General features: G+C 47.0%; 1 protein-coding gene across 1 annotated transcript; it reads right to left on the reverse strand.

The window, feature by feature from the left end:
- Positions 1–10,549: 10,549 nt before the first annotated feature.
- On the reverse strand, positions 10,550–58,349 carry ODR4 (odr-4 GPCR localization factor homolog). The gene is made up of 14 exons (XM_073593996.1): positions 58,205–58,349; positions 54,637–54,771; positions 50,498–50,632; positions 47,895–47,990; positions 45,887–45,993; positions 42,612–42,648; positions 33,226–33,363; positions 29,808–29,903; positions 26,278–26,340; positions 23,521–23,643; positions 20,864–20,948; positions 20,568–20,765; positions 11,403–11,486; positions 10,550–10,771 (listed from the first exon to the last, which is right to left on the reverse strand). The coding sequence occupies exons 2-14, from the start codon at positions 54,733–54,735 to the stop codon at positions 10,713–10,715; spliced, it is 1,320 nt and encodes a 439-aa protein (XP_073450097.1). The 5' UTR covers positions 54,736–54,771; positions 58,205–58,349; the 3' UTR covers positions 10,550–10,712.
- Positions 58,350–69,922: the final 11,573 nt, after the last annotated feature.

Here is a 69,922-nt window from a genome sequence, read left to right on the forward strand (position 1 = left end):
AATCTATAGAAGGTGAACCCAGCAACTGATAGAAGACGCTTAGGCTGCGATCACACCTAGGCCTTCCGGATCGCTGGCGTGATCTGGTGATATGGAAAGTAAAGGGATCGCAAGCGCGTCCCATGTTTTGCGGCAATTCGGGAATCCAGAACACCTATGTGTGAACAGAGCCTCGCCGTGTCCATCGTATGACAAGAACTTCCTGCACAGACATCCCCCCAGCAGGAATATTACACTCATACCCCCCCAGCAGGAATATTACACCCATAATCCCCCCAGCAGGAATATTACACCCATACCCCCCCAGCAGGAATAATACACTTATACTCCCCCCAGCAAGAATAATACACCCATACTCCCTCAGCAGGAATATTACACCCATGCCTCCCCCCAGCAGGAATATTACACCCATACCTCCCCCCAGCAGGAATATTACACCCATACCTCCCCCCAGCAGGAATATTACACCCATACCCCCCAGCAGGAATATTACACCCATACTCCTCCCAGCAGGAATATTACACCCATACCCCCCCCCAGCAGGAATAATACACCCATACCCCCCAGCAGGAATATTACACCCACACTCCTCCCAGCAGGAATATTACACCCATACTCCCCCCAGCAAGAATAATACACCCATACTCTCCCCAGCAGGAATATTACACCCATACTCCCCCCAGCAGGAATATTACACCCATACTCCCCCCAGCAGGAATATTACACCCATACCCCCCAGCAGGAATATTACACCCATACTCCCCCAGCAGTAATATTACACCCATACTCCCCCAGCAGGAATATTACACTCATACCTCCCCCAGCAGGAATATTACACCCATACTAGCCATATCCCTTCTTATGTATTTATACATGGTGATCATATCCCCCTTATGTATTTATACATGGTGATCATATCCCCCCTTAATCTCTTCTCAAGAGGGAATAGATTAATTTCCTCTAATCTTTCCTCATAGCTGAGCTCCTCCATGCCGCTTATCAGTTTGGTTGCTCTTCTCTGCACTTTCTCCAGTTCCCCGATATCCTTTTTAAGAATTGGAGCCCAAAACTGAACTGCATATTCCAGATGAGGTCTCTCCCTCTGGAGCCCATACCTCTCTTATACAAGAAAAGACTTTGTTCGCTTTGGAAATCACAGCTTGGAATTGCATGTTATTATTGAGTTTATGATTTACCAAAACCCCCAGATCCTTCTCCACCATTCACTCCCACAGATCCTTCTCCACCATAGACTCCCCCAGATCCTTCTCCACCATGGACTCCCCCAGATCCTTCTCCACCATTCACTCCCCCAGATCCTTCTCCACCATTCACTCCCCCAGATCCTTCTCCACCATTCACTCCCCCAGATCCTTCTCCACCATTGATACCCCCAGTTGTACTCCCCCTAGTATGTATGATGAATATTCTTAGCCCCCAAGTGCAGAACTTTACATTTATCAACAGTAAACCTCATCTGCCACATAGTCGCCCAATTAGACAGAGCATTGAGGTCGGCTTGTAAATTGGAGACATCCTGTAAGGACGTTATTCCACTCCATAGCTTGGTGTCATCTGCAAAGACGGCTTTTCTGGACACGCCCCTGGACATCACCTGTAACCCCACCCCACTTCAAGAGACCGGAGATTTTTGCTTGTGTTCTAAGGTGATGGACCGCTCCTCTCTTACGGTGAAATCACACTTGGCTTCTCTATTATTTAAATATACAGGAGGTCCCCGGGTTCCAAACATCCAACTAACAAACGGAGGGAGACAACAGGAAGTGAGAGGAAATCTCCCCCTAGGAAGGGAAATTCTCTCCTGGAAGAGTTATCATGGGAAAAATATGTCTCCATTGAAGCTTTATCACTAATCCTTGTTTCCACAACAACCCAAAATTTCCAAAATCCAATTGTCATAGGGACAGAAAGTGAGGTGAAATCTTCTGAACAGGGGCTCGGACAGAAAAACAAATGTTACAGGGGTGATAACCCTTCCCTATGCTATCCAAAAAAAGGTAAAAAATTATTTTTTGGCTGGAGATACATTTAAAAAAAATGTCTCTGTTCCGACTTGCAAACAGATTCAACTGAAGAACAAACCTACAGACCCGATCTTGTTTGTAAGCCGGGGGCCGCCTGTATAGTACTATGAATTCATAATCCCTTCGCGCCTGAAGGTAAAACAAATCTAAATGCCTGAGCACAATTTTGCAACTTCGACATGCGTTAGTAAAACTGTATATATCATCACAACCAATGGCGGCTGGTGTTTTTTTGGGGTGAGGGGCATGGCAAATACTCCCCCACCCCTCTGGTCTGGCATTTACCCCATCTAGGCAGCTAGCATCGGCTCCTGTGTCCCTTTCCTCCATCACGGCGGCTGTGCGTCTCCTCCCAGGCGTCCAATAGGATCTCCTATCCCAGTGATGGCGAACCTTGGCACCCCAGATGTTTTGGAACTACATTTCCCATGATGCTCCACTACACTGTAGAGTGCCAGAGCATCATGGGAAATGTGGTTCCAAAACATCTGGGGTGCCAAGGTTTGCCATCACTGGCCTATCCTTTCAGCCAATCAAGTGACGGGTCCCAGACACGCTTCCCGATTGGCCGGGATTAGGATCGGCGTTAGAATAGCGAATGTTCATTCGCTATTCTAAAGCCTCGTACACACGCTTAGATTTTCGGACGACCGAACGTCTGTTTTTTTTGTGGCATGCGAGTCTCATGTGGAAAGTGAAGAGGTTTACTCACAATACGAATAATTCTCATACGACAGAATTCAACAATCAGAAGTGATGGAATGTGTTCAATAGTTTTGTACGTGTTCTTTCCTTTCTGAGCATGCGCGTGTTTTTTGTTTTTTTTTTTTTTTCGTATGAAAACCGCACTGAATAAAACAAAAATCGTACGTTGAGTTCACATCCCACAAAAATGTTATAGTCTGCACATCCAGCTTTTGTCCGACGAAAAAGCAAAACCAGCTGTCGAAAAGCACCATACTAACGATCCAAAAATCGGCAGATCGTTCGTCGTACGAATTTTCCCATCTGATTTTCGTATCGTGTGTACGGCCTTTATACACCTGGGAGGGCTGTGAGCGCATTCTCTGCGTCCCGAGTCCACCCTATTTTGCTTTAAAAAAAAAAAACCACCCCGCCATTGTAATTCATGCACCCGGCGTTCCTGCAAGGGACCGGACACATTGATAGGGCGGGGGGGGCGGCGCCCTTAATGGATGGGCCGCCCCTGATCACAACTACTTTGTGCATCCAGGTGGATTATACATTTTTTCTTTCTTTCAGGATAAATTGGGCTTTCATTTGGTAGTAATGGTAATGGACACCTTTCCATATAATACAGAATTTTTGATTGTTGCCACTTATAGGTATTTTTATATATATATTTCTTTTGCCATAAGGTCCACCTATTTACAAATTCTCGTTGACTACATTCTGAACCTGAAATATATCCACGTTGAATATATAAGTGCGATGCGTAAGTGACAAAATTTGCTTAGTAACTACATCTAAGACTCTCTGTATGATATGATATGTTGCCTATGCATGTTTTCATTTTGGAGTAGGCCATTTCTTTGCTATTAATGCGAAGGAGGTCCTGAGGAAGCTAAATGCGAAACGCGTTGGCTCCTTGAATCACGCAGCAAAGATAATTGTTGGCAGCTTATTAATATGGCTATACACAGAACACTTTTCTATGTTTTTTTTTATAATGATTTTGTAAAAAATACATTTTAACACTTGTGTGACCGTCTCTCTGGTACCAGTAAAGTCCAGAATTAAAAGTTTTTTTTTTGGTAAACTGATATCTCTTGTTTTTTTTTTATTATCAAAAGGAAACTGGCCCAAAATAGTAAAAAAAAATGTTTTTGGGGAATTTACCTGTATATGTCTGGTACTACCATAACAACACCACAAATTAAATGATGCTCCTGAAAATCGCAGTGACACCACATATGTTGTATGTACCTGTAGTACAGCCCAGAAACAATAGTGTGCTTTTTTGCTATATATATATATATATATATATATATATATTTTTTTTTTTCTTTAATCCTAACAAAAACACACTGACATTAATTTAAAAAAAAAAATCTATCCAATAAAATACTAACCTTGACCTTTGACCCAAACTCTAACTCTGGCACTGACCTAGCTCCAACCTTCATCTGGGTATTTTTTTTTTAAATTATTACATTTTTATTCTCCACAGAGAGTCTTTCTCCTCCATCCACAGACAAAGAAAAGGGAGATATGCGGCCCCACAGAAAAAAAAATAAAAAGATCCCAGTCCAGTGGGGCCGCATATTTGCATTGCGTCAGCGTGAAGGGGTTAGATCAACACCCCAATTAACGCTAAACTCTCTGCTATTACACAACAGAAGCGGTGCCTCCGGATTGGTGGAACTGCTGTAAATCTTGGGAGCCAAACCCAAACTTGAGGCCACGGGGACAGCCTGTAATGTTGCTTCAGGCACTGGATCCTACATGGCGCCCAGCGTTTGGTGCAATGCATGTAGTTGGCCACTGGGTGCTGTACTGGGCCAGGGTCCATCCCTATAGAACCCATATCCTGAACACCCCTCCAGGGGGGAATTGCCCACCGTGACAGAGGAAGCCTGGACCCTGTATAGGGACCAGCTACATGGACAGGGTCACCCTACTTGTGGGACCATTACTGTAGTCTCACAGCAAGTATGAATTATAATGCCACCGTTACTTTACACTATTTATGTATCCCAAGTAGTATGCATTCATGTTTAACCACTTCCCTCCCGCCCATTGTCCTATGACGTCCTCGGCTTCCTGGCGGTATAGGGGGCGCGCCCGCCGCGTCATGTCCACCGGGCACCCGCGATCGCTCGTTACAGAGAAAGACAGGGGAGAGATCGTGTGTTCATACTAAGTGTGAACACCAGTCGGTCTCCTCCCCTAGTCAGTCCCCTCCCCCCGTTAGAATCACTCCCTAGGTAACACATTTCACCCCTTGATCGCACCCTTGTGTTAACTCCTTCCCTGCCAGTGACATTTATACAGTAATCGGTGCATTTTTATAGCACTGATCGCTGTATAAATGCCAATGGTCCCAAAATAGTGTAAAAAGTATCCGATCTGTCCGCCGCAATCACGATTAAAAATTAAAAAAAAAAAAAAATCGCAGATCGCCCCAATTACTAGTGAAAAAAAATAAAAAATAAAAATGCCATAAATCTATCCCCTATTTTGTAGACACGATAACTTTTACGCAAACCAATCAATATACGCTTATTGCGATTTTTAGTACCAAAAATATGTAGAAGAATATATAATCGACCTAGACTGAGGAAAAAATTATTTTTTTGTTTTAAAAATTGGGGATATTTATTAGAGCAAAAAGTAAAAAATATTGTGCTTTTTTCAAACTTGTCGCTCTTTTTTTGTTTATAGCGCGAAAAATAAAAACCACAGAGGTGATCAAATACCACCAAAAGAAATCTCTTCAAAAATGATAAAAATTGAAGTGATAAACTATCAGAAAACTGGGAATGTGTTTGAAAATTTGTAACCTTGGCACTTAGCCTAGGTTCACACATATGCGATCTCAGACATGGCATGCGATTCACACCCGCACCGCAGGCGCCGATCGTGTGTTACGCCATACAGTTCGACTGGCTGAACTCGCATTAGATTCGCAAAAAAATAAAAAAATAGTGCAGGGAACCCCCCCCCCCGCACTGAAATCGGATTGCATGGGTATTCTCACCTACGCAATCCAATTCCTGTGTGAGTTCACTGCGAGCGCACTGCGGTTCTAGAGGGCAGTGTGAACTGCCTTGCGGGAGAGATGTACGATGCGCTGGAATCGCTCATCGCACACGTGTGAACACGGGCTTAGGTGGATGGCCAGGTGTTACATCACATGACAGGTCACACATTTTACCACCTCTTCCACCTACAGCCCATTTATGTGGTTCCCCCCCCCCACCCTTTGTGCACCAGGACTTTGCAGGATTGGCATTACTTTGGTTGCTGTGCTCCTTCCTCAGACTCAGTTACCCCATTTCCACACCCTTTTCCTTGATTTCCCCACAAGGGAATACCCTTCACTTATGGCAAAAACTCAAGTGAATATTTGCTCTGCTGAAGGCCCCCAAAACAGTGAACTCTCAGTTGCGATGCCTCCCTTGCCCCAGAGCAGGGCCCTATTGTAACACTGTAATACTCCATATTACCATCGCACACGTTCCTGGAGAAAGCTCCAGAGTTTTGGGTGTTGTAGCCACCACCAGCTGGAGACCACATCAGAGAGCCACAATGAAGAGATTTGCCGGCACACCACGGATCATCAAGTTGAGTCCAAACGGTTTTTATTGAAGCACGATCACGTCACAATCAAGAGAACGCAACGTTTCGGAGTCACGCAGGACCCCTTCGTCAGGCCTGTGATGATCAACGTTTGGACTCAACTTGATGATCCGTGGTGTGCTGGAAAAACTCTTCATTGTGACTATTTTAAAAGGGGAGTTCCACCCAAAAAGTGGAACTTCCGCTTTAAGCACTCCTTGCCCCCTTACATGCCACAATTGGCATGTCATTTTTTTTTGGGGGGGGGGGGGGGTACCTAGTTTTGAGTGGGACTTGCTGTCCCACTTCCAACTATGGGCCGCCTAGACTCCTCCTCCTCTCCCCCCTAGGAGGCCCCTCCCCCTCGGCATTCTTCTGGGACACGTCACAGGTCCCAGAAGATCGCACGTCCACTCCGGCTGTGAAGCATCAAGCTGTCACGGCCGGGTGCCCACAGTTTCAATGGAGGCACCGCAGAGAGGAGGGGGGAGAGGAGCGAGGCTCCGTGTGGCCGCATCGCTGGACCGTGGGACAGGCGAGTCGGTTTATTAAAAGTCAGAAGATACACTTTTTGTAGCTCCTGGAACTGCACTTTACACCGATCTTTGAATTGAAATCTCGCTCCATCTCAGGCTTGTCCTGAGGGACCTCCCACACTTATGTCCGGTCCACACAACGAGATCATCCGATGAATGACTGTCTGTTTTTTTTTTTTGCATGCTAGTCTCATATCGAAAATGACCCCATCCTGGGGGAACTTCCATTCTCTACCCCCTCTTCCTACCCCTTTCTTCTATTCCTGGGCCTCCTGCCCCGTCGCTTTGTCCCCCCTTCTTGTTTTTTTTGTTCATTACTTTGTCCCTCCTTGTTGTTGTTGTTTTTTTGTTCATTACTTTGTCCCCCCCTTGTTGTTGTTGTTTTTTTGTTCATTACTTTGTCCTGTGCTTAGTTTGGTTTTGTTCACACTGTTTTTGTGGACAGGTCCACCCCGGCCCCCCGAGTCTGCAGGCATCTCATGTTGGGGCCCCCCTGGCCTGGGCCTGAGGGTCCCGGTTGGTTTATAGTGTAAATCCTGCAACATATTTTCATTTATATAAGAAATGTTTGCGCTGCGCTTGATAATCTAAAAAAATGGTGTCAAAGATCACTAATATATAAATATCGAATAAATAAATGAATACAACTTAAGAACTTCCTATATATAGTGTGCACATTAACTTCTACATTTGTGCTTACATATCAAACAATTAAAGTGCAATGTGCATGTACAATAACGCCAAAGCAAACTTAATCAAGTGGTGTATCAGACAACATGCAATATCTCGCATCTAGTGCAGCATGCAAAAAATCAGATAACGTAAAACTGAAATAGCATAAAAGTGCTCAGTGCTTCCTAAACGCAGTCAATATAATCTGCGCTTAGTGATCTCCATATTTTAGTGTCCATAAAATGTCCAAATCAAAAGTGCATCTGTGTCCAGCGAAATCCAAAACATCCAATGCAATGAATTCGAGTGCTGCAAACAATCGTGATGTATTCTGGTAACCCCCCCAAAGTGATTGCGCTCACCTCAGGGCGTGTGACACAGTGGCTAGCTATGTCAAATCACGCTTGGTAGCCACTCATTGGGCTCTGCAAGGTATAATAGATGCGATCTCCACTCACTCTGGGTTGAAAGGCTCCATAGACATCCAATCATAAAATGAAGAGAGACTACATAGTGTAATACTAATAGATTATATTGACTGCGTTTAGGAAGCACTGAGCACTTTTATGCTATTTCAGTTTTATGTTATCTGATTTTTTGCATGCTGCACTAGATGCGAGATATTGCATGTTGTCTGATACATCACTTGATTAAGTTTGCTTTGGTGTTATTGTACATGCACATTGCACTTTAATTGTTTGATATGTAAGCACAAATGTAGAAGTTAATGTGCACACTATATATAGGAAGTTCTTAAGTTGTATTCATTTGTTTATTCGATATTTATATATTAGTGATCTTTGACACCATTTTTTTAGATTATCAAGCGCAGCGCAAACATTTCTTATCTAAACTTTTGCACGATTATGAATGCGTGAACTGCGTTTGCGGCTAGATAATTACATATATTTATATATATTTTTTTATGTTTCATTTTCTGAGTTTCACGTTTCACATTTATGCACATTGAGCATTGGATTATTGTGGCTCGCAAGATTTTCCTCATTATATTTTCATTTATGTTCTTGTATGAAAATCTGCGTTGTGATTCTCTTCACATCCCCTGCGTGGGAATTTGACATCTGCTTTTCTTTTGCATAAAAACATTGGACCAGAAAATGAAGAAGTTACGAAAATTCTCGTACGACAAAATCCAGAAGTGATGTAAATCTATTGTAATGTATTTGTATTTTCGGAACAAAAAACTGTACTGCTTAAGGGAAAATCGTACAATCTGGTATCGTATGAGAAGTTTTTTGTTTGGATAATTTTATATGAATGGTCGGGATCGGCTCTCGAAAGCTGTGTACCAAAGATCAGATTATCGTACGATCGATTCAAAAGCGATACTTTTCGTATGATTTTCTGATAGTGTGCCTTTTAGGCAAGTTTTCTAACCGCTTTAAACCACATAAGGATCGCCCACCCGCTATGTATTGCGGACAGACCGACCATGCAGGCAAACCAACATACTGGCACGTCGCTGCCTGCTTCCGGCCCCGCCAACACCGACTGTGTTTGCACACACCGGGAGCCTGTCAGCGGGTCCCGGCCAATGATTCGCGGCTGGGACCTGCTGATCGGCTGTGTCCAATCACAGCCCAGAACTCTGTTGAATTTCTTTAGATCGCTGCATAATGTGTGTCTTTTTGAGATCTGTTAGCGCGCTTCACTTCGGCAGACAGCTTCTATTTATGCGATTTCTTGATTCAACAGGTCTGGCAGTAATCAGGCCTGGGTGTGGCAAGTGCAATTTAACTCAGCTTTCCAAAAATGGTTAATCCCAGTTCATTTATGATTTAGCAAGCGGGGTAATTACTTTTTCACACAGGGCCAGGCAGATTCACACAGCTATTTCCCCCCCCCCCTTAACTGGAATCATCATTTAAAAACTGCATTTTGCATTTCCTCGGGTCATCTTTGTGTATCTGAATCATTTAAGTGTGAGAAATATACAAAAAAAAACAAAAAAAAACGAGGAAGGGGGCAAATATTTTTTCACAGCACTGAGGACTCATTTCGCCAGGTCTGAGGACTCGTTTCCCCAGGTCTGAGGACTCGTTTCCCCGGGTCTGAGGACTCGTTTCGCCGGGTCTGAGGACTCGTTTCGCCGGGTCTGAGGACTCGTTTCGCCGGGTCTGAGGACTCGTTTCGCCGGGTCTGAGGACTCGTTTCGCCAGGTCTGAGGACTCGTTTCGCCAGGTCTGAGGACTCGTTTCGCCAGGTCTGAGGACTCGTTTCGCCAGGTCTGCTGAAACCAACAGACGGCGATGTTTAGAATTTGACGTGAACAGCATGAATCCGTTATACCCAACCTGGCTGGTGGTGTAATGCCATGGAGAGTTTTCTTGGCACACTTTGAGCCCCGTACCCACAATCAGTACTCCAATGCCCCAGCCTGTCTCTGTATTGATGCTGACCATGTGCACCCCTTTAAAGGTCACAATTTAGTGAATTGTAGGAACCGTAATAAAGAGCTCGTTGTGCGAATATCCATTGGTTTAGGCTTGCTTTTATATTTAACATCACATACAGAGAAAAAAAAACAATAAATATGCCTAGCATTGAGAGGATAGAGTTTTGGATGGGGGTTGGTCATGTAAAACATAAAAAAAAAAAAAAAAAAGTAAATAAAAAAAAAAAGAAAGATGAAATTATATAAATACATTTTACAGGATTATAAGGGATGAGGTGAATTCCAGGCAAACAATGAAACACACAACTGGAATAAATGTTATAAATAAATAATAATATAATAAAAATATACACATCCTGCCAGATCCCCCCCCCCCCCCCGCAGAGTACACTACAATCTTCTCCCCTGCGTCTGCCACTGAGAGGACAATGAAGGAGAAGCAGAAGACCATTTAAGTCATTCCGCTACTCCTCCCTCCTGTAGACATGTTCACAGACTGCTCTCTACATACCGACTACTTCCCCGTCTGTCACATCCAAGGCGGATAATCTGAAGACAAAATTCAAGTACTTCTGTAATTTCTCCGTATTAAATGCATTTAATGGTTTTGTAATGAATACATAGCGGAATAAATGATTTATTATCTGTCTGGAGTTCAGCTTTGGTTGTAGATGAATCTGAGATGTTCTCTGTATAATCTCCCCCATTCCATGTGTGTCGTAGTTATTCCTTTCCCAATCTTTATTTCAGGAAATATACGAGAATCGCCAGGAGAACAACGACCGCTGCCATTATAATCCCTGTAAAATAAAAATAAAGATCGATTTATATTAAAAAAAAAATAAAAATGAAAATTTCACATTTTAAGTATTTAATATAAAGTAATATAAAGTAATATAGCGGGCATGTTCATAAGTACATATCTTTTTTAATTCTACAATTAATGCAACTTTGTTTCATCCATTATCAATGTGTAACATAATGTCTAATACAATGAAAGCTGAACGTATTTCTCTCCACAAATCTATATTACTAAGTACAGAAATTTCATTTCTCATCTCTTGAGGGGCACAGAAAGTCATTCACTTTCGGGTTATACTGCCCCCTACAGAAAGACTGGACACTAGCAAAAAACATAAGTCTCCATAACCTCTTGCTGACCGCAATACATTATATATACATATATACACATACATACATACATATATATACACATACACACACACGTTGTGGTTTGTAAGCAGTTTACTGGGGTTATGGCAGAAGTGATCATCATAGCCGCTTCCCCCCCTCCCCCCGCCAGTATTTCTAAGGACTACAGAACACCTCCCCTCCCCACAACACAGGCGGTGTACAGAGATCACCCGGAGGGAAGTGTGTTCCCCTTAGCGGAGTTACCCTTTAAATGAAATGAACACCCTGAACACTCACCTATACGGGGCGATAATGACGGGACGTCCTTCCTAACCGGACATTTCTCATCACCTGACGGCTTACAGACAGCTTCTTCTTCATCTACAAAACCAAAAGAAAAGATTGGAAGCAATAAAAAGTTGCAAAATGTAATTCCAAGAAGTGCTGCCATAGCACAGAGCTGGATTATTGTTGGGGGGCCGTTTATATTCCGGAGTTGCAGCGATGTGCACATCACCTCCATCACTGTGCCCTTCATTCTGCTCTGACGCACGCGAGGACGTGACGCAACGCACATTAGAGCATCACAAACATGTAAATGGGTGAATTCCAGGCAACCAGCTAAGTGGCAGCTTCGCAGTTTCACTTTCACTTACAGGCCCCTAACAGAAGCTGTTGGTTGTCTCTAGACCACAATTACAGCAAAACTAATGATTGCCCCGGCCTCAGCTCCGATAATCTCCTTTCTGAGATCATGTGACTAAATGCCTAGGCAGTGAAGGTCATATGATTCACGGGCAGACCCCCAATGTCCGGACCCCCCAATGTCCGGACCCCCCAATGTCCGGACCCCCCCAATGTCCGGACCCCCCCAATGTCCGGACCCCTGGTTCTGCATTGTACATGAGACTGGAAGGGCTGCTGGATGAAAGAAACGGCTCTGTCAGCCAAAATGTAAAAACCAGAACCGGCACAGAAGATATCCATTCCTCTCCATTGGAATGGAACCCTGACTATGGCCCCCCGCTCTCTCCTTCCCCTGCGGCCCCCCCCAACTCTCTCCTTCCCCTGGGCCCCCCCCCACTCTCTCCTTCCCCTGGGCCCCCCCCCACTCTCTCCTTCCCCTGGGCCCCCCCACTCTCTCCTTCCCCTGAGCCCCCCCCACACTCTCTCCTTCCCCTGCGGCCCCACCCACTCTCCTTCCCCTGCGGCCCCCCCACTCTCCTTCCCCTGCGGCCCCCCCACTCTCCTTCCCCTGCGGCCCCCCCACTCTCCTTCCCCTGCGGCCCCCCCCACTCTCCTTCCCCTGCGGCCCCCCCCACTCTCCCTTCCCTGGGGCCCCCTGCTCTCTCCCTTCCCTTCGGCCCCCCCGCACTCTCCTTCCCCTGGGGCCCCAACTCTCTCCTTTAGCCGGGACCCTCCCTCTCACCTTCCCTGAGACCCTCCCTCATACCTTTCCTGGAGCCCTCGCCCCCTCCCCTGGGGCCCTCGCCTTCCCTGGGGCCCTCGTCCCCTCCCCTTCCCCGGAGCCCCTGCTCTCACCTTCCCTGGGGCCCTCGGTGGTTTAACCAGTTGATCTCCGGAAGATTTACCCCCCTTCATGACAAGGCCACTTTTTGCAATATAGCACTGCGCTACTTTAACAGACAATTGTGTGGTTGTGCGATACTGTACACAAGCATAACACAAAAAAACCCCTAAAATTCTGAAAAAAATATATGATAATTTTTTTATTTCTTCATAAATTTAGGCCAATACGTATTCTGGTACATATTTTTGGTAAAAAAATAATAAAAAAAAAAAATCACAATAAGTGTATAATGATTGGTTTGCGCAAAAGTTATCGCGTCTACAAAAGAGGGGATATACAGAAGGGAAAATACTGATGGTCTCCCCGGCAGATTATGTAAGTTTTGCCCCCTTACATTGAAATGAAGGGTCTATAATTTTTATCATAGGTGTATTTTATATGATAGAGACAGAAGATCAACCAAAAATCCAGAAAAATCACATAATACAAATGTTATAAATGGAGTAAAATAAGTATTTGATCCCCAACCAACCAACAATAATTCTCCCCCCCACAGACTGGATACAGGAGGTGCTCATGTGGTGTATATATATGGAGTATATAGAGAGTGTATATAGTATATATGGAGTATATAGAGAGTGTATATAGTATATATGGAGTATATAGAGAGTGTATATAGTATATATGGGGGGTATATATGGAGTATATAGAGAGTGTATATAGTATATATGGGGGGTATATATGGAGTATATAGAGAGTGTATATAGTATATATGGAGTATATAGAGAGTGTATATAGTATATATGGGGGGTATATATGGAGTATATAGAGAGTGTATATAGTATATATGGAGTATATAGAGAGTGTATATAGTATATATGGGGGGTATATATGGAGTATATAGAGAGTGTATATAGTATATATGGAGTATATAGAGAGTGTATATAGTATATATGGAGTATATAGAGAGTGTATATAGTATATATGGGGGGTATATATGGAGTATATAGAGAGTGTATATAGTATATATGGAGTATATAGAGAGTGTATATAGTATATATGGAGTATATAGAGAGTGTATATAGTATATATGGGGGGTATATATGGAGTATATAGAGAGTGTATATAGTATATATGGAGTATATAGAGAGTGTATATAGTATATATGGAGTATATAGAGAGTGTATATAGTATATATGGGGGTATATATGGAGTATATAGAGAGTGTATATAGTATATATGGAGTATATAGAGAGTGTATATAGTATATATGGAGTATATAGAGAGTGTATATAGTATATATGGGGTATATATGGAGTATATAGAGAGTGTATATAGTATATATGGGGGTATATATGGAGTATATAGAGAGTGTATATAGTATATATGGGGGTATATATGGAGTATATAGAGAGTGTATATAGTATATATGGGGGGTATATATGGAGTATATAGAGAGTGTATATAGTATATATGGGGGGGTATATATGGAGTATGTAGAGAGTGTATATAGTATATATGGGGGGGTATATATGGAGTATGTAGAGAGTGTATATAGTATATATGGAGTATATAGAGAGTGTATATAGTATATATGGGGGTATATATGGAGTATATAGAGAGTGTATATAGTATATATGGGGGGTATATATGGAGTATACACAGACACTACAGTAGGTGCTCATGTGGTACACAGATTAGTCCTGTCAATGTAAGAAGGTTCTCCTAACGACAACTCGTTATGTGTATAAAAGACACCTGTCCACAGAATCTCTTTCTTCCATCCAATCCTCACCATCATGGGGAGGACCAAAGATCTGTCAGAGGACGTCAGGGAGAAGATTGTAGACCTGCACAAGGCTGGAATGGGCTACGAGACCATCAGCAAGAAGCTTGGTGAAAAGGAGACAACTGTTGGAGCGATTATTCACAAATGGAAGAAATACAAAATAACCATCAATCGTCCTCGGTCTGGAGCTCCATGGAAGATTTCTCCTCATGGGGTGAGGATGGTCATGAGAAAAGTGAGGGATCTGCCCAGAACTACACGGGAGGAGCTTGTGAAGGATCTCAAGGCAGTTGGGACCACAGTCACCAAACAAACCATTGGTAACACAATACACCACCATGGATTGAAATCCTGCAGCCCCCGCAAGACCCCCTTCTCAGGAAGACACATGTACAGGAACGTCTGAAGTCTACCAATCAACATCTAAATGATTCAGAGAAGGAGAAAGTTCTGTGGTCAGATGAGACCAAAATTCAGATCTTTGGCATTAACTCGACTCGCGGTGCTTGGAGGAAGAAAAATGGTGACTATGACCCTAAGAACACCATCCCTACAGTCACACCCCATCCCTACAGTCACACGTCATCCCTACAGTCATATCATCCCTACAGTCACACACCATCCCTACAGTCATATCATCCCTACAGTCACACACCATCCCTACAGTCACACACCATCCCTACAGTCACATCATCCCTACAGTCACACACCATCCCTACAGTCACACATCATCCCTACAGTCACACACCATCCCTACAGTCACACACCATCCCTACAGTCACACACCATCCCTACAGTCACACATCATCCCTACAGTCACACATCATCCCTACAGTCACACATCATCCCTACAGTCACACATCATCCCTACAGTCACACACCATCCCTACAGTCACACGGAGGTGGAAACATGATGATTTGGGGCTGTTTCTCTGATAAAGGTTCAGGACGACTTTGCCGCATTGAGGGTCCAATGGACGGGGCCATGTATTGTAAGATCTTGGAGGAGAACCTTCTTCCCTCATCCAGAACACTGAAGATGGGTCATGGATGGGTCTTCCAGCATGACAATGACCCAAAACATATCACCAAGGCAACAAAGGAGTGGCTCCAGAAGAAGCACATTAAGGTCATAAAGTGGCCTATCCAGTCTCCAGACCTTAATCCTACAGAAAATGTATGGAGGAGATGAAACTTCAAGTTGCCAAGAGGCAGCCAAGAAACCTTAAGGATTTAAAGAAGATTTGTAAAGAAGACAAAATCCCTCCTGAGATGTGTGCAAACCTGATCACCACCTACAAGAAACGTCTGACCCAGGGCCGATCCTAGGGACGCCTGGGTGCAGGAATATTTCTGGCGCCCCCACGTGGGCGTGGTCATCTTTACACACTCCTCCCCTTTACAAATGTTACTATGGCAACGACTCAAACACAGATGTTCCCCTAAGAACTCTTCGTTACCCTAGGATCTTCCCATGATCTTTTAACAATAAAGAAAATACAGGAAGAGAGAACACTAATGAGACCTGGAGGGGAGTCTCTCTGATGCACACAGAGAGGGCTTCTGTTAGAGGGTCTGTTAGAAAGAACCCCCAGACATAATACAGGAGATGATCAGAGACTGCAGACATAGTACAGGAGATGATCAGAGACTGCAGACATAGTACAGGAGATGATCAGAGACTGCAGACATAGTACAGGAGATGATCAGAGACTGCAGACATAGTACAGGAGATGGTCAGAGACTGCAGACATAGTACAGGAGATGATCAGAGACTGCAGACATAGTACAGGAGATGATCAGAGACTGCAGACATAGTACAGGAGATGATCAGAGACTGCAGACATGATACAGGAGATGATCAGAGACTGCAGACATAGTACAGGAGATGATCAGAGACTGCAGACATAGTACAGGGGATGGTCAGAGACTGCAGACATAGTACAGGAGATGATCAGAGACTGCAGACATAGTACAGGAGATGATCAGAGACTGCAGACATAATACAGGAGATGATCAGAGACTGCAGACATAGTACAGGAGATGATCAGAGACTGCAGACATAGTACAGGAGATGATCAGAGACTGCAGACATAGTACAGGAGATGATCAGAGACTGCAGACATAATACAGGAGATGATCACAGACTGCAGACATAATGCAGGAGATGATCAGAGACTGCAGACATAATACAGGAGATGATCAGAGACTGCAGACATAGTACAGGAGATGATCAGAGACTGCAGACATAATACAGGAGATGGTCAGAGACTGCAGACATAATACAGGAGATGATCAGAGACTGCAGACATAATACAGGAGATGATCAGAGACTGCAGACATAATACAGGAGATGATCAGAGACTGCAGACATAATACAGGAGATGATCAGAGACTGCAGACATAGTACAGGAGATGATCAGAGACTGCAGACATAATACAGGAGATGATCAGAGACTGCAGTCATAATACAGGAGATGATCAGAGACTGCAGACATAGTACAGGAGATGATCAGAGAATGCAGACATAGTACAGGAGATGATCAGAGACTGCAGACATAATACAGGAGATGATCAGAGACTGCAGACATAATACAGGAGATGATCAGAGACTGCAGACATGGTACAGGAGATGATCAGAGACTGCAGACATAATACAGGAGATGATCAGAGACTGCAGACATGGTACAGGAGATGATCAGAGACTGCAGACATAATACAGGAGATGATCAGAGACTGCAGACATGATACAGGAGATGATCAGAGACTGCAGTTCCTATAGACGTTAGTAGATAATGGCCGATCGGCCCTCTCACCTGACCCAGCGATACAGCAACAACGGTTCCTCTGATCAGGAGTCAGCTCACGCTGAATTGCCCGTGGCGACTCCGCTGGGTAGCGCCCAGATCCGTATTCTGGCAATGACTCCATTCCTTTCTCCGCCTGGGATGGCGCCAGGCTGTGTGGCTTTCCCTCTGGTGGCTCAGGGCAGTGGGGTTCTCTCTCTGATGGTGTTCCCTCAGCACTGTCCTCTCCCTCTGGAGTCCTGGGTGTACTTCCCTGAAAGCTTTCCTGGACTCCTGGCTCTCTCTCTCTCTCCCATTCAGCTGAGCATGCTGTGTGGGCTGCAGTTTCTGTGTTACAGTGGGGCTGACAGTCCTCGGGACTACATGGCCCACAATCCTCTTCTTTGCTCCATTTTTTTTCTTCCCTAGCCGATATGAAGGCGGGGGAAGAAACATAGTGCGCCGCTCACTAGTACAGCAGCGCACGTGAAGAGGAGAGGGAGAGGGGTGTCACCCAGTGCGGTAAAACATGGTATCATCCCCCTCCACCAACTATAGTCGCCCCTCAGTACAGACCCCCCTCCACTAAGTATAGACCCCCCACTAAGTATAAACTCCTCCCTCAGTACAGACCCCCCAGGACAAAACAACCACCCCTCCATTAGTACAGACCCCCCCTCAGGACAAACCACCCCCCCTCCATTAGTACAGACCCCCGCAGAACAAACCACCCCCCTACATTAAAACAGAACCACCCCTCCTACATTAGTACAGACCCCCCCTGAACAAACCACCCCCTCCATTAATACAGACCCCCCTCAGGACAAACCACCCCCCCTCCATTAGTACAGACCCCCTCAGGACAAACCACCCCCCCTCCATTAGTACAGACCCCCTCAGGACAAACCACCCCCCCTCCATTAGTACAGAACCACCCCCCAAAAACAAACCACCCCCCTCCATTAGTAAAGACCCCCCAGAACAAAACCACCCCCCATTAGTACAGACCCCCGGGACAAACCACCCCCCCTCCATTAGTACAGACCCCCCAGGACTAACCACCCCCCCCCCTCCATTAGTACAGACCCCCCCTGGACAAACCACCCCCCCTCCATTAGTACAGACCCCCCAGAACAAACCACCCCCCATTAGTACAGACCCCCAGAACAAACCCCCCCCCATTAGTACAGACCCCCCTGGACAAACCACCCCCCTCTCCATTAGTATAGACCTCCCCAGAACAAACCACCCCCCTCCATTAGTACAGACCCCCCCATTAGTATAGAACCCCCCCAGGACAAACCCCCCCCTCCATTAGTATAGACCCCCCCAGGACAAACCATCCCCTCTCCATTAGTATAGACCCCCCCCAGGACAAACCACCCCCCTCCATTAGTACAGACCCCCCCAGGACAAACCACCCCCCTCCATTAGTATAGACCCCCCCAGGACAAACCACCCCCCTCCATTAGTATAGACCTCCCCAGAACAAACCACCCCCCCTCCATTAGTACAGACCCCCCCACGACAACCCCCCCATTAGTATAGACCCTCCCCAGGACAACCCCCCCTCCATTAGTATAGACCCCCCCAGGACAAACCACCCCCCCCCCCCCATTAGTATAGACCCCCCCAGAACAAACCACCCCCCCTCCATTAGTACAGACCCCCTCCCAGGACAAACCACCCCCCCCTCCATTAGTATAGACCCCCCAGAACAAACCACCCCCCCTCCATTAGTACAGACCCCCCCAGGACAAACCACCCCCCCTCCATTAGTATAGACCTCCCCAGAACAACCCCCCCACCCATTAGTATAGACCCCCCCTCAGGACAACCCCCCCTCCATTAGTATAGACCCCCCCAGGACAAAACCCCCCCCTACATTAGTATAGACCCTCCCCAAGGACACCCCCCCCCTATTAGTATAGACCCCCGACAAACCACCCCCTCCATCACGTCACCACGTGACATCACTGCACGACTGGTCTCTCTGCACACAGAGACACAGACGCTCCGATCTCCAGCTATCTCCGCTCTCCTCCTCTGACAGGAGGAGGTAGGGGGGATGGGCTTCACTTCGGCAACAAAAAACAAAGCGGCGGCGGCTGCGGTGACTAGCGGAGAGAGCCGCCTATGGGCAAGAGGAGGAGGAGGAGGAGGAGGGAGGGGAGCACTCTGGAGCTGTAGCGCCCCCACCTCTGTGGCGCCCGGGTGCACTGCACCCTGTGCACCCCGTCCAGGATCGGCCCTGGTCTGACCTCTGTGATCACCAACAAGGGTTTCTCCACCAACCACTAAGTCATGTTTTGCTTGGGGATCAAATACTTATTTTACTCACTGAACTGCAACTCCATTTATAACATTTGTATTGTGTGTTTTTTCTGGATTTTTGGTTGATATTCTGTCTCTATCATATAAAATACACCTATGATAAAAATTATAGACCCTTCATTTCTTTGTAAGTGGGCAAAACTTACACAATCTGCAGGGGAGACGATCAGTATTTTCCTCACTGTATACTGTAATTTTTATTATTTTTTTTGTTATACTAATAATGGCGGCGATCGATGACTTATATCGGGTGCAATATTGCGGCGGACATTTGGACACTGACACTTTGTGGGAACCAGTGACACCAATACAGTGATAAGTGCTAAAAATATGCACTGTCACTGTACTCATGAAACTGGCTGGGAAGGGGTTAAACATCCAAGGGATTTCCTTAATTGGCAGAGATTTCCTGCCACTTCCTGTTTGGCTATGGGACAGGAAGTGAATGGGAAAATTCTGCAATGGGGGACACAGATGGTGAAAAAAAAAAAACCCTGACAGGGGGTATAACCCTCCCTTACTCTATCCAAAATGGAAATTTTTTTTTGCCTATAGTTCTACTTGAAGGGTAAATTAAAAAAAAGGGGGGGGGGCACCTGCTTTACTATTAAGATATAAATTCTATTTAAATTTGCAGCTAAATACTTCAGGAAACATTTTATGTCCCTTTTCAATGGGATTAACTCTTCTCTCTGTCACTCTGCTCTCTCCCCCCATGAGCATGCTCCTCCTCACCCTGCAGCACCATTTATAGGACTTATCCCTAACCCGTGACTGGACAGTGAAAGGAAAAGCTGGAGACTGATAAGCAAATCCCTCCGTCGCTCTGCCTTCTCCTCCTATCAGCATGCAGCACACCCTCTCCCAGTTTGAGCTCTGTTGTACAGAGACTACAAGGTTGATCCCAGGTCACATTCAGGTACTTACAATAAAAAAAATGCTTTGAATGCCAATAATAATAATTCCAGAGTTGCATTTTTTGGATGTAAAATAAAAGGGATTCCTTTGTATTGATCACCTACCTGGAGCCCTTCTCTTCTCCTCCACAAAATCTAAATCTTCATAATTCACTTCCTGATCCAACATCTCCAGGAACCGGCTCTGCGCCTCCTCTCTGGTCTCCTCTCCGATGATGTAATCGCACAGCGCCGCCCCGGAGGCGGGGATGGGAACAAACACCCGATGGGGGAGGGGAAGCAGACACGGCGACTTCTCGAAGTCTGGGGGGGGGGGGAGGGGAGGGGGAGTCAGAAAGCCATATAGTCATCCATGAGGGCCGAAAATTCGATAGATCTACTAAAAATGTCAGAAGACGTACCGTGCGCCGATCTGTTGAGGAGGAGATCTTCAAACCTTATGTCACATCGGTCAGATATCGTATTCAGGAGATCTCGTCTTATGATCTACAAGAGACACACAGAATGAGATTTGGGGTTTTCCCCCCATTACGGAGCTTATAATAGACCCAGTGATGTCATCACCGCTCTCTGTGCTTCTCTATGCAATGCAGGCAGATCATGGCTGGTGGGAGGGGCCAGCAGGGGCGGTACATATCTTCCTGAAAACATCACAGTGCCCGGCCTCAGTCCTGAAGCAAGTATGGGGAGGCAGAGGCGTCACCAGGGGGTGGCTATTGGGGCTACAGCCCTGAGCCTGGGGCTAATAGCCCCGAGTCTCTTGTCCCGGTCCTAGAATGCAGGGGCGGACTGAGCCGTGGTAGCGCTGGCTCCAGCTCCGCCCCCCGACTCTACCCTTGGTCACTGGTTGCTATAGCCGCCTAGCAACCAGTGACGTCACTGCCCACTGTGCCCACACTGCCCGGTATTCAAAGCGGAGGAGGATTGCACTTCCTCCTCCTCCGCGCTAGTGCTCATGCCATTTCTGGACTGGAACGCCCAGTCCTATCCCAGCGCGCTGTGACAGGAAGAGGAAGAAGGCAGCAATTACAATTTGGCCGCCGTGCGACATCGATCGTTGTTCGGGCGGGCGGCTCTCCTCCTCTCCTCTGGCTGCCTCACACACCAGCACCACGGCTGAGCTGCTGCTGCAGGACCTGGACACAGGTAGGTCAGTCAGTGTGTGTATGGCAGGTACCAGGTCAGAGTGTGTGGGTCAGGTAGGTCAGTGTATGTAGGTCAGTATAGGTCCGTGTATGTGGGTCAGTGTGTGTGGGTCAGGTAGGTCAGTGTGTGTGGGTCAGGTAGGTCAGTGTGTGTGGGTCAGGTAGGTCAGTGTGTGTGGGTCAGGTAGGTCAGTGTGTGTGGGTCAGGTAGGTCAGTGTGTGTGGGTCAGGTAGGTCAGTGTGTGTGGGTCAGTGTGGGTCAGGTAGGTCAGTGTGGGTGGATCAGTGTATGTAGGTCAGTGTGGGTGAGGTAGGTCAGTGCATGTAGGTCAGTGTGGGTCAGTGTGTGATGGTCAGGTAGGTCAGTGTATGTCAGGTAGGTCAGTATGGGTCAGGTAGGTCAGTGTATGTAGGTCAGTGTGGGTCAGGTAGGTCAGTATGGGTCAGGTAGGTCAGTGTATGTAGGTCAGGTAGGTCAGTGTATGTAGGTCAGTGTGGGTCAGGTAGGTCAGTATGGGTCATGTAGGTCAGTATGGGTCAGGTAGGTCAGTGTATGTAGGTCAGTATGGGTCAGGTAGGTCAGTGTATGTAGGTCAGTATGGGTCAGGTAGGTCAGTGTGGGTCAGTGTGTGATGGTCAGGTAGGTCAGTGTGTGATGGTCAGGTAGGTCAGTGTATGTCAGGTAGGTCAGTGTATGTCAGGTAGGTCAGGTAGGTCAGTGTATGTAGGTCAGTGTACGTCAGGTATTTCAGTGTGTGTGGGTCAGGTAGGTCAGTGTGTGTGGGTCAGGTAGGTCAGTGTATGTCAGGTAGGTCAGTGTGGGTCAGGTAGGTCAGTGTGGGTCAGGTAGGTTAGTGTATGTCAGGTAGGTCAGTGTATGTCAGGTAGGTCAGTGTATGTCAGGTAGGTCAGTGTGGGTCAGGTAGGTCAGTGTGGGTCAGGTAGGTCAGTGTACGTAGGTCAGTGTGGGTGGGTCAGTGTATGTAGGTCAGTGTGGGTCAGGTAGGTCAGTGTGGGTGGGTCAGTGTATGTAGGTCAGTGTGGGTCAGGTAGGTCAGTGTGGGTCAGGTAGGTCAGTGTACGTAGGTCAGTGTACGTCAGGTATTTCAGTGTGTGTGGGTCAGGTAGGTCAGTGTGTGTCAGGTAGGTCAGTGTATGTAGGTCAGTGTGGGTGGGTCAGTGTATGTAGGTCAGTGTGGGTCAGGTAGGTCAGTGTATGTAGGTCAGTGTGGGTCAGGTAGGTCAGTGTGGGTCAGGTAGGTCAGTGTGGGTCAGGTAGGTCAGTGTACGTAGGTCAGTGTACGTCAGGTATTTCAGTGTGTGTGGGTCAGGTAGGTCAGTGTGTGTGGGTCAGGTAGGTCAGTGTATTTAGGTCAGTGTGGGTCAGGTAGGTCAGTGTGGGTGGGTCAGTGTATGTAGGTCAGTGTGGGTCAGGTAGGTCAGTGTGGGTGGGTCAGTGTATGTAGGTCAGTGTATGTCAGGTAGGTAGGTCAGTTTAGTGGTCAGCATTGATGGGCACTGGTAAGCCAGGCAGCAACCAGCAAGTCAGCCTACCCCCGCCACACAACCCCTCCGCCCAACCAAAAAAGCCCAGCACCACTAGAGGGCCCCCCCCCCCCCCCGTGTCGGCCTTGGACTTCGGGCTGAAGCCCCTGGTCTTTTTGCCACCTAGCAACGCCCCTGGTGGGAGGAGTTATGTTTGCTGCGCCCCCCCCAAACAAAAAAACACCAGCCGCCACTGCTGCATATGCACCATCATGTGATCCTGAGCCTCCATGATTGACATCCAATGAATGAAAGGGGTGGAGACAGTCAGGCTGGAGAGGGGAGGGCTAGATGATGCTGGACGTCCTCCAGCCAGGAAATGAGGAATTATTTTAATGTCTAAACATCCAAAAACAACAACAAGGTACCTGAATAGCGTCTTTCACCTTCGGCTTGCTGTTGCAGACGTATCCTCTGCACTTCACCACTCCTTGAATTTTTAAAGAAGAATTGCAAACCTGAACCCGCGCCGTGGAACGTCCCGAAATGTTCTGAAAGTCATCAAAATAAAAAGTGATTCTTCTACAGAATAAGTGCGCTGAATGCGGGGGCGGGGCTCAGAGAATAGCTGCGCTTTGTAACCAATTCATTAAAACAACCAAAAACATGTGCAGGGAAAAGAAAGAAATCCGAGAAAAAACAAAGTATCCAAATCCCACCGAAATGTATCCAATCCAATGTGTCTGAATGTGAGCCCGCCCCCGAGGTACATCCAGCAGCTGGCCAGAATTATAGGAGGAGTGGCATGTGATCAACGGATCATCCAATCAGGGGGGTGTCAGCGGGAATCCACATCAGACCGAGACCACGGAATACTCGTCCTTGTTGTGGGACTCGATCGATGAGACCTCGGATTGTGTAATATCATTTCACTCGTATTGCTTTGTCTAAACAGACGTTGTCAAGGGGATTAGCGTTCATATGAATATATATATTATATATACACACAGGTGTGACCTCACAGATAGAGACGCTTCTAGGAGGCGGCACATTGGTGTTCAGTCAGCCAGGAGGGGTTAAGGTTTGTTTTACCACAGGACATTAAGGCCCCTTTCACACTGGGGTGGGAGGGGCGTCGGCGGTAAAGCGCCGATATTTTTAGCGGCACTTCACCGTTGTTTTAGCGGCGGTATTCGCCCGCTAGCGGGGGTGGTTTTACCACGCTAGCGGCCGAGAAAGGGTTAAAAACCACCGCAAAGCAGCGGCACTTTCAGGGCGTTTTGCAGTCGCTATTTTTAGCGCTGTAGTGTCTGCAAAACACCCCGGAGTGAAAGGGGTCTGAGATGAAAAAAAAAACAAGAAAAATATTTTTAAAAAATGACTTTTTTATTCATTTGTCAGCCTACAAAATAGCCGTTCTTATAACAAACAACAGCACTGATACGTGGCACTGATGGGCTCTGACGGGCGGCTCTGGCTGCACTGATGGGCTGCACTGAAATGCTGCATTGATGGGCGGCACACTGATATGCTACACTGATGGGCGGCTCACTGATAGGCTACACTGATGGGCGGCACACTGATAGGCTACACTGATGGGCGGCACACTGATATGCTACACTGATGGGCGGCACACTGATAGGCTACACTGATGGGTGGCACACTGATATGCTACACTGATGGGCGGCACACTGATAGGCTACACTGATGGGCGGCACACTGATAGGCTACACTGATGGGCGGCACACTGATAGGCTACACTGATGGGTGACACACTGATAGGCTACACTGATGGGTGACACACTGATAGGCTACACTGATGGGCGGCACACTGATATGCTACACTGATGGGCGGCTCACTGATAGGCTACACTGATGGGCGGCACACTGATAGGCTACACTGATGGGTGGCACACTGATAGGCTACACTGATGGGCGGCACACTGATATGCTACACTGATGGGCGGCACACTGATATGCTACACTGATGGGCGGCACACTGATAGGCTACACTGATGGGCGGCACACTGATAGGCTACACTGATGGGTGACACACTGATAGGCTACACTGATGGGTGACACACTGATATGCTACACTGATGGGTGACACACTGATAGGCTACACTGATGGGTGACACACTGATAGGCTACACTGATGGGTGGCACACTGATAGGCTACACTGATGGGCGGCACACTGATATGCTACACTGATGGGTGGCACACTGATATGCTACACTGATGGGTGACACACTGATAGGCTACACTGATGGGTGACACACTGATAGGCTACACTGATGGGTGGCACACTGATAGGCTACACTGATGGGTGGCACACTGATAGGCTACACTGATGGGTGACACACTGATAGGCTACACTGATGGGTGACACACTGATAGGCTACACTGATGGGTGGCACACTGATAGGCTACACTGATGGGTGACACACTGATAGGCTACACTGATGGGTGACACACTGATAGGCTACACTGATGGGTGGCACACTGATAGGCTACACTGATGGGTGACACACTGATAGGCTACACTGATGGGTGACACACTGATAGGCTACACTGATGGGTGACACACTGATAGGCTACACTGATGGGTGACACACTGATAGGCTACACTGATGGGTGGCACACTGATAGGCTACACTGATGGGCGGCACACTGATAGGCTACACTGATGGGTGGCACACTGATAGGCTACACTGATGGGTGGCACACTGATATGCTACACTGATGGGTGGCACACTGATATGCTACACTGATGGGTGGCACACTGATAGGCTACACTGATGGGTGGCTCACTGATATGCTACACTGATGGGTGGCTCACTGATATGCTACACTGATATGCTACACTGATGGGCTGCATTGATGGGCTGCACCGATATGTGGCACTGACAGGCGGCACTGATATGCTGCATTGACGGGCTGCATTGACGGGCTGCACTGCTGATCAGTATAAATGTGTGATGTCACAGGATAGTCGATTATCCAGAACTGGACAACTGGCAAGTTGGAGGTCGATGCGGACGGCTGACAAAAGCCCAGGCGCCAGGACACAATGTCTGGTTGCCATGGAGACCCGGCGCCGGGGATATGAGGAGCCCTGCTGTATACATTGTACAGATCTCCTCCTATATGATGTTATATTATATGGTTTGAACATTTTACTTACTGAGGGGGTAAGAATAGTCGCAGAAACAATTTGCCGGCCGGATGATGCAGAGCGACCTTTTTTCTGGTAAAAAAATAAAATTGATACAAATCACATTTCATTTTATAAAAATGGTCATTTATTTGTATTAATGTGAATAAACGGAATGAATGATATATACAGAACAAGAAGAAGCATTGGGGGACACATTCACTACAATATCTACAATCCTGGCTTTATACCCCAAAACAAACACTTCTTATATTGCAGCTTAACAATTCTTCACTGGGACGGCTGCATTAGCTTTCTTTTTTAGGCTTTCATTTATCTTCACCTGGTGATCCAGCCAGCAAGTCTGTTTTTCAACACTATAAGCTGCCCTGCAGATGTAGCAGTTAGGGTCTTGAGACGAACCATTTGCCACTGACGGGTGCTTACAATGATCAGTTTTTATTCATGATGACCTGGGAGTAGATCATGAGGACAGGCAAATCAATGATTGCCGGTGACGATCCCCAGCACTTCCGCCCCTCCTTCTCCTCCCGGCCAATCCGATCTGCCGCCTGTCCTGATTGGCTGGGAGAAGAAATATTGTTACAAGTGTGCCTCCGGCTCTAATCACATGGCTTGCAAAAAAAACTCACAAACGTACGAGTCCGGTGCCCTCCAGAGGGGTGGTGCCCTGCAGAGGGGTGGTGCCCTGCAGAGCGGTGGTGCCCTCCAGAGGGGTGGTGCCCTCCAGAGGGGTGGTGCTCTGCAGGGGGGTGGTGCCCTGCAGAGGGGTGGTGCTCTGCAGGGGGGTGGTGCCCTCCAGAGGGGTGGTGCTCTGCAGGGGGGTGGTGCCCTCCAGAGGGGTGGTGCTCTGCAGGGGGGTGGTGCCCTCCAGAGGGGTGGTGCTCTGCAGGGGGGTGGTGCCCTGTAGAGGGGTGGTGCTCTGCAGGGGGGTGGTGCCCTCCAGAGGGGTGGTGCCCTCCAGAGGGGTGGTGCTCTGCAGAGGGGTGGCGCCCCTGCTCCCCGAATGGACCGTCCACTCTCGCTGTAAAACCTTTATCCCAAAAAGAACACAACTGTTGGCTGTAACTGATTATAAAGTGTTGGGTGGAGTTTGGCTTCAGCTTGTTAGTGTATCTAAATCTGCTAACATATCTAACACTCCCCTCCCCCCAGACTGACAATGCTGCTGTCAGCTGTGCCCCCTGTGCTCCTTCATCCAGCGAGGGGGCGCTCTAATACAGGAGGGGTGTTACTGGCCAGAATCATCAGGTAAAAACAGGAGGGAAGAAAAGAGAAAACGAACGCAGCTGCCTCAATGATCGGTAAAGTGTAATGTGTGACATTCCTGGTTTTGGGTTTCTTAGCCTTTTTATTTTTTTATTGTCGCCAAGAAGTTGTACTTTTCATGTCAAATCTCTAATCATTGATAAATCCGACTTCACCAGAAATATGGAACTGAAATTCCAGAATATTTAGAGGAAAAGTATTTATTTATAGATCTGTTCTTCCACTCGCTGGTTTTTAGTCGACATGTCAGAGGAGGGGAGGGAATAGGGGCAATATATACAGTATGTGACAAAAGTAAGTACACCCCTCAGTGACATTTGTGTAAATCTTTTCTTGTATCTTTTCATGTGACAACACTGAAGAAATGACACTTGTCTACAATGTAAAGTAGTGAGTGTACAGCTTGTATAACAGTGTAAATTTACTGTCCCCTCAAAATAACTCAACACACAGCCATTAATGTCTAAACCGCTGGCAACAAAAGTCAGTACACCCCTAAGTGATAATCTCCAAATTGGGCCCAAAGTGTCAATATTTTGTGTGGCCACCATTATTTTCCAGCACTGCCTTAACCCTCTTGGGCATGGAGGTCACCAGAGCTTCACAGGTTGTCACTGGAGTCCTCTTCCCCTCCTCCATGATGACATCACAGAGCTGGTGGATATTAGAGACCTTGTGCTCCTCCACCTTCCGTTTGAGGATGTCCCACAGATGATCAATAGGGTTTAGGTCTGGAGACATGCTTGGCCAGTCCATCACCTTTACCCTCAGCTTCTTTAGCAAGGCAGTGGTGGTCTTGGAGGTGTGTTTGGGGTGGTTATCATGTTGGAATACTGCCCTGCGGTCCAGTCTCTGAAGGGAGGGGATCATGCTCTGCTTCAGTATGTCACAGTACATGTTGGCATTCATGGTTCCCTCAATGATCTGTAGCCCCCCAGTGCCGGCAGCACTCATGCAGCCCCAGACCATGACACTCCCACCACCATGCTTGACTGTAGACAAGACACACTTGTCTTTGTCCTTCTCACCTGGTTGCCCCCACACACGCTTGTCACCATCTGAACCAAATACGTTTATCTTGGTCTCATCAGACCACAGGACATGGTTCCACTAATCCATGTCCTTAGTCTGCTTGTCTTCAGCAAAACTGTTTGTGGACTTTCTTGTACATCATCTTTAGAAGAGGCTTCCTTCTGGGATGACAGCCATGCAGACCAATTTGATGCAGTGTGTGGCGTATGGTCTGAGCACTGACAGGCTGACCCCCCACCCCTACAACCTCTGCAGCAATGCTGGCAGCACTCATACGTCTATTTCCCAAAGACAACCTCTGGATATGACGCTGAGCACGTGACCTCAACTTCTTTGGTGGACCATGGCGAGGCCTGTTCTGAGGGGAACCTGCCCTGTTATACCGCTGTATGGTCTTGGCCACCGTGCTGCAGATCAGTTTCAGGGTCTTGGCAATCTTCTTATAGCCTAGGCCAGTGATGGCGAACCTTGGCAACCCAGATGTTTTGCAACTACATTTCCCATGATGCTCCACTACACTGCAGAGTGCCAGAACATCATGGGAAATGTAGTTCCAAAACATCTGGGGTGCCAAGGTTTGCCATCACTGGCCTAGACCATCTTTATGTATAACAACAATTCTTTTTTTCAGATCCTCAGAGAGTTCTTTGCCATGAGGTGCCATGTTGAACTTCCAGTGACCAGTATGAGAGAGTGAGAGCGATAACACCAAATTTAACACACCTGCTCCCCATTCACACCTGAGACCTTGTAACACTAACGAGTCACATGACACCGGGGAGGGAAAATGGCTAATTGGGCCCAATTTGGAGATTTTCACTTAGGGGTGTACTGACTTTTGTTGCCAGCGGTTTAGACATTAATGGCTGTGTGTTGAGTTATTTTGAGGGGACAGTAAATTTACACTGTTATACAAGCTGTACACTCACTACTTTACATTGTAGACAAGTGTCATTTCTTCAGTGTTGTCACATGAAAAGATAGAAGAAAAGATTTACACAAATGTCACTGAGGGGTGTACTTACTTTTGGGAGATGCTGTAGGTTTTACTGCATGCTGTTTTTTTCCCCACCATAGTCACCTGCTCTGAGCACTCCCCCGATACATAGGGGGGGGGGGGTGTTGTGACTAGAACTTTCCTGCGTCCAATACACCGGCCTATTACATGTCAGGTAACTGTCCCGTGTTGTATGTAACGTGTACCGGTCACTCGGAATGTATTCGGATCACATTCTTACCTGTTCTTCCACCAGATCTCCGCCCTCATCTCTCACCCGTCCATTGAAGAGCATTGTACTCTCTTCTATTTCCTTTGCCCATTGAGCCAGTCTAGTCTACAATTATTAGAAAGAAATAACATAATAACTGAGATTTTCCTTCCTTATTGAAACCGTCCAAAAAGATAAACATCCCATAAAATGTGATAAACAAGAAGGTTGGGACTATAGCGGGGTACATATCGAACGACCAGACAAGAGCGATCCTTTTCATTAAAAAAATGTTTAATTAAGTTAATATTTTTAAAACCAGTTAAATATTTATCCATATATAAAAGAGTACAGCACTGAATCATGAAATATAAACAAATATAAAAAATCATTGAATAAAACAACATATAAAGTGCACAACTAAATGTCCATACAATAAAGTGCAATACAGTCCACATTAAACAGTGAAAATTCCAAATGTTTTGTATTGTGTACCATCTTTTCTTAAATAAAGACCAACTTTGTTGATAAAAAAAAAAAAAAAAAAAAAAAAACAGTGAAAATTCCACAAATGGATGTCAATTGATAAACAACTAAATGTAATTGTGAAATCCTATATATAAAACTTCCAGACCACCAACGGATCACCTCACTTGTTTTTGCGCCCCCTTCCCCTAATGGGTATAGTCTCACCTCTGGGAGTGCGACCCCCCAACTAAGCGGGGTCAGAAAACGCCTGTGAGCCACCCCCAAGACTCAGTGATATATCCAACACACCTCGGAGATCCCCCTGAGGAAGACACGTGACCCTGTGTCAAACACATGTAGGGGAGGGGAGCAATATATCCAACACAGCTGGCTCCTAAACTTCTCCCAAGATCTCCTCCTCAGTATGTCAGCAAAACATATGCAGAGAAAAAGACTCCAATAGTGCTTGAATTGTTTAAAACACTTTAACATGCGTCTATTAAAATATACAGGGTACTCATAATATGCGGGTGCTTCCAGCGCACACCACACTAATACGCACATGGGTTTAAAGTGCAACATAGAGCCACCCATCCAAAATCTCGATCAGCTCCTTGAAATCGATATAAAGCCAGAGTGCCTTCACCGTCCTAGCCCCTCCCATACGCGTGTTCGACACAGGGTCACGCGTCTTCCTCAGGGGGATCTCTGAGATGTGTTGGATATCTCACTGAGTCCTGGGGGTGGCTCACAGGCGTTTTTGACCCTGCTAAATTGGGGGTCACACTCCCAGGGGTGAGCCTATACCCATTGGGGTGGGGGGGGGGGGGGAGCACGAGTGAGGTGATTCGTTGGTGGTCTGGAAGTTTTATATATAGGATTTCACAATTACATTTAGTTGTTTATCAATCGACATCCACTTGTGGAATTTTCTGTTTAATGTGGACTTTTTTGCACTTTATTGTATGGACATTGAATTGTGCACTTTATATGTTGTTTGATTCAATGATTTTTGATATTTATATTTTATGATTCAGTGCTGTACTTTTATATTGATTTTTGTGCACATGTGTATGGGGGTGTGGTCAGTGCTAGCAGCTGGTCTTTTGAATACCTTTCACACACACTCCGTGTTTCTAGTACCTATATAATTACTTTATGTTTTCGGGTAACTCACAAGATTCTATCACATATATAGCCAGTTAAATGTTTGTTTCCTGATCCTATCTGTATATAGTACATGTAATCGAACATTTATACTTCCATCTCCTGACCATATAAATATACGTTAGATGGTAATATTTAAAGGAGTATCACCTTACTTTTGTTGAGAATAACCCCCCCCCCCCCCCCCCACTGGGTGATCTCCGTACATTGCAGGGATTGTAACAAACATTGTTGCAGATTTCTACTTTTAGTAATTCTGAAGAAATAGCGGTTTGTTTCTCTGTGTCCATATGCGGAGTGAATGTGAATGGGAGTGCCTTTATAACTATCAATCACCTGCTGCACCTGCAGGGCTCTGAGGAAAGTGGCGGGGTCTGCATCCCTTTAGGAGTATCTCACCAGAAATGACATTGTTGTTGCAGGGGATGCCCAAAATCTGACTTTTATCTTAGTCCAGATTAGACTTCTGGGAAAATCAGTGAGCCAATCACACAAGCAGGAAATTATATTTTTGGTGGGCGGGGTCTGTATACCATCTGTGTACAGAGCGCCTCCAAGTGGCCATATTGTATTTTACAGAAAATGACAGCGGCTGCAGATAGAAAAGGAAAGGAAATTTTTGAAAACGTTCAATTACAATATGACTTGTGTAGCGATTGTACACAACTTTTTTGCCAATTTTTTACTTCGCCATGAAAGTGAAGTTACCCTTTAACGTAAATAATCTTCAAGTTTCAGTAGAAGTGTTTGTGTGTATTGCAGTTCTGTCCGGGGGGCTCCCAGGTGCTGAAAACAATTCTCTCCCTGTCTGGTTTTGATGCCAACAGCTGTTAGGCCATCAGTCAGCCATTGTGGTAGCTACTCTACGCTGCCTCTAGTGGAGAATCTACAAATCTCTATATTTAATACAATAATGAAAATATGGTAGTTGTTGCAATAAAAATTGAAAATACAGTAAAACCTTGGTCTGAGAGCGTTTTGCAAGACAAGCGACATTTTTTTAATAAAGTTTGACTTGATATACAAGCGATGTCTTGATATACAAGTAAATGAGTATAAAAGAGAAACGAATGTTTGGGAGATATGGGACTTTAAGAGTGCATTGCAACAGAAATCTAAATAAACTCTCTCTCTCTCTCTCTCTCTCTATATATATACACACACACACACACACACATTTTTTAAAATATATTGTTGATTTCGTTTTTTGTTGCAATGCACCCTTAAAGCCCCATATCTCCCAAACATTCGTTTCTACTTTACAAGGAATGTTGGTTCTTTACTTTATATAGATCTCAATACTGGTCTCTGCCCACATATTCTACTAAGAGTATAAAAGAGAAGAGAGGCGCCTCTAAGTGTAGCAATATGGTTACATGTAATGAAGGTACAACATATTGCTACACTTAGAGGCGCCTCTCTTCTCTTTTATACTCTGGAGCTCCTGCTGGATTTTGCTTCTAATCCCCTTGTGGAGGATTCCATTTGTAGATGGACATTTTATGGTTACACAACCAATCACATCGCTAGAATCTTTTTTATATGGACTATAAACTGAAGGATTTATGAATAAATAGTTGTGGAACGAATCATCTGAGTTTCCATTATTTCTTATGGGGAAATTCGCTTTGATATACAAGTGCTTTGGAATTCAAGCATGTTTGTGGAAGGAATTATCTTCACAATCCGAGGTTTTAATGCACATTCCTTTTGAAAATACACAATGCACTGCCCCCCCCCCTTTTTTTTTTTAAATGTAGAAAAGTTCAGAACACCCAGAGATGATAAAGCAGTTGATACAATAAGCACTCACCCGGATACATTTCTGTTGCTCTTGATACGTTGCGGATGACGGCAATGAAACGGTGAGATCTACATTAATATTACATTCTATGGTAAGCCAGGACATAGGCGTGCTCTGGTACTTCCAGTCAGCTGGTTTCGCTGTACTCTTTAAAAAAAAAAAAAAAAAATACAATAAAAAAAAACCAAACGGCTAAATACACTGATTAACTGTGATATATTGGCGCTGTTTTCTGTCCATCCAGTCCTGAGATTTACACAGCTCCGCCCTGCACAGCCCTACCTTGCAGGACAGGAGATCTAAACCATTTAAGGACCCGGATTTTTTGATACTTGGTCACAAGTAAAAATCTATTTTTTTCCCCAGAAAACTACTTAGAGTAATATAAGTAGTTTTCTGGGGAAAAAAAAAAAAAAAAAAAAAAAAAAAAAATTTATATATATATATATATATATATATATATATATATATATATATTTTTTTTTTTTTTTTTTTTTTTTTTAAGAGGTCCAATAGAATAAAATGGCAGTCATTGCAATTTTTAATGTCACATTTTTTTTTGTGCAGCAATTTTTTTTAAATGTCATTTTTTGGGGGGGGGGGGGGGGGAATATACTTATAAACATCATAATAATAATTAAAAAAACATGATATATATACCCCAATTTTTTTGTATAATGTGAAGATGATGTTATGCCGAGTAAAAAGATACCCAACATGTCACGCTTTAAAATTTTGCGCAATCGTGGAATGGCACCAAACGACGGCACTTAAAAATCTCCAAAGGAGACGCTTTAATCATTTCTACAGGTTACATGTTTAGAGTTCCAGAGGAGGTCTAGCGCTAGAATTATTGCTCTCACTCCAACATTAAACTTTTTTTTGTATTTCATTTTTTTTATTATTTTATTACTTTTTTTTTTTTTTTACACTGTCCCTTAAAAAAAAATAAAAAAATGTGATCACTTTTTTTGCTGTCACAAGAAATGTAAACATCTTGTGATAACAAAACAACATGACAGGTCCTCTTTATGGAGAGATTTACCCCAAATCTCTCCTGTACCCCTAACAGCAAAAGATCGAAAAAAAAAAAAAAGCCATGGGTGGTTGGACCTACTCCCGATCATGTGACCACTGTGACAGCCAATCAGAGTGTTCATGTGATTGGACAGACCACACTGGGTAGGAAGGTTTATCTGCTGGGAATGTTGCCTTCTTTCTTCCTCTCTCCCCTTCATCAAAATGCTAAATTTATTTTTTTACATTTTTTTTTTTTTTTTTAGGTAAAACTTTTCCATTACACACCATACTTTATACACTGTGATGTCATCACTGGGTCTCGATGCTTCTCTATGCAAGACAGGCAGATCATGGTTGGTGGGAGGGGCTGGTCATGGCTTCCTGAAAAACAGCAGACCACCCTACATAATGCCCACACATCATGCTAAGCCTGCTTGAGTGATAGGCAGTCCAAGGGCAATCAGGCTGGGGAGGAAAGGGCCAGATGATGCTGGACATACTCCAGCCAGGACATGTGGTGGGGCTCTATCTGATTTGCTGCAGCTTCTAATGCAGATTGTGAGAAGCTCACAGTGTGCAGTGAAATCAGAGGAAGCCGTTTCAGTCCAGGGGAGGAGCCGGGACACCTGTGCAAAACTGAAAAGGGGAGGAGCCGGGACACCTGTGCTAAACTGAAAAGGGGAGGAGCCGGGACACCTGTGCAAGACTGAAAAGGGGAGGAGCCGGGACACCTGTGCAAGACTGAAAAGGGGAGGAGCCGGGACACCTGTGCAAGACTGAAAAGGGGAGGAGCCGGGACACCTGTGCAAGACTGAAAAGGGGAGGAGCCGGGACACCTGTGCAAGACTGAAAAGGGGAGGAGCCGGGACACCTGTGCAAGACTGAAAAGGGGAGGAGCCGGGACACCTGTGCAAGACTGAAAAGGGGAGGAGCCAGGACACCTGTGCAAAACTGAAAGGAAAGCAGAAGGTAACACTTTCAGGCCTTGTCCCTCCCCCCAACCTGTGACTGGACAGTGAAGTAGAAGCAAAAAAAAAACTGATGAGTTCATCTCTCTGCTCTCTCCTCCTATCAGCATGCTCCTTGCACTGCAGCACAATGGACTGTCTCCCTGTACTCTCTCTGCATGTAAGGACTGGAAAGCCGCTATATATTACATTATTGTTCACATGGTACCTCCCTACCTCTACCCTGTTATAGCTGTGGGCCAATCACAGCATCACAACAGTAATCAAGCTGCCATGAATGAAAACCTTTCCTAATAGTTATTAATATTAATAGTTAAAGCGGAGTTCCACACAAAAATGGAACTTCCGCTTTTCGGAACCCCCCCCCCTCCGGTGTCACATTTGGCACCTTTCAGGGGGGAGGGGGGTGCAGATACCTGTCTAAGACAGGTATTTGCACCCACTTCCGGCATAGACTCCCATGGGAGTCTACGCCTCTTCCCGTCCCCACCGCGCTGTCTGCTGGGAACACACAGCTCCCAGGAGAGAGCGGGGACCACTTGGGACGCGCAGCGCGACTCGCGCATGCGCAGTAGGGAACCGGGAAGTGAAGCCGCAACGCTTCACTTCCTGATTCCCTCACCCAGGATGGCGGCGGCAGCTGCCGAGAACCGAGCGGGTTCTTGGCGTCGCCTGCCGACATCGCTGGACCCCGGGACAGGTAAGTGGCCATTTATTAAAAGTCAGCAGCTGCAGTATTTGTAGCTGCTGGCTTTTAATATTTTTTTTTTTGTTGGCGGTGTGGGTGAACCCCCGCTTTAAAGATTGCTTATAACAGTGATCATTAATAATAAAAAAACAAAAAAACCCTGATCACCTCCTAGAGTAGTTCAGTGTTACATCCTGTCATCAGAGTAGTTCAATGTCACCTTAGTAAAAAAAAAAAAAGTAAAAAAAAAAAAAATTGAATAAAAAAAAATAAATATAATTTTTTTTTTTTTTTTTTAAGTACTGTCACCAGTCAGTGTCCCCGATCACCGCCACACCCGTTATATGATGACGCCGTACTGCACTGGTGACAGGATGTAAAAAATATGTGAAACAAAAATAACAACTTTAAAGTGGACTTCCACCCTTTTACAACTCTTCAGCATCTCTCACTAAACTGTGCCCTGTAAACGAATTGGATATTTATTTATTTTTTTTCTCAGCACCTCCTGTATATCTGCTGTATTCATTTTTCCGTTCCTCCTCTCTGGCCGCGGCCCATCGCATCATTTCCTGTTTGCAATGCCTTCTGGGAAGGGGCAGCAACTTCCTCTGACACTGCTGTTGCTATGAAACCTGACCTGAAACCTATTACACTGCTTGTGCTGCACTGAGCATGTGCGAGATCTGCAAGGACGAGATCCAGGAAGAAATACAGTCTGGCTTCAGATGCCCACACTTAAGATGGCCACGGCCTGCTGTAAGTTTATAAAATAACAAACTACTGCTATAAACTAACAAAACAGACCTTAGTTTACAGACTAACTTTACTAGAATGCATTAAGCTTGTGTATTATAGGGGGATTTTTATTTAAAAAGTATAATTTTGGCTGGAACACCACTTTAATCACTTCAGCCCCAGAAGATTTTACCCCCTTCCTGACCAGAGCACATTTTGCGATTCAGCACTGCGTCACTTTAACTGACAATAACGCGGTCGTGCGACGTTGCACAAATAAAACTGATGTCCTCCCCCCCCCCCCCACAAATAGAGCTTTCTTTTGGTGGCATTTGATCCCCACTGCGGTTTTTAGTTTTTGCGCTATAAAAAAAAAAAAAAAAAAAACAAACATTATTTTTTACTTTTTGCTATAATAAATATCCCCCAAAAAATATAAAAAAAAAATTTTTTCCTCAGTCTAGGCCGATACGTATTCTTCTACATGTTTTTGGTAAAAAAAAAAAAAAATAAATAAAAATCGCAATAAGCATATATTGATTGGTTTGCGCAAAAGTTATAGCATCTACAAAATAGGGGATAGATTTGTAGCATTTTTATTATTACTTGTTTTTATTAGTAGTGCCGGCGATCTGCGATTTTTATCGTGACTGCGACATTACGGCGGACACATCGGACAATTTTGACACATTTTTTGAACCATTGGCATTAATACAGCGATCAGTGTGATTAAAAATGCATTGATTAATGTAAAAATGTCACTGGCAGTGAAGGGGTTAACACTAGGGGGCAGTGAAGGGGTTAACACTAGGGGGCAGTGAAGGGGTTAACACTAGGGGGCAGTGAAGGGGTTAAGTGTGTTCCCTGGGAGGTGATTCTAACTGAAGGGGGAGGGGACTGACTAGAGGAAGTGACGGATTGTGATTCCTAGCTAATAAGAACACACGATCTGTCACACCTGTCAGAACAGAACAGGGAAGGGAGTGTTTACACACACACACTATTCCCTGTTCTGTGTCTCCTGGTCACGATCGCTCGTGTCCAGCGGTCATCACGACTGTCGGCCACAAGCATTGGCACCCCCACTGTGCAGCGGGCGCACTCGCCTGCTATCTGGACCCCGCGAGATCACGTACAGTAACGTGATTTCACGCAGGGCAGTGAAACTGCGGCGGCTGGTCCAGAAGCGGTTAAAAAACTCGCCTCTTACTAAACAACTTGGACTGTCTACTTTCCAAAAAGGGGTGATTTGGGGGGTATTTGTACTGGGGGGTGATTTGAGGGGTATTTGTACTGGGGGGTGATTTGGGGGGTATTTGTACTGGGGGGTGATTTGGGGGGTATTTGTACTGGGGGGTGATTTGAGGGGTATTTGTACTGGGGGGTGATTTGGGGGGTATTTGTACTGGGGGGTGATTTGAGGGGTATTTGTACTGGGGGGTGATTTGGGGGGTATTTGTACTGGGGGGTGATTTGGGGGGTATTTGTACTGAGGGGTGATTTGAGGGGTATTTGTACTGGGGGGTGATTTGGGGGGTATTTGTACTGGGGGGTGATTTGGGGGGTATTTGTACTGGGGGGTGATTTGAGGGGTATTTGTACTGGGGGGTGATTTGGGGGGTATTTGTACTGGGGGGTGATTTGGGGGGTATTTGTACTGGGGGGGGTGATTTGGGGGGTATTTGTACTGGGGGGTGATTTGGGGGGTATTTGTACCGAGGGGGTGATTTCGGGGGTATTGTACTGGGGGGTGATTTGGGGGGTATTTGTACTGGGGGGGGTGATTTGGGGGGTATTTGTACTGGGGGGTGATTTGGGGGGTATTTGTACTGGGGGGTGATTTGGGGGGTATTTGTACTGGGGGGTGATTTGGGGGATATTTGTACTGGGGGGTGATTTGGGGGGTATTTGTACTGGGGGGTGATTTGGGGGGTATTTGTACTGGGGGGTGATTTGGGGGGTATTTGTACTGGGGGGTGATTTGGGGGATATTTGTACTGGGGGGTGATTTGGGGGGTATTTGTACTGGGGGGTGATTTGGGGGGTATTTGTACTGGGGGGTGATTTGGGGGGTATTTGTACTGGGGGGTGATTTGGGGGGTATTTGTACTGGGGGGTGATTTGGGGGGTATTTGTACTGGGAGGTGATTTGGGGGGTATTTGTACTGGGGGGTGATTTGGGGGGTATTTGTACTGGGAGGTGATTTGGGGGGTATTTGTACTGGGGGGTGATTTGGGGGGTATTTGTACTGGGGGGTGATTTGGGGGGTATTTGTACTGGGGGGTGATTTGGGGGGTATTTGTACTGGGAGGTGATTTGGGGGGTATTTGTACTGGGGGGTGATTTGGGGGGTATTTGTACTGGGGGGTGATTTGGGGGGTATTTGTACTGGGGGGTGATTTAGGGGGTATTTGTACTGAGGGGTGATTTGGGGGGTATTTGTACCTGGGGGGTGATTTGGGGGGTATTTGTACTGGGGGGGTGATTTGGGGGGTATTTGTACTGGGGGGTGATTTGGGGGGTATTTGTACTGGGAGGTGATTTGGGGGGTATTTGTACTGGGGGGTGATTTCGGGGATATTTGTACTGGGGGGGTGATTTAGGGGGTATTTGTACTGGGGGGTGATTTGGGGGGTATTTGTACTGGGGGGTGATTTGGGGGGTATTTGTACTGAGGGGTGATTTGGGGGGTATTTGTACTGGGGGGGTGATTTAGGGGGTATTTGTACTGAGGGGTGATTTGGGGGGTATTTGTACTGGGGGGGTGATTTAGGAGGTATTTGTACTGAGGGGTGATTTGGGGGGTATTTGTACTGGGGGGTGATTTGGGGGGTATTTGTACTGGGGGGTGATTTGGGGGGTATTTGTACTGGGGGGTGATTTGGGGGGTATTTGTACTGGGGGGTGATTTGGGGGGTATTTGTACTGAGGGGTGATTTGGGGGGTATTTGTACTGGGGGGTGATTTGGGGGGTATTTGTACTGAGGGGTGATTTGGGGGGTATTTGTACTGGGGGGTGATTTGGGGGGTATTTGTACTGGGGGGGTGATTTAGGGGGTATTTGTACTGGGGGGTGATTTGGGGGGTATTTGTACTGGGGGGTGATTTAGGGGGTATTTGTACTGGGGGGTGATTTGGGGGGTATTTGTACTGGGGGGTGATTTGGGGGGTATTTGTACTGGGGGGTGATTTGGGGGGTATTTGTACTGGGGGGTGATTTGGGGGGTATTTGTACTGGGGGGTGATTTAGGGGGTATTTGTACTGGGGGGTGATTTAGGGGGTATTTGTACTGAGGGGTGATTTGGGGGGTATTTGTACCTGGGGGGTGATTTGGGGGGTATTTGTACCGGGGGGGTGATTTGGGGGGTATTTGTACTGGGGGGTGATTTGGGGGGTATTTGTACTGGGAGGTGATTTGGGGGGTATTTGTACTGGGGGGTGATTTCGGGGATATTTGTACTGGGGGGGTGATTTAGGGGGTATTTGTACTGGGAGGTGATTTGGGGGGTATTTGTACTGGGGGGTGATTTGGGGGGTATTTGTACTGAGGGGTGATTTGGGGGGTATTTGTACTGGGGGGGTGATTTAGGGGGTATTTGTACTGAGGGGTGATTTGGGGGGTATTTGTACTGGGGGGGTGATTTAGGAGGTATTTGTACTGAGGGGTGATTTGGGGGGTATTTGTACTGGGGGGTGATTTGGGGGGTATTTGTACTGGGGGGTGATTTGGGGGGTATTTGTACTGGGGGGTGATTTGGGGGGTATTTGTACTGGGGGGTGATTTGGGGGGTATTTGTACTGAGGGGTGATTTGGGGGGTATTTGTACTGGGGGGTGATTTGGGGGGTATTTGTACTGGGGGGGTGATTTAGGGGGTATTTGTACTGGGGGGTGATTTGGGGGGTATTTGTACTGGGGGGTGATTTAGGGGGTATTTGTACTGGGGGGTGATTTGGGGGGTATTTGTACTGGGGGGTGATTTGGGGGGTATTTGTACTGGGGGGTGATTTGGGGGGTATTTGTACTGGGGGGTGATTTGGGGGGTATTTGTACTGGGGGGTGATTTGGGGGGTATTTGTACTGGGGGGTGATTTGGGGGGTATTTGTACTGGGGGGTGATTTGGGGGGTATTTGTACTGGGGGGTGATTTGGGGGGTATTTGTACTGGGGGGTGATTTGGGGGGTATTTGTACTGGGGGGTGATTTGGGGGGTATTTGTACTGGGGGGGTGATTTAGGGGGTATTTGTACTGGGGGGTGATTTGGGGGGTATTTGTACTGGGGGGTGATTTAGGGGGTATTTGTACTGGGGGGTGATTTGGGGGGTATTTGTACTGGGGGGTGATTTGGGGGGTATTTGTACTGGGGGGTGATTTGGGGGGTATTTGTACTGGGGGGTGATTTGGGGGGTATTTGTACTGGGGGGTGATTTGGGGGGTATTTGTACTGGGGGGTGATTTGGGGGGTATTTGTACTGGGGGGTGATTTGGGGGGTATTTGTACTGGGGAGTGATTTGGGGGGTATTTGTACTGGGGGGGTGATTTGGGGGGTATTTGTACTGACATTTTTGGGCCTCAAGAAATGAGATCGGCCATCAGTACATCAGGATTGATAGACATACACTATATTGTCAAAAGTATTGGTCCCCCCCCTTTACACACACATGACCTTTAATGACATCCCAGTCTTATGCTGGCCATACACTATACGAAAAATCGGCTGAAAAATCGTTCGTATAGACACTTCGTTCGTTTTTCGGCAAGTTAATGGGCACAAATCGATAATCGTTTGTGACGTTTTTGTGGGGAAAAAACGAACGGGAAGTTTGGAAAATTTCTGCCGAACGTACGATAAATTGAAAGGTTAATGTGTTTCCCGTCCGAACTGTCTGCACTAGGTATATGGAAAAAAACGAACAAAAAATTATTTATTCATGTCCACTGAACAATTTATCGGTCATTATATGATGGCACGATCGTTTGCGGTCACGGTCGAACGTTCTTTTTTCGAAAATGGGTTCGGCCGATTTTCTGTATAGTGTATGGCCAGCATTAGTCCGGAGGGTTCAATATTGAGTTGGCTCCGCCCTTTACAGCTATAACCGCTTCACCTCTTCTGGGAAGGCCGTCCACAAGGTTTAGGAGGGTGTCTATGGGAATGTTTGACCATTCTTCCAGAAGAGCATTTGTGAAGTCAGGCACTGATGTTGGATGAGAAGGTCTGGCTCGCAGTCTCCGCTCTAATTCATCCCAAAGGTGTTCTATGGGGTTGAGGTCAGGACTCTGTGCAGGCCAGTCAAGTTCCTCCACCCCAAACTCGCTCATCCATGTCATTATGGACCTTGTTTTGTGCACTGGTCCAATCCATTTGGTGTTGGGGGGATGGAGGGGGGATGATTATGGGGTGGGGGAGGGGGATCATGGTGTTGGGGGGGTTATGGTGTGGGGTTGTTTTTCAGGGGTTGGGTAACTTTACTGTTGTCTTATTTTTTAATCTAAAAAAAAAAAAAAGTGTATTTTTTCCCAAAAAAGTGCGCTTGTTAGAGCGCTGCGCAGATACGGTGTGACAGAAAGTATTGCAACGTCCGCCATTTTCTTCTCTGGGGTGTTAGAAAAAAAAATATATAATGTTTGGGGGTTCTAAGTAATTTTCTAGCAAATAAAAAATTATTTTAACTTGTAAAAAAGAGGCTCGGTGATTAAGCGGTTAATAAATGAAGTGAATCTCAGCTGACTTCCATCATCCAATCATGAGCAAGCAAAAACGCTGTTTTTTTTTTCCTAGCACATGATTGGGTATTCTTTGTACTAATCTCTGGAGCCTCTGCACAGTGCCCAGTCTATTTGCCATTAGTAAATCCCCCCCCCCCCATTGGATTTCTATACAAGCCACGCCCCCGGAGACAATACAGTATTTGGATACACCGGACTTTCCAATCAATAATTCCATCGTTTCTGTAAATAGTAAATATGACGGATACCTTCGGGTCTTTAACATCAAACGTCCGGCACACAATCCTTGAAGAAAAAAAAATATTTATATAGTTTATCCGCAATACTGCAGCATTGCTTTTTATTTTACAAGTCCACAACTCAGTATTTGTGTGTGGAAGCAGCGGTCTCTCTGCAGAAGTCCAACACGCTCCCTGCTGAGTCAGATCTACAGCTCCCCATTCAGTAAACTTCCACACAGACCTCCACAGAGGGACCACCGCTTCCACACAGACCTCCGCAGAGAGACCACTGCTTCCACACAGACCTCCGCAGAGAGACCACTGCTTCCACACAGACCTCCGCAGAGAGACCACCGCTTCCACACAGACCTCCGCAGAGAGACCACTGCTTCCACACAGACCTCCACAGAGGGACCACCGCTTCCACACAGACCTCCACAGAGGGACCACTGCTTCCACACAGACCTCCGCAGAGAGACCACTGCTTCCACACAGACCTCCGCAGAGAGACCACTGCTTCCACACAGACCTCCGCAGAGAGACCACTGCTTCCACACAGACCTCCGCAGAGAGACCACTGCTTCCACACAGACCTCCACAGAGGGACCACCGCTTCCACACAGACCTCCGCAGAGAGACCACTGCTTCCACACAGACCTCCGCAGAGAGACCACTGCTTCCACACAGACCTCCACAGAGGGACCACCGCTTCCACACAGACCTCCGCAGAGAGACCACCGCTTCCACACAGACCTCCGCAGAGAGACCACCGCTTCCACACAGACCTCCACAGAGGGACCACCGCTTCCACACAGACCTCCGCAGAGGGACCACCGCTTCCACACAGACCTCCGCAGAGAGACCACCGCTTCCACACAGACCTCCGCAGAGAGACCACCGCTTCCACACAGACCTCCACAGAGGGACCACCGCTTCCACACAGACCTCCGCAGAGAGACCACTGCTTCCACACAGACCTCCGCAGAGAGACCACTGCTTCCACACAGACCTCCACAGAGGGACCACCGCTTCCACACAGACCTCCGCAGAGAGACCACCGCTTCCACACAGACCTCCGCAGAGAGACCACCGCTTCCACACAGACCTCCGCAGAGAGACCACCGCTTCCACACAGACCTCCGCAGAGAGACCACTGCTTCCACACAGACCTCCGCAGAGAGACCACTGCTTCCACACAGACCTCCGCAGAGAGACCACTGCTTCCACACAGACCTCCGCAGAGAGACCACCGCTTCCACACAGACCTCCGCAGAGAGACCACTGCTTCCACACTGAAACAAGAGTCCATCTCTACAACAGGCTGGCAGGCAACAGACTTTTCCACTCAGGCTGTGGCTGCTTTTGAAAAAAAAAAAATACGTTTTTTTTTTACACCTTTTGTTTTAATGCAGCTGAAATGTGTTTAGCGGGAAAAAAATGGAAACTTAATTGAGCTTTAAATATTTTATTTGCCCCATTTTATTAAGCTCGGGTCATGTGATATATATTGGGGTTTGTCATGTCCTGGATATTATACATGTCATAACCAATTATGATTTACCCTGAATAGTCAGGAATCTTTAGTAAACAGTAATAGTGCTGAACCCCTATATTATGTTGGACTCAGTGCTGCCCCCATCCTGTGGAAGGAGAGGAAGGAAAAGGTAACACTCACCTCTTCTGTAATCCAGCACCGGCCTCCTCTCCAGCGCCAGGCTGCCGGCATTCCCGGGGATGACCTGGAGTTTTGGCACCACGGCCATCCAGGTGATGGCTCTCCTAACTGAATGCCAGTCTGTCGCCTCCAGTGACCCCTGTGTCTCCAGTGACCTCTGTGTCTCCAGTGACCCCTGTGTCTCCAGTGACCCCTGTGTCTCCAGTGACCCCTGTGCACGCTCCAGTGACCCCTGTGCCTCCAGTGACCCCTGTGCACGCTCCAGTGACCCCTGTGTCTCCAGTGACCCCTGTGTCTCCAGTGACCTCTGTGTCTCCAGTGACCTCTGTGCCTCCAGTGACCCCTGTGTCTCCAGTGACCCCTGTGCCTCCAGTGACCTCTGTGCCTCCAGTGACCTCTGTGCCTCCAGTGACCTCTGTGTCTCCAGTGACCTCTGTGTCTCCAGTGACCTCTGTGTCTCCAGTGACCAGTGTCTCCAGTGACCCCTGTGTCTCCAGTGACCTCTGTGCCTCCAGTGACCTCTGTGCCTCCAGTGACCTCTGTGTCTCCAGTGACCTCTGTGTCTCCAGTGACCAGTGTCTCCAGTGACCCCTGTGTCTCCAGTGACCCCTGTGTCTCCAGTGACCCCTGTGCACGCTCCAGTGACCAGTGTCTCCAGTGACCCCTGTGCACGCTCCAGTGACCAGTGTCTCCAGTGACCCCCGCGTCTCCAGTGACCCCAGAGCTCCTGTGTCTCCACTGACCCCAGGGCTCCTGTGTCTCCACTGACCCCAGGGCTCCTGTGTCTCCACTGACCCCAGGGCTCCTGTGACCCCAGGGCTCCTGTGTCTCCAGTGACCCCAGGGCTCCTGTGTCTCCAGTGACCCCAGGGCTCCTGTGTCTCCAGTGACCCCAGGGCTCCAGTGACCCCAGGGCTCCCGTGTCTCCAGTGCTCCCGTGTCTCCAGTGACCCCAGGGCTCCCGTGTCTCCAGGGCTCCCGTGTCTCCAGTGACCCCAGGGCTCCCGTGTCTCCAGTGCTCCCGTGTCTCCAGTGACCCCAGGGCTCCCGTGTCTCCAGTGACCCCAGGGCTCCCGTGTCTCCAGTGACCCCAGGGCTCCCGTGTCTCCAGTGACCCCAGGGCTCCTGTGACCACACCATCTCCAGTGGCTCCAACGCTCTTGTACCTCTGGAGACTCTGTGACTCCTTTGCATTCCAGTGTCCCCAGAGCTCCTGTGGCTCCAGTGACTTTGTGACCGCTATGCACCCCAGTGACCCTAGCGCTCTTGTGCCTTGGTAGGATATTGCTGGAACCTTATAACCCCCCCAACAATATGGGGGGTATTGGGGTATCTGACCAGGATGTTTGATGTCTGGATTCTTAGGACTGGCAGCTTCTCCACACCAAAAGAGTTTCACCATCTCCTCGATCTGCAACTGAGGGAAGCTCCACACCAAAATGTAACTGTTTTTGGACAGCTCAACACTCTACTAGAGAGACATCAGACATACGAGATTCTGCCACTAGAGGGCAGTGCTCATCACTATGGGACCATGCTGCCCAAATCTCCTCAATGTAAAGGGGGGCTCCCCTCATACAAGTGTCACAAAGACTCTGCAAACTGAAAGAAGAAATGGTGCCACATACTTGTTTGTAGATGAGCAGATTTGTAATGCTACCCGCTCCGTGATATCCTCATCCGTAAGATTCCACAACTTGTTCTTCATTGCAAACTTCTCTGTTGCAAAGATGAGCTGAAATGTTACGTTGTATTAGAAGATGTACCCAGATTACAGGGAACATATTATTGTCCTAGTACAAATTAGAACATGGAAAGAAGAACCGTCCTCCGTTCTGAGACTCTTCTTTAAAATGAAGCAGCCTATGGACCATGAAAGCCAAGAGCTGGACCCATCACCATGCTCCTTTACACCCCATCACCATGCCCCCTTAGATGCCCCATCCACCATGACCCCTCGCATGCTCCATCACCATGCTCCCCAAGTTACATCATCACCATGCTCCCCAAGTTACATCATCACCATGCTCCCCAAGATGACCCATACATCATGCCCCGATGCCCCATCCACCATGACCCCTCACATGCTACATCACCATGCTGCTTTACACTATCACCATACCCCCTTAGATGCCCCATCCACCATGCTCCCTTAGATGCCCCATCCACCATGCCACCTTAGATGCCCCATCCACCATGACCCCTCACATGCTCCCCAAGTTACATCATTACCATGCTCCCTAAGATGACCCATCACTTTCCCCTTGCAAATGCCCCATTACCATGCTTCCTTAGATACACCATCACCATGCCCTCTCACATGTCCCATCACCATGCTCCTTTAAACTCTATCACCATGCCCCCTTAGATGCCCCATCCACCACGACCCCTCACATGCTCCATCACCATGCTCCCCAAGTTACACCATCACCATGCTCCCCAAGATGACCCATCACTTTCCCCTTGCAAAAGCCCCATCACCATGCTCCCTTAGATGCCCCATCCATCATGCTCCCTTAGATGCCCCATCACCATGCCCCCTTAGATGCCCCATCCATCATGCTCCCTTAGATGCCCCATCACCATGCCCCCTTAGATGCCCCATCCATCATGCTCCCTTAGATGCCCCATCACCATGCTCCCTTAGATGCCCCATTCATCATGCTTCCTTAGATGCCCCATCACCATGCCCCCTTAGATGCCCCATCCATCATGCTCCCTTAGATGCCCCATCACCATGCTCCCTTAGATGCCCCATTCATCATGCTTCCTTAGATGCCCCATCACCATGCCCCCTTAGATGCCCCATCCATCATGCTCCCTTAGATGCCCCATCCATCATGCTTCCTTAGATGCCCCATTCATCATGCTTCCTTAGATGCCCCATTCATCATGCTTCCTTAGATGCCCCATCACCATGCCCCCTTAGATGCCCCATCCATCATGCTCCCTTAGATGACCCATCACCATGCTTCCTTAGATGCCCCATCACCATGCCCTCTCACACATCCCACCACCATGCCCTTTTAAATGCTGCTGATGTTAAGGGGAGTGTTTAAATAATTTATTTCTGAAAATGTACAACACGCCTTAAATCTGAACTCCGCACAATAAATCCATCGGTCATGTGACTTCTTCCTGAATCTCGGTGAGATTTGTGCGTTTCCTCCAGATCTGTGCAGTCATCCAGTGTGAGACTTCCTGTAATAAAGACCGCCCACTGCTGCCCTCTCTCCTTGTGCAGGGGGACTGGTCTTGTCTCCGCCCCCCGCCTGTAGTTTTCAGCAGGCAGCCTATAGTGGGTGGATCCTATTGGGCCCCTCCCACAGCAATGCTCTTTCCTTGTACAGGGTGACTGGTCGTGTCTCCGCCCCCCCTTGTAGTTTTCTGCAGGCAGATTGAAGTGGGTGGAGCCTCCTGGGCCCCTCCCACAGCTCCGCTCCCTCCACAGGCGATGTACAGCACAGTGATGATGTCACTGCTACTTTTACAATGTAATATCTGGATTTACAAAAGGCATTTGGTGCTCACAGAGTGGGAATATTGCTTTGAGAAAAAAAATCTTTAAAATAAGGTTTTTGTCCCCGGAGTTCAGCTTTAAGAACAGATAACTACATTCAACCAATTTCCATTTACCTTTCTTAAAACAGTTGGCGCCTCCTTGGAGAGTTCTGGAGGTGATATCAGAAACACCCCGACCAGCAGGAAACCCCCGGGGAGCATCCGGCTTACCTAGAAAACAGAAAACGTTCAGACCATGGAGAGGAAGACATCCAGAAACAGGAAGGAACCCCCCCCCCATAAGGTGGAGGTACAAAACACCCCCCTTGGTTCTATTCTGAAGTCCTAACACACTTCCTGTCTGAGGGTGACACCGCTGCTCCTCCAAAATGCAGTGAATGAGTGTTGTCACCCTCGGACAGGAAGTACCTTACAGGATCCCCAGGTGAAAAAAGCCTGAAAAGAGAACTAATGCAGCCACCATCTATGCAAAATATGACTTTTTTTTTCTTAGCTTTGGATACAATATAACCTCCATTCATCCCGCTGTTATTTTAATACGTCACCAGAGAGGATTTGATTTAAATCAAAATTTTTAAAGAGCAACTGTCATCTCTGTTCTGCAGTGGCTCCTCCCCTGACCCGCTGTTGGCTCCTCTCCTGACGGCTCCTCCCCTGACCCACTGTTGGCTCCTCCCCTGACGGCTCCTCCTCTGACCCGCTGTTGGCTCCTCTCCTGACGGCTCCTCCCCTGACCCGCTGTTGGCTCCTCCCCTGACGGCTCCTCCCCTGACCCACTGTTGGCTCCTCCCCTGACGGCTCCTCCTCTGACCCGCTGTTGGCTCCTCCCCTGACGGCTCCTCCTCTGACCCACTGTTGGCTCCTCCCCTGACGGCTCCTCCTCTGACCCACTGTTGGCTCCTCCCCTGACGGCTCCTCCCCTGACCCACTGTTGGCTCCTCCCCTGACGGCTCCTCCCCTGACCCACTGTTGGCTCCTCCCCTGACCCACTGTTGGCTCCTCCCCTGACGGCTCCTCCTCTGACCCACTGTTGGCTCCTCCCCTGACGGCTCCTCCCCTGACCCGCTGTTGGCTCACCGACAGTCTCATTCACTTTAATGGGACGGCTGGTGATGCGGCGCTGACAAGGTGAGGGACGTGGCGGCAGCAGGTGATTGGTCGCCCGCTAACAGGCGCTGCCACAATGGACCTGAAATGACAGGTGCTCTTTACATGTGAGGACTCATTCTTGCTGGTAGTTGGAATCTTTAATATTTGGAAACAAAATTAAGTTTTTTTATTAGAATAATAAGCTGTCTGGTTAGCAAAACAGCGATATCAGAACCGATTCAATCGTACAGTTTGTAGTGTACATAGATATGAAAAACAATGGGATAAAGGAATATTCCTGAACTTTAGTTTATGTCATGATTACTGTGAAATTGTGTGATTGTATCAATGCAGTGCATGTTATCTCAGCCTGCAGAGCTTGGATTCATTGAATGAGTTTACCAAAAATGTAAATATTGCAGAATATACAGCCTCATACTACATAACTAAACTCCATTTCATGCTGAATAAAACTAAAATTATTAATGTATCTTAAATAGAAAACAATCTTTATTTTTTTTTTACTCCAAAAGCTGTTTATTAAAATAAAGAAGAAAAAAAAGAAATCGATTTAAATAATAAAAAAGAAAAAAAAACGGATTTATTTGTTTTTTTTTTTTTTAAATCATTGATTTATATCCACCCTGTACTTCACCCCCCTCAGCAACTCCTGGGGGTATGCTGGAGCTGTCGGCTGTGAGTGACATCACAGCACTTCCTTCTTGAACAAAGGCTTAGGCAGAGCTAAAGCCCCCCAAACCCGCCCCTCCCTGCAGGGGCCCAAACCCGCCCCTCCCTGCAAAGGCCCAAACCCGCCCCTCCCTGCAAAGGCCCAAACCCGCCCCTCCCTGCAAAGGCCCAAACCCGCCCCTCCCTGCAAAGGCCCAAACCCGCCCCTCCCTGCAAAGGCCCAAACCCGCCCCTCCCTGCAAAGGCCCAAACCCGCCCCTCCCTGCAGGGGCCCAAACCCGCCCCTCCCTGCAGGGGCCCAAACCCGCCCCTCCCTGCAGGGGCCCAAACCCGCCCCTCCCTGCAGGGGCCCAAACCCGCCCCTCCCTGCAGGGGCCCAAACCCGCCCCTCCCTGCAGGGGCCCAAACCCGCCCCTCCCTGCAAAGGCCCAAACCCGCCCCTCCCTGCAGGGGCCCAAACCCGCCCCTCCCTGCAGGGGCCCAAACCCGCCCCTCCCTGCAAAGGCCCAAACCCGCCCCTCCCTGCAGGGGCCCAAACCCGCCCCTCCCTGCAGGGGCCCAAACCCGCCCCTCCCTGCAAAGGCCCAAACCCGCCCCTCCCTGCAGGGGCCCAAACCCGCCCCTCCCTGCAGGGGCCCAAACCCGCCCCTCCCTGAAGCACCTATTACCCACCACTCCTTGCAAGCAACCCCTACCTGTCTCTCCCTGATCTCCATCCCTGATATCTCCATGCCTATCTCTACCTCTCTATCTTCGCTCTCTCTATCTATCTCTATCATATATGACATGAAAAAAAATAAAAGCAGAAATACAAGATCTGAAATAAAGCAGAACTCGTATTTTGTCAACATTGGCTTATTATTAACAATCTCTGTATTTATAATAATAATATTATATTTAATGATTTTATGTTATTTTTTTCTTCATTTATACCCCACCTGACTGACGTGGATACAGAACCATTCCTCATCGATTTCTTCCGCTTTGGATTTGGACTTCTGGGGTCCTTCCCCCGGATCTTCCTTCGGGGGGGTCCGAGCGGCCAGAACAATATAATCTCTCTGTGAGGAGCACTAAAAATGGAAGACAAGGAAGGATGGAGGGCGATGGTCACTGGACTTGGGTTTGGTTATTGTAGGAAAACGAGAACATGGAAATAGCGGGTCCCATACATTATGACCGCCAATCAATCCAATTCGAATATTAAAGCCGGAAAAACAGGGAAATACACCAATAAAATCCATACAACCGAAGAGCTTCACTTGCTGAAGGATTTCTATTACTGTCCATCCAGTCTGGAGATTTACACAGCTCTGCCTCATAGTAAAGTCTTGAAGGGCAGACAACCTGATTTGTGTTTTTCTGCTATAGTTCAGTAATACTATTAGGTCTTGTCCCTCCCCTCGCCTGGTGATTGGACAGTTTAAAAAGGAGAAGCAGCACACTGAGGAGCTCATCTCTGTCATTCTGCTCTCTCCTATCAGCATCTCCCTTTCTAGCACATGACCACTGCAGCACAATTGTTTGCCACTTTGTGCTGCTTCTCCCTCTTCCAGTCTGAGCTCTGCTGTACAGAGATTGTAAAAAAGGCTAACACCTAGATAAATTCAGGTACTTACATTGCTTGTTAGTTTATCTGTTGATGGGCTTATTTTTTTCTTTTGGAGGGGGGGTGGAGTTCTGCTTTAAGTATTATGGGATGTTTAATGGGTGGAGGATACCTTTTATAATTCCCAATATAACAAATATATGGGAAGGCGACACAACAGCCAAGTTAATAGTCTGGTATGGCAGGCCGACAACGCTGCTGCTGGTTGTAAGGCAATAAGTCGGTGTTGTCAGCTTTCCACAGGAAGTGTCAGATCTCCAGAGAGGAAACTTTGTAACAAATTCACTCAAAAATCATTTCCATCAGGAAACTGTCAGCAGCGAGGCATGATGGGAAACATACAGAAGAACTAAAAGGCAAAACTTGACCGGTATGAGACCCCCTGCCAGAGTTTATTGCTGTCTGTGTCCCCATTAGACATGAACTAGGGGGCCAACTCTAAAATGGAAATGTATGCAATGTGCCACCATTACTTACTATAAAAAGGTAAACCCACATATGTATTTATACAGTCCCTTTCTCCATGTGTTGCCTCCCCATTTTATTTAATTTTAATTTTATTTATTTTTTAATATTTATATTTTTATATTTTTTTTTTATCAATTTTATTGAATTTTATATTTATTTTAGTTATATATTTTTTTTAATTTTTATATTTATTTTAGTTTCCTTTTTTTCTCTCCTCCCCCCCCCCCCCCTTTTTTCCACCCCCCTCGTTTCTTTTTCTCTCCCCCCCCCCCCCCTCAATTTGCTCCCCTTTATATAAAAGGAGATTACCCTTCTCTGTTTGTCCTGATTAGCATTATCACCAAAGAGTAAAAGAAAATCCAAAATCCCCCCCCCCCCAGAACAGAAATAGGAGTGGAAATCTTCCAATTGGGACACTAGTTCTGATGACAACCAGGGATTCCCTCTCACTTCCTGTTGTGACTATGGGACAGGAAGTGAAGAGAAATCTTCCTAATGGGACACCCGACAGGGGTTATAACCCTCCTGTACTCTATTCATTCAAAGACCGGGCCTTGTGTGGCACTTTTTGTTTAAAAATCTGTATTTTTTTTTTTGTTTTGCTAGAAAATTACTTAGAATCCCTCAAAATTGTATATTTTTTAAAGCAGAGGCCCTAGAGAATTAAACGGTAGGTTTTGCAATTTTCTATGTCACGCGGTATTTGCGCAGCGGTTTTCAAACGCAATAAATAAATACATGAAAAAAAAAAAACAAAAAACCTTTTTTTTAATGCACAAAAAACAAAATATAAAACGCCCAATGTTTTTTTGTAAAATATAAAAAATGAAGTTACGGCGAGTAAATGGATACCCAACATGTCACGTTTTAAAATAGCACACGCCCGTACAACGGCGACAAACGATGTCAATGTTACTATCCATAGGCAACGCTTAAAAGCCTTGACAGCAGGCATCAGTAAATGGCGGATCGCGGTTTCGGATCCGGGCTGAGTCAATGTATCATCCGGACCCCTGCGGTGCCACCCTTTAAGAGTTGTTCTGCCCACAGCCACCACCAGTCTCAGAGCCGGCAGCTGGAGGCAGGACAGCTCTGGGCAGAGGGTGGGGGTGGGGGGGCGGTATGAGTTAACAAGCAGGTGATTGGTTGTGAGGAGGCACGGCAGTCATCGCACAAAACATGCGATTCGGACCTCTGCTGGAAGAATAATTTTACCGATTGGCCCTCCGTAAAATTTTAATTCAATGCCCCCTTGCTTTACAGGTCACCACTTTAGATGTAGGAGGTCCGGTGTTAGAATTACTGACATTTGTGATAATACCTCACATGTGTGGGAAGATCGCTGTTCGTGCGCGTGCGGGGCCGATGCGTGCGTTCACCTTTGGTGTGCCAGCAGAGGGGGCGGGGGCGCTTGACTTTTTTTAATTATTAATTTCTTTATTTTTTATTAATCTTTTTCAGGTCACCACTTTAGATGTACAGAGATCTATTACTAGAATCGCTGCCCGTGTTCTGACATTCGCAGGGATACCTCACATGTGTGGGGTGATTGACGTTTCTGTGCGTGCGTTCACCTTTGCGCGCTCTTTATTTTTTTTATTGAAGAGGTTTTTTATTTATTTTATTTATCTATTAATTAATTTATGAATTTATTAAGGCAATTGCCGTTTGCGTGTGTGCGTGACTGATGAGTGTGTTCACTTTTAAGCATGAGCACGGGGGGGGGGGGGGGGCTCTATCTTTTTTTTTTTTTTTTAAATAATAAATATACTTATTTATTATAAATTTCTTTTTTTTTATATACATGTATTTATTTTTTAAATATAAATGTATTTACTTTTTACACTGTTGCGTTAAACGTTTATCACTTTTATTGTCATCACAGAGAATATAAAAACCCTCTGTGATAGAAATAGGCAGTGACAGGTGCTCTTTAACCACTTGCTTACCGGGCACTTAAACCCCTCCCCCTTCCTGTCCAGACCAATTTATAGCCTTCAACGCTGATGCACTTTGAATGACAATTGCGCGGGTCGTGCTACACTGTACCCAAATTACATTTTTATTATTTTTTCCCCACAAATAGAGCTTTCTTTTGGTGGCATTTGATCACCTCTGCGGTTTTTATTTTTTGTTAAAAAAAAATTAAAAAGACCGAAATTAAAAAAATTTTTTTTATATTTTGTTATAAAATTTTGCAAACAGGTAATTTTTCTCCTTCATTGATGTACGCTGATGAGGCGGCACTGATGGGCACCAATAGGTGGCACTGATGGGCACTGATGGGTGGCAATAATGGGCACTGATTGGTTACACTGATAGGCAGCACTTCTAGGTGGCACTGATTGGCACCACTGGTGGGCATTAATAGGTTACACTGGTGGGGGGTACTGGTGGGCACAGATGAGGCAGAATTGCCTCTTCCTCTTCGGACCGATGTCCCTTCCACATAAGCCGGTGATCAGCTGTCAGCGTGAGGAGAAAAAAAAAAAAAAAGATTACCGAGCTTTTGTTTACATCATGTGATCAGCTGTCATTGGCTGACAGCTGATCACTTAGTAATGGGCTGGGATCGGCCCCTTACTCGGATCTGCGATCCCCTGAGTCTCAGTGAGCATGCGCTGCAGGGAGCGTGCGTCATAGGACGGCCTCCCGGAAATTCAGGTCCGCGCCGTGGCCGTCGCTCGGCTATAGCGCGGACGGCAAGTGGTTAAGGAGAGATCCATTGGACCCCAGATGTCTCCATTGCCCTGATGAAGCCGATATCAGTGTGATCCGATGATTTCCCAATGCGGAGATCCTCCCGGTATAAACGCTCACAGTCCAGCGACATTCCGCTACACAAAGTGGAATAAAAGTTTTGCCCTTTAGTTCTGATTTAAGGATTAAATTCTCTTCAAATACAGAACAAAAAAAAGTGTTTAAAATAAAATACACAAAAGGCGCCAAAAAAGTTAATTTTTTTTTTTTTTTTTTGCGATCGTTGTGCGTCGTACTTACTTGTCCTATCAGAAGTCCGGTAACAAAGTTGCTTTTCAGATGAGAGATTCTTGTAAAATACTTTTGAACGGATTCATCAACATAATAACTCCGCCCCATTCTTCAGGAGTTCCGATCCAGAATGGATCATAAAATCTGCAACACAAACAGATGATATTATATACTGACCGCGGATTTTATGTATTATTTTACCATAAAGTAGACGTAAACCGCAACCGAATATTAAAATTTACTAAAAGCAGTGTGCGTCTTACCCACCTCACCTCCGGAAGATTTACCCCCCCTTCATGACCAGGCCATTTGTCGCTATCCAGCACTGCGCTACTTTAACTGGCGATTGCGCAGTCACGTAACATTGTATACAAAGGACATTTATTTTATTTTTTACACAAATAGAACTTTCTTTGGGTGGTATTTCATCACCTCTGTTTTTTTTTTTTTTTTTTTTTATATAAAATGAAAAAAAAAAAAAAAGTGAAATTTTTGAAAACAAAAAAATATTTTACTTTCTGCTGTAAAACAGATCTAATAAAAATTAAAATGTTTTTTTAAATCAAATGTATTCATAAATGTAGGCCAAAATGTATTCTGCCTGGTAAAAAAAAAAATCCCAGTAAGTGTTTATTGATTGGTTTGTGCAAAAGTTATCACATCTACAAACTATGAGATATACTGGAATCCGTATTATTTTATTATTTATACTAGTAATGGCGGTGATGACACAGGAGTTCATCTGAGCAGAAACATACAGAGACATTTTCTTCACCTTCCCCTCATGTTTTCTGACATTCGTGCAACGAATACTTTACAAATAGACTCGCTATGCACAGGGGGGTAGCGGGGGTTGTCAGCACCCGGGGGAAGGGCAAGTCATTTGCACCCCCCCAACCCATGCACTTTTAGATACCCCCTCTCTGAATACACCCCCCAGATACACCCCTCCACACTCAGATCACACCCCCTCCCTGATCATCCCCCCCACAGCCTCCTCACTCTGCTCACACACCCCCAGATACCCCCTCCCCCACTCTGATCACCCCCCAGATACACCCCTCCACACTCAGATCACACCCCCAGATACCCCCTCCCTGATCACCCCCCCCCCAGATACCTCCTCCCCTACTCTGATCACACCCCCAGATACACCCCCCCCCCCACACAGCCTCCTCACTCTGCTCACACCCCCCTAGATACCACCTCCCTGGTCACCAACCCCCCCAGATACCCCCACTCTGATCACCCCCAAAGATACACCCCTCCACACTCAGATCACACCCCCTCCCTGATCATCCCCCCCACAGCCTCCTCACTCTGCTCACACACCCCCAGATACCCCCCTCCCCCACTCTGATCACCCCCCAGATACACCCCTCCACACTCAGATCACACCCCCAGATACCCCCTCCCTGATCACCCCCCCCCCCCAGATACCTCCTCCCCTACTCTGATCACACCCCAGATACACCCCCCCACACACACACACAGCCTCCTCACTCTGCTCACCCCCCCCCCCCCCAGATACCACCTCCCTGATCACCAACCCCCCCAGATACCCCTACTCTGATCACACCCCCCCCCCCCCACACAGCCTCCTCACTCTGCTCACACACCCCTAGATACCACCTCCCTGATCACCAACCCCCCCCAGATACCCCCACTCTGATCACCCCCAAAGATACACCCCTCCACACTCAGATCACACCCCCAGATACCCCCTCCCTGATCACCCTCCCCCAGATACCCCCTCCCCTACTCTGATCACACCCCCAGATACACCCCCCCCCCCACACACAGCCTCCTCACTCTGCTCACACACCCCCAGATACCACCTCCCTGATCACCAACCCCCCCAGATACCCCCACCCTGATCACCCCCAAAGATACACCCCTCCACACTCAGATCACACCCCCAGATACCCCCCTCCCTGATCACCCCCCCCCCCCAGATCCCCTCCCCCACTCTGATCACACTCCCAGATACACCCCTCCACACTCAGATCACACCCCCAGATACCCCCTCCCTGATCACCCCCCCCCAGATACCCCCTCCCCCACTCTGATCACACTCCCAGATACCCCCCCACACAGCCTCCTCACTCTGCTCACACACCCCCAGATACCACCTCCCTGATCACCAACCCCCCCCCAGATACCCCCACCCTGATCACCCCCCCAGATACACCCCTCCACACTCAGATCACACCCCCAGATACCCCCTCCCTGATCACCCCCCCAGATACCCCCTCCCCCACTCTGATCACACTCCCAGATACCCCTCCCACACAGCCTCCTCACAACCCCCCCAGATACCCCCTCCCCTAGTCTGATCACACCCCCCCCAGATACCCCCTCCCCCAGTCTGATCACACCCCCCCAGTCTGATCACACCCCCCCAGATACCCCCTCCCCCAGTCTGATCACACCCCCCCAGATACCCCCACAGATACCCTCACTCTGATCACACCCCCCCAGATACCCCCTCCCCCAGTCTGATCACACCCCCCCAGTCTGATCACACCCCCCCAGATACCCCCTCCCCCAGTCTGATCACACCCCCCCAGATACCCCCACAGATACCCTCACTCTGATCACACCCCCCCAGATACCCCCTCCCCCAGTCTGATCACCCCCCCCAGATACCCCCACTCTGATCACACACCCCCCAGATACCCCCTCCCCCACTCTGATTACACTCCCAGTTACCCCCCACACAGCCTTCTCAGCCCCCCCCCCCCAGATCACACACCCCCAAATACCCCTACCCTGATCAACCCCCCCCCCCACTCTGATCACACTCCCTTACACCCCCACCAGATACCCCCACTCTGATCTCCCCTCCCCCAGTCTGATCACACACCCCCAGATACCCCTCCCTTTCCACTCAGATCATACACCAGCTGTCCCCCCAGAAGGAAGCCTCTTCTAAAGATGATGCACAAGAAAGTCCACAAACAGTTTTCTGAAGACAAGCAGACTAAGGACATGGATTACTGGAACCATGTCCCGTGGTCTGATGAGACCAAGATAAACGTATTTGGTTCAGATGGTGACAAGCGTATGTGGGGGCAACCAGGTGAGGAGGACAAAGACAAGTGTGTCTTGTCTACAGTCAAGCATGGTGGTGGGAGTGTCATGGTCTGGGGGTACATGAGTGCTGCCGGCACTGGGGGGCTACAGATCATTGAGGGAACCATGAATGCCAACATGTACTGTGACCTACTGAAGCAGAGCAGTGCTGGAAAATAATGGTGGCCACACAAAATATTGACACTTTGGGCCCAATTTGGAGATTTTCACTTAGGGGTGTACTGACTTTTGTTGCCAGCGGTTTAGACATTAATGGCTGTGTGTTGAGTTATTTTGAGGGGACAGCAAATTTACACTGTTATACAAGCTGTACACTCACTACTTTACATTGTAGACAAGTGTCATTTCTTCAGTGTTGTCACATGAAAAGAGAGAAGAAAAGATTTACACAAATGTCACTGAGGGGTGTACTTACTTTTGTCAGATTCTGTATATATATATATACATCACACACACAGTATATACACACAATCTCATATACCTCCTCCAGGACTGTCTCTCTTACAGCTGTGCTCCAGCGTGCTTCCTCCAGGAATCCAGAGCGAGGCTTGGAACTCAGAACATTGCATTGTGGGACACGCCTCCTTCTGTAGGACTACGTGGTGTCTGTGTGATGTCATCAGTCCCGCCCCTCTCCATTCACAGACATTTCCTGGAGGAAATCGTCCAACCAACAAATGGAAACAATGTCTGTGTGCAAATCCAGACATCTTCTTAAAGGGTAACTCCACTTTTGTGGGAAAAAAATTAGCAAAAAAAAAAAATAATAAAAATCTAGCATTTAATAATAAAGTATATAAAATTGTGACACAAGTCATATTGTAATTGAATGTTATTAACCTCTTGCCGACCAGCCGCCATCATTAACCACTTGCCGACCGCCTAACGCAGATATACTGTGGCAGAATGGCACGGGCAGGCAGAATCACGTACCCATACATGATCTGCCTCCCGCGGGCGGACCCCCCGGTGCCAGCGGCAGTCGGCATTTGTCTGGGAGCGTTCTGTGATGAGGGGGAGGCCATCCGATCGTGGCCCCCCCCTCGCGATCGCTCCCAGCCAATGGGAATCCTCCCCTGCTTGTGTGTAGTGCACACAGGCAGAGGATGTGATGTCATCTCTTCTCGGCTCGGCAGTTTCAGTTCCAGCGCCGAGGAGAGAAGACATGTGAGTGCACAACACACACACACACAGTAGAACATGCCAGGCATACTTTACACCTCCGACCCCCCCCCCCCGATCCCCCCCCAATCACCCCCCCCCCCGTCACACTGACACCAAGCAGTATTTTTTTTCTGATTACTGCTAGGTGTCAGTTTGTGACAGTTAGCCTCGGTTCACACCAGAGGCGGCACGACTTGCAGGTCGCCTCACCGAGGCGACCTGCACACGACTGCCGGGGCGACTTGCATAAAGACTTCTGTATAGAAGTCTATGCAAGTCGCCCCCAAAGTCATACAGGAACCTTTTTCTAAGTCGGAGCGACGCTGTACTGAACGGGACGCTACTTGTCAGGCGACCTAGGTCACATGACAAGTCGTCCCAGTGTGAACCGAGCCTTAGTGTTTTAGGACAGTGAGTATTACCCCCCTTTAGGTCTAGGATACCCCCCTAACCCCCCCTAATAAAGTTTTAACCCCTTGATCACCCCCTGTCCCCAGTGTCGCTAAGCGATCATTTTTCTGATCGCTGTATTAGTGTCGCTGGTGACGCTAGTTAGGGAGGTAAATATTTAGGTTCGCCGTCAGCGTTTTATAGCGACAGGGACCCCCATATACTATCTAATAAATGTTTTAACCCCTTGATTGCCCCCTAGTTAACCCTTTCACCACTGATCACCGTATAACCATTACGGGTGACGCTGGTTAGTTACCTGCTAGCACCTGCGTTTTGCCCCTCCGCCCGGCCCAGCCCACCCAAGTGCAGTATCGATCGATCACTGTCACTTACAAGGCACTAAACGCATAACTGCAGCGTTCACAGAGTCAAGCCTGATCCCTGCGATCGCTAACAGTTTTTTTGGTAGTGTTTTGGTGAACTGGCAAGCACCAGCGGCCTAGTACACCCCGGTCGTAGCCAAACCAGCACTGCAGTAACACTTGGTGACGTGGCGAGTCCCATAAGTGCAGTTCAAGCTGGTGAGGTGGCAAGCACAAGTAGTGTCCCGCTGCCACCAAGAAGAAGACAAACACAGGCCCGTCATGCCCATAGTGCCCTTCCTGCTGCATTCGCCAATCCTAATTGGGAACCCACCGCTTCTGCAGCGCCCGTACTTCCCCCATTCACATCCCCAATCAAATGCAGTCGGCTGCATGAGAGGCATTTTTATGTGCTCCCGAGTACCCCTACCCAACGAACCCCCCCAAAAAAGATGTCGTGTCTGCAGCAAGTGCGGATATAGGCGTGACACCCGCTATTATTGTCCCTCCTGTCCTGACAATCCTGGTCTTTGCATTGGTGAATGTTTTGAACGCTACCATTCACTAGTTTAGTATTAGCGTAGGGTACAGCATTGCACAGACTAGGCACACTTTCACAGGGTCTCCCAAGATGGAACCGGTTACAGTTATAAAAGTTACAGTTACAAAAAAAAGTGTAAAAATAAAATAAAAAATATATATATAAAATAAAAAAAAATAGTTGTTGTTTTATTGTTCTCTCTCTCTATTCTCTCTCTCTATTGTTCTGCTCTTTTTTACTGTATTCTATTCCGCAATGTTTTATTGTTATTATGTTTTATCATGTTTGCTTTTCAGGTATGCAATTTTTTATACTTTACCGTTTACTGTGTTTTATTGTTAACCATTTTTTTTCTTCAGGTATGCCATTCACGACTTTGAGTGGTTATACCAGAATGATGCCTGCAGGTTTAGGTATCATCTTGGTATCATTCTTTTCAGCCAGCGGTCGGCTTTCATGTAAAAGCAATCCTAGTGGCTAATTAGCCTCTAGACTGCTTTTACAAGCCGTGGGAGGGAATGCCCCCCCCCCCCCACCGTCTTCCGTGTTTTTCTCTGGCTCTCCTGTCTCAACAGGGAACCTGAGAATCCAGCCGGTGATTCAGCCAGCTGACCATAGAGCTGATCAGAGACCAGAGTGGCTCCAAACATCTCTATGGCCTAAGAAACCAGAAGCTACGAGCATTTTATGACTTAGATTTCGCCGGATGTAAACAGCGCCATTGGGAAAGCATTTTATCACACTGATCTTGGTGTGGTCAGATGCTTTGAGGGCAGAGGAGAGATCTAGGGTCTAATAGACCCCAATTTTTTCAAAAAAGAGTACCTGTCACTACCTATTGCTATCATAGGGGATATTTACATTCCCTGGGATAACAATAAAAATGATTAAAAAAAAAAAAAATGAAAGGAACAGTTTAAAAATAAGATAAAAAAGCAAAAAAAAAAAAAAAAAAAAGGAAAAAAAAAAAGCACCCCTGTCCCCCCTGCTCTCGCACTAAGGCGAACACAAGCGTCGGTCTGGCGTCAAATGTAAACAGCAATTGCACCATGCATGTGAGGTATCACCACGAAGGTCAGATCGAGGGCAGTAATTTTAGCAGTAGACCTCCTCTGTAAATCTAAAGTGGTAACCTGTATCATGGGACTTGTAGTTTCGCAACAGCTGGAGGGCCGCCAGTTTGAGACCCCTTTTGTTGCCACTGCACGTTTGTGCGCAATTTTAAAGCATGTCATGTTTGGTATCCATGTACTCAGCCTAAGATCATCTTTTTATTTCATCAAACATTTGGGCAATATAGTGTCTTTTAGTTCATTAAAATTTAAAAAAGTGTGTTTTTTCCCCAAAAAATGCGTTTAAAAAATCGCTGCGCAAATACTGTGTGAAAAAAAAAAATGAAACACCCACCATTTTAATCTGTAGGGCATTTGCTTTAAAAAAATATATAATATTTGGGGGTTCAAAGTAATTTTCTTGCAAAAAAAAAAATAATTTTTTCATGTAAATAAAAAGTGTCAGAAAGGGCTCAAGTGGTTAGAAGAGTGGGTGATGTGTGACATAAGCTTCTAAATGTTGTGCATAAAATGCCAGGACAGTTCAAACCCCCCCCAAATGACCCCATTTTGGAAAGTAGACACCCCAAGCTATTTGCTGAGAGGCATGTCGAGTCCATGGAATATTTTATATTGTGACACAAGTTGCGGGAAAGAGACAAATTTTTTTTTTTTGCACAAAGTTGTCACTAAATGATATATTGCTCAAACATGCCATGGGAAAATGTGAAATTACACCCCAAAATACATTCTGCTGCTTCTCCTGAGTACAGGGATACCACATGTGTGAGACTTTTTGGGAGTCTAGCCGCGTACGGGACCCCGAAAACCAAGCACCGCCTTCAGGATTTCTAAGGGCGTGAATTTTTGATTTCACTCTTCACTGCCTATCACAGTTTCGGGGGCCATGGAATGCCCAGGTGGCACAAAACCCCCCCAAATGACCCCATTTTGGAAAGTAGACACCCCAAGCTATTTGCTGAGAGGTATAGTGAGTATTTTGCAGACCTCACTTTTTGTCACAAAGTTTTGAAAATTTAAAATAAAATGTTTTACTTGTCTTTCTTCATTTTCAAAAACAAATGAGAGCTGCAAAATACTCACCATGCCTCTCAGCAAATAGCTTGGGGTGTCTACTTTCCAAAATGGGGTCATTTGGGGGGGTTTTGTGCCACCTGGGCATTCCATGGCCTCCGAAACTGTGATAGGCAGTGAAGAGTGAAATCAAAAATTCACGCCCTTAGAAATCCTGAAGGCGGTGATTGGTTTTCGGGGCCCCGTACGCGGCTAGGCTCCCAAAAAGTCCCACACATGTGGTATCCCCATACTCAGGAGAAGCAGCTAAATGTATTTTGGGGTGCAATTCCACATATGCCCATGGCCTGTGTGAGCAATATATCATTTAGTGACAACTTTTTGTAATTTTTTTTTTTTTTTTGTCATTATTCAATCACTTGGGACAAAAAAAATAAATATTCCATGGACTCAACATGCCTCTCAGCAATTTCCTTGGGGTGTCTACTTTCCAAAATGGGGTCATTTGTGGGGGTTTTGTACTGCCCTGTCATTTTAGCACCTCAAGAAATGACATAGGCAGTCATAAAATAAAAGCTGTGTAAATTCCAGAAAATGTACCCTAGTTTGTAGGCGCTATAACTTTTGCGCAAACCAATAAATATACACTTATTGACATTTTTTTTACCAAACACATGTGGCCGAATACATTTTGGCCTAAATGTACGACTAAAATTGAGTTTATTTTATTTTTTTTAGAACAAAAAGTAGAAAATATCATTTTTTTCAAAATTTTCGGTCTTTTTCCGTTTATAGCGCAAAAAATAAAAACCGCACAGGTGATGAAATACCATCAAAAGAAAGCTCTATTTGTGGGAAGAAAAGGACGCAAATTTCGTTTGGGTACAGCATTGCATGACCGCGCAATTGTCAGTTAAAGCGACGCAGTGCCAAATTGTAAAAAGTGCTCTGGTCAGGAAGGGGGTAAATCCTTCCGGGGCTGAAGTGGTTAAACTGCGTCGGGTTGGCACGTAGGTGTATGTCAGCCGCTTTAGGAGCTAATGGGGGGGGGGGGGGGGCGCTGCCGGAGCCAGTGACCTGCGATCGCTCCTCAGAGAGTACTTCTATTGTCTGGTTTTGGTGATCCTATCCCAATTGTAGCCCTCAGTTCCTGTTCTTAGCACCCGGTGTGGTCTTCTGCTGCTGTAGCCCATCTGCTTCAAGGTTGGATGTGTTGTGTGTTCAGAGATGGTATTCTGCATACCTTGGGTGTAACGAGTGGTTATTTGAGTCTTTCTATCATCAGGAGCCAGTCTGTCCATTGTCCTCTGACATCAACAGGCATTTTCCTCCACACAACTGCCGCTCACTGGATATTTTCTCTTTTTTCCACCATTCTCTGTAATCCCGAGAGATGGCTGTGTTGTGAAAATCCAGAAATACTCAGACTGGCCCGTCTGCCACCAACAACCCACCACGCCACGTTCAAAGTCACCGAGATCCCCTTTCTTCCCCATTCTGAGGCTCGGCTTGATACTTCAGCAAGTCGTCTTCACCACGTCTAGAGCCTAAATGCATTGAGTTGCTGCCATGTGATTGGCTGATCAGCAAATTGTGTTACCGAGCATTGAACAGGTGTACCTAATAAAGTGGCCGGTGAGTGTACAACTATATTACTCGCCAAAGGATTTGAATTTTTGTCTATCCAGTCCTGGATTTATACAGCCCCGTCACACACAGCACAAGCCCTGCCTGGCAGGACAGGAGACCCCATTTTTCTCTACTGTAGTTCAGTTACATTTCAAGTCTTATCCCTTTCCCAGTGTGATGGGTAACTCTGCTCTCTCTCTCCTCTCAGCATTCTCATTATGAAGCCCAGATCTTGGAGCAGGAGTCCATGGAGCACCCTATGTCATTTACTAAGAACCTATTATGTTCAGCCCTCTACAGCTGTGCCTTATTAGCGCTGCAGAATACCAGATTACCTACCCCCCCCCCCCCTAGACTGAGCTCTGCTGTACATGTCCAATTCAAATTCTCCTCCTCCAGTCTGAGCTCTGCTGTACAGGTACAAGTGAAATTCAGGTACCTAAAAAAATACATTACAGCTCTGATTTATAAAAGGGAGCAGATATTGCTATCGTCTCTCCACCGTATCCCACTCATTCATACACATATCACAGCATAGCATTTCACAGCCCATTCATAAAATGCAGGCCTTGGTCTGCATCCTGTGCTGCCCCGCTGGGTCCTGTCTGCTTAATGATAGGAAGAGAGATGGTCAGGTGATTTGTCAAGTCACATGACCACGCTTTGCTCCCAGTTTTTTTTATTTTTTACTCTTACATGCACACAAATATTCATTTATTTATTTATAAAAATATTAATTTATTTGAGAAAAACACAAAATATGAAAACATTTAATACAATAATATGTAAAAAAATTGATTGCTCACTATGACACAATAATACAAACTAGAGAGCGTGGATCCCACAATATATTGGGGACTCAAAGATGTCGGTCCAAAGGGAAATCCCCAACATGTTTCGGAAATATTCGCTTCTTCAGGAGGAATTGGCCTCAGACATCCGGAAAGGAATACAAACCTTACATTATAAAGTCACCATATAATGACGGAATACGCTAAACATCGATAGAAGTGATCCGGTCATTTGTGGAGTGGGTTGGAGACGGGCGCGGCTTACCAATGGGGACCCAATTAAGGGTAACGGGCGGCACAGATTGGGGCACCCTGACTGGGTAAAGCCCCCCCGCGGAGAACACGGGAGGCACCGATCAGATGTAATAACTGAAAGAAATATTTATATTTCATATATGTGGAGGTCTAAATAATCTCAAATAAAAGGGGAAGGGGTGAGGGGGAAAAAGGGGGGGGGGGGGGGGAGGGGGGGCGGAAAAAAGAGGTGGGGGAGAGGGGACAGGAGGAGAGGGAGGGGGGGGGGGGGGAGGAAAAAAGGGGAGGGGGAAGGGGACAGGAGGAGAGGGAAGAAAGGGGAATACAGAGATGAAACAATTCCTCCTTCTTATCTTCTCTACATCCCTTCAAAGCACTGAATTTCAAAGCTTGTCTGAACTGTCAGAAAAAAGGGGGTGGGGAGCTCTGAGAGCTGGTTGGAGGGAAGGGACACACCCCACATAGGAATAGAGCTGAGGTTGTCAATTTCAGGTTGTGTGCTGGAGTTCTCTCCCCCTGTCACCATTTATCTCTTGGTGTCAGGAAAACTTGTCAGAAGTGATTCATGGAGATAGCAGAAGAAGGAGGCAGCAGACAGAAATGACACTTTAGTGCTCTGGACTGAGACACATAAGAGTGGGGAAAAGAATGATTTGAGCCCCCTGCAGATTGTGTGTTTGGAGGAAGAAAAATGGTGACTATGATCCCAAGAACACCATCCCTACAGTCATCATCCCTACAGTCACATCATCCCTACAGTCACTCCCCATCCCTACAGTCACATCATCATCCCTACAGTCACACACCATCCCTACAGTCCACTCCCCATCCCTACAGTCACATCATCATCCCTACAGTCCACACACCATCCCTACAGTCACACACCATCCCCTACAGTCACATCATCCCTACAGTCACATTATCCCCTACAGTCACACACCATCCCTACAGTCACATCATCATCCCTACAGTCACACACCATCCCTACAGTCACATCATCCCTACAGTCACACACCATCCCTACAGTCACATCATCCCTACAGTCACACACCATCCCTACAGTCACTCCCCATCCCTACAGTCACATCATCATCCTACAGTCACACGCCACTCCCTACAGTCACACTTCATCCCTACAGTCACATCATCCTACAGTCACACACCATCCCTACAGTCACATCATCCCTACAGTCACACATCATCCCTACAGTCACACACCATCCCTACAGTCCCACACCACCCCTACAGTCACACACCATCCCTACAGTCACATCATCCCTACAGTCACATCATCCCTACAGTCACATCATCCTACAGTCACACACCATCCCTACAGTCACATCATCATCCCTACAGTCACACAACCATCCCTACAGTCACACACCATCCCTACAGTCACATCATCCTACAGTCACACACATCCCTACAGTCACATCATCCTACAGTCACACACCATCCCTACAGTCATCTCCTACAGTCACATCATCCCTACAGTCACTCCCATCCCTACAGTCACACCCATCCCTACAGTCACATCATCATCCCTACAGTCACACATCATCCCTACAGTCACACACCATCCCTACAGTCACATCATCATCCCTACAGTCACACACCATCCCTACAGTCACACATCATCCTACAGTCACATCATCCCTACAGTCTATCATCCACATCATCCCTACAGTCATATCATCCCTACAGTCACACATCATCCCTACAGTCACATCATCATCCCTACAGTCACATAATCATCCCTACAGTCACATCATCCCTACAGTCACATCATCCCTACAGTCATATCATCCCTACAGTCACACATCATCCCTACAGTCACACATCATCCTACAGTCACACAACCATCCCTACAGTCACATCATCACCTACAGTCACACATCACCTACAGGCACACACCATCCCTACAGTCACATCTCATCCTACAGTCACACACCATCCTACAGTCACACATCATCCCTACAGTCACATCATCCTACAGTCATATCATCCACATCATCCCTACAGTCATATCATCCCTTACAGGTCACACATCATCCCTACAGTCACATCATCATCCTACAGTCACATCATCATCCCTACAGTCACATCATCCCTACAGTCACATCATCCCCTACAGTCATATCATCCCTACAGTCACACATCATCCCTACAGTCACACATCATCCCTACAGTCACACACCATCCCTACAGTCACACACCATCCCTACAGTCACACATCATCCCTACAGTCATATCATCCCTACAGTCATATCATCCCTACAGTCATATCATCCCTACAGTCAACACCATCCCTACAGTCACACACCATCCCTACAGTCACATCATCCCTACAGTCACACATCATCCCTACAGTCATATCATCCCTACAGTCACACACCATCCCTACAGTCACATCATCATCCCTACAGTCACATCATCCTACAGTCACAACATCATCCCTACAGTCATATCATCCCTACAGTCATATCATCCCTACAGTCATATCATCCTACAGTCACACACCATCCCTACAGTCACACACCATCCCTACAGTCACATCATCCATACAGTCACACATCATCCCTACAGTCATATCAGCCCTACAGTCACACACCATCCCTACAGTCACATCATCATCCCTACAGTCACATCATCCTACAGTCATATCATCCCTACAGTCACACATCATCCCTACAGTCACACACCATCCCTACAGTCACACACCATCCTACAGTCATATCATCCCTACAGTCACACACCATCCTACAGTCACATCATCCCTACAGTCACACACCAGCCCTACAGTCACACACCATCCCTGACAGTCATATCATCCCTCAGTCACACACCATCCCTACAGTCACATCATCCCTACAGTCACACCCATCCCTACAGTGTCACCCCATCCCTACAGTCACACATCATCCCTACAGTCACATCATCCTACAGTCACATCATCCCTACAGTCACACACCATCCCTACAGTCACACACCATCCCTACAGTCATATCATCCCTACAGTCACACACCACCCTACAGTCATCATCCCTACAGTCACACACCATCCCTACAGTCACACCCCATCCCTACAGTCACACACCATCCCTACAGTCACACCCCATCCCTACAGTCACACATCATCCCTACAGTCACACACCATCCCTACAGTCACACACCATCCTACAGTCATATCATCCCTACAGTCACACACCATCCCTACAGTCACACATTATCCCTACAGTCACATCATCCTACAGTCAACACCATCCCTACAGTCACTCCCCATCCCTACAGTCACACATCATCCCTACAGTCACATCATCCCTACAGTCACTCCCCATCCCTACAGTCACATCATCATCCCTACAGTCACATCATCATCCCTACAGTCACATCATCATCCTACAGTCACACTCCATCCCTACAGTCACTCCCCATCCTACAGTCACATCATCATCCCTACAGTCACACACCATCCCTACAGTCACACACCATCCTACAGTCACATCATCCTACAGTCACATCATCCCTACAGTCACACACCATCCCTACAGTCACATCATCATCCCTACAGTCACACACCATCCCTACAGTCAATCATCCCTACAGTCACACACCATCCCTACAGTCACATCATCCCTACAGTCACACAACCATCCTACAGTCACTCCCCATCCCTACAGTCACATCATCATCCCTACAGTCCACACGCCATCCCTACAGTCACACATCATCCCTACAGTCACATCATCCACAGTCACACACCATCCCTACAGTCACATCATCCTACAGTCACACATCATCCTACAGTCACACACCATCCCTACAGTCACACACACCACCCCCTACAGTCACACACCATCCCTACAGTCACATCATCCTACAGTCACATCATCCCTACAGTCACATCATCCCTACAGTCACACCATCATCCCTACAGTCACATCATCATCCCTACAGTCACACACCATCCTACAATCACACCACCATCCCTACAGTCACATATCCCACAGTCACACCATCCCCTACAGTCACATCATCCCTACAGTCACACACATCCTACAGTCATCATCCTACAGTCACATCATCCTACAGTCACTCCCCATCCCCTACAGTCACACCCCATCCCTACAGTCACATCATCATCCCTACAGTCACACATCAATCCCTACAGTCACACACCCATCCCTACAGTCACATCATCATCCCTACAGTCACACACCATCCCTACAGCACACATCATCCCTACAGTCACATCATCCCTACAGTCATATCATCCACATCATCCTACAGTCATATCATCCCTACAGTCACACATCATCCCTACAGTCACATCATCATCTCCCTACAGTCACATCATCATCCCTACAGTCACATCATCATCCCTACAGTCACATCATCCCTACAGTCACATCATCCCTACAGTCATATCATCCCTACAGTCACACATCATCCCTACAGTCACACATCATCCCTACAGTCACACACCATCCCTACAGTCACACACCATCCCTACAGTCACATCATCCCTACAGTCACACATCATCCCTACAGTCATATCATCCCTACAGTCATATCATCCCTACAGTCATATCATCCCTACAGTCACACACCATCCCTACAGTCACACACCATCCCTACAGTCACATCATCCTACAGTCACACATCATCCCTACAGTCATATCATCCCTACAGTCACACACCATCCCTACAGTCACATCATCATCCCTACAGTCACATCATCCCTACAGTCATATCATCCCTACAGTCACACATCATCCCTACAGTCACACACCATCCCTACAGTCACACACCATCCCTACAGTCATATCATCCCTACAGTCACACACCATCCCTACAGTCACACACCATCCCTACAGTCACATCATCCCTACAGTCACACCCCATCCCTACAGTCACACCCCATCCCTACAGTCACACATCATCCCTACAGTCACATCATCCCTACAGTCACACACC

Source organism: Aquarana catesbeiana, linkage group LG07 (assembly GCF_042186555.1).
Source record: "Aquarana catesbeiana isolate 2022-GZ linkage group LG07, ASM4218655v1, whole genome shotgun sequence".
Classification (NCBI taxonomy): Eukaryota; Metazoa; Chordata; class Amphibia; order Anura; family Ranidae; genus Aquarana; species Aquarana catesbeiana.

Coding starts and splice junctions, on each gene's coding strand:
- ODR4 (XM_073593996.1), bottom strand. CDS start 54,735: ATGGGGCGGAGTTATTATGTTGATGAATCCGTTCAAAAGTATTTTACA. Junction 45,994..47,894: donor CGCCAACTGTTTTAAGAAAG/GTAAATGGAAAT, acceptor GTAACATTTCAG/CTCATCTTTGCAACAGAGAA. Junction 42,649..45,886: donor ATCTGCTCATCTACAAACAA/GTATGTGGCACC, acceptor TTTTTCTTCAAG/GATTGTGTGCCGGACGTTTG.